The following is a 72,089-nucleotide window of genomic DNA, read 5'->3' as shown; positions in this document are numbered from 1 at the left end:
GTGAAGGGTGAGGAAAGCAGGATTGAGCAGAGGGTGGAGTTCATCTGTAATGCAGCTATAACAGAAGCCTCCATTGATCCAAAGGGAAGCTCTGGAATTGGGATGGTTTTTCAGAGTTGTCCTGAATTGTTAAGGCATTTGTCCTCCATCAGTCATTGTGTGGGGGCTGCACTCTGGCAGGAGGACAGAGCAATTCCTGGCAAGGGGCTTAGCTCTGTGTAACTGGCAACTAACCCTCCTGGCCACTGGAGGTGTCAATCCATTGCTTTTGCCAGAAGTACTTCCTACATGGGTGGTGAAAGAAACATGATGTCAATGACTTTATTGCACCTGAGTTTTCTTAGCTAAATGAAATGAGTGATTTAATAATTTAATAGACTACATATCTGATATCAATCATGTCAGGTAAGATTAGTCAAAGGATTTGAAAAATACTGGAATTTCCACATCATTTTCTGGGTAACATTTATGTCATTATGCGATCTATAATATAAGCTCATTTCTTTGGTTAATCATAGAATTTTCATATCTTATACCTTGTAATTTAATTGACAATGGCTTTTTATGTGGGGTTCTTGCTCACGTGGAGTCTAATCAACATTCTCAATTTGCACATGTAGTCTAAGTATAACTTTAAAATGACTCCAGATCCATGAACAGTTGAAAGCTTTTGTGATAAAATAACACAAAATATGCATAATTATGAACTAAATATTAAAAACCACAAATGCTTCAAATAAACTACTAAAAGAACACCTTTGAAAAGATCCCCTACCCCAAAGTTCAGTATACAGCAAGAGACAATTAAGAAAACTGGACTTGATTGTGATAAATGTATAAGTGTCCAGTAGAAGAAATAATAGTTATACAAAGGAAGCAAAGCTGGTCCTATCAGGGCTAACACTGGTACCTTTATACAAATTACAACAAACAGAAAAATCAGTATCTTCTCTAGGTGGACTTGCCTCCAGGAATACAGTGCTTAGGAAATAGCTAGTTCTTATTTATATCAATTAAGAAAAGGACCCCCATATTGTAGATCGACGAAGCCCTATCCTAGGGAGTGTGCTTGGCAAACAGAATGTAGTCTGGGTTCCAATGCCTACCTGCTCTTTCAGCTTATGCTTTCTTGCAGTGAAAAACCTGTGTAACTGCATGTTGGTCTTGTGAACCTTGGGTCCATAATGGGTAGCGAAGGCAATCATTCAAATAGTATGTCTAGAGATCCCGAAGAATGACATACAAGCCCAACATATGGCTTGCATTTTTCAGGACTGAATCAGTATTAAATTATTGATTCACATTAATAATTATTTGTACTATCAAGAATTGGTTTTAATACACTTTTAACCATTACCACTTTAGTTCTAATTAAATTGTCATTTCAATTGACTGAATAAATAATGCTTACAAAAAACAATGGTTAACTATGGGAGAAGAAAATTCTGGCTCAGGAAATAATGATTGGAGCAGCCAGAGCAACTGCTTACGAGTATACGGGAAGTAGGGACCTAGAAGAGGGCAGTCCTAGAATATTTTGGTGCAAAACACCAGCCAATAAGGAGCTGTCCTAAAAGTACAGGGAGTAGAGAGTAGCATTGATACTTTTACTTTCTAAAAACAAATCCCTCGTGAAGTCTTAGGAATGACTGCATTAGAATCAGTTATAGCAATCATGCTAGAATATGTGGAGGAAAAACATAATTGACTTACATAAAGATGCAGCTCAGGGACACCTCGCAAGATGGAAACGAAAGAGAGAGGCATTTCCTTTCTAATTTAGCACCGTGTCACTTTTCTTTAAACATTTCCAATCAAATCATCATACTTATGTAATAAACTTGATCTTGTCACTGATTTAAGTACATTTTCTGGGCAGTTTTCTGTCCAATATTTTTTCAAAACAACAAACAAATATTGGTTAAAAAAAAAGTGACAAGATATAGGTAATCTTGTTCAGAGTTTGTAAGGGGCTTTTTAAAACTTTATAATTTTTTGTATAATTTTTGCCAGTTATGCTGCAATGACATGAAAATAAAAGTAAAAAAGTAAATGAATAAGCAAATGAAGCCACCCAAATGTGTACTCAATCAAATTATAAGGGAATTGAAACAAATAAGCCTATCATATCTAAGAGACACAGTTTATATTAGCAACTTACTCCAACTTTCATTCATAGGATCCCCAGATTCAGCACTGAAATGTGTCTATGTGACACCTTTCAGCTTGTCACATGAGCAAACCTCAATTACTGACAAGATAGCATTTTATAACAATCAAAGAAGGATTCAGTACATTATTGATGCCTCATTATTAAGCTCAATTTGGAAAGGACTGCTTGTTTGGGTTCTAGAACCCTTTAAATACTGTAGTACAGAATTAAATATTGAAATACTTTAAATACTAAGAGCATCTCTCTTTATTGCCAACTTGCTAATGACACTTCTATATTTGAAATAAAAAAGAAATAGAAGGTTGACTCAAGAGATCTTTGCCAAATGCTTCATCTAGTTTCAATTAGGCTATTTCTTTAGACTGGATCTATGCCCCATGTACCTCCTTTATGCTAAAAGACGTAGATGGAAATCACAGGAGCTCAGCACAGTTAAGGTGAGGGTGGGCAAAAAGTTCATGGGCAAATTTCAGGATCTGTATCAGAACAAAAGACACAGATATGGCCTGAAGGAAGAACGCAAGGCTCAATGAATGCCCTGAAAACCAATAGATCAAGACTGAATGTCTTGGGAGTTTCATACCTCTGTTAGCAGCAGGAAAGAAGTCTGAGAACTAGGAAGTCAAGCAGAGGGGCAAGGGACTCCAAAGTGAGTTAAACATTCACTTAACACACATTTACTGAGTCTAGGAATAAGCGTAACCTGCCTTCAAAGCCTAGGCTAGTGTCTCTCATTATCTGTCAGATGCAGGTCAAACATTTAAAATTTCACATGAGAAGAGGAGATTGATGGTCTTAAAAAAGTCTTCAAATTTAGTAAGTTAAAAATTTAGAATAATAAAGCAATGATTAGAATACATGACTATAATATTATATAACCAGAAACATCTAAGTTAAGAATAAATGGTCCTTTCTTGTCCTTCATATAACTTGTACCTAATCTACATTCACTTATACTTGAAAAGTAAGAACACGAGGTATTCCTGAGACTAGAACTTTGATTGTAATTTTTATCCTAGTTTCTTAGGCTTAAACAGTCTTTTGGTACCATGTTGCTCTTGTGTAATTTCATGGTGCATATATCTTAGCTCCTTAAGTAGCTGATCGTTTTTAAATTCAATATGTAATTGTTCAGGAATTTATAAAAGTTGTATTGCTCATAAACAAAGCACTTTTATTCTACCTTTTCACTGTATTTTATTGAAGACTTCATCTTCATTAATAAATATTTATGTCACACTGGAAGAAAAAAAGGCCCTTGCTTTTTATGTCTATCTTGAGAATTAATCAGTACTTTCATTTTACTCATTCATTAAAAATTGATATTATGGACAGTGTATTTGTAATGGATTCTGTTCATGAACTCTTGGCAATAGAGGATCATAAAGAGACAACAGGTATGTATGAAGTAAATAAAAAAGAGATGTTAGATTGCAATATATGCTATGAAATAAATAAACAATGTCATATGACAGAGAGTAAAGAGGAGAGGTACTCAGGGAAAAAAAAGAAGAAAACCATGGGAAAAAGATAAAAGTAAGAGAAACAACAACAGGGAGAAGAGAGGAAGTTACATGGCAGGTTGAATCACAGAATGGTAATTCATCCTGTGACTATGTGAACAGGGTAGAGAAAGTTCTTAGAGAATATACAAAGAATGTTCTCATGAAAGAGGCAAATAACCCAAAAGGTGAGTGCTTCTTACAATAGACTCTCTAAGGAGTTCATGCTTATTCTTCTTAAGTTCCAAGTATTTGGAATCTATTTACAACAAATTGCAGTAGGTTGCAGGTGGATTTCTAGAGGATTGAGACATAAGCACAGAGCCGTCCGTGAGATTTCACTGATACATTACTGAACCTGCCCTAAAGTAACATCATGAATATTTTAGTCATCTCCTTGCTCAGTGTACACAAAACTTCTCTATGATTATTAAAACATTGAGATGCATTCCTATGTCCTTCAGTAGTATTCTTGTTTGTCACCTCCTTAAGTTATAAAATGAAACAGAAGAAATATCCACAATTGAGAATATGTTTATAAAGATGCTCAGACAGGTAAGCATTTATTAAAATTAAAACAAAATAGCAACATATTATTCTGTCCTTTTTGTTTAATTGATTTTTATTTAATTGATTGGTATTTTAGCAGCTCTTTTAACACATTATTACAAAGATTATAATAATGCCTTTCATCTGAAAATAGCTCTTTGGGAGCTGGGAATTATAATTTACACAAGTAATTAATAAATGTTGATTCCCAGAAACATTTTTGTGGCACAATATAAACATGCTCAAGGAAAGCATAAATACTTCTAACGCTAATCCTGAAAAATAATGTATACACTATTAGATCACAGAAAATAAATAATGTGTAATAAGCTAGAATTGAAGTCTTCCTGGTTTAGCTATCAGACTACACCAAGTTACCGGGAAGGAGACTCCCTCCTTTGTTACAACTCTATTCTGGCTTGTGTACACTGGACACCTATCACATACAATTGCCTGATGAGAATTAATTGTAGGTGAAAGAAATGATAGTTCATTTTAATTGACATACACTAGAATTCAAAGGCAAGGATTCAACATGAAGTAGAGGACAATTGTCATTCACCATGACTTCAAAGCCCCAGAGTGCACGAAACTTATACTTACCAACAGGTAAAGTCTCCTGGAATTTTCTCACTTTGTCAGGAGAATCTTAGTTTATCCTAGAGCTAATCATTTGGTGGTGGTAGCGGAAAAAGAGAGCAGCATGACTAGACTCTTATAAAACCCTATTTTGACAAAGTTAAAAAATGTGTAAATGTATAAACACATTTTTTTTCTTTAAAAGTAATCCTTTGTGTTTTATTAATTATACTATCCATTTGTGTGTGTGTGCATTCACAATGTGCCAAACACTGTTTTAAGAATTTTATTTGCAATTTTTATGCAACCTTATTAGTTTGATACCACTACACTCATTTATACAGATAAGGAAACTATGGCACAGATAATTTAAGTCATTTATCCATGATTTGCTAAGTAGTTAAGTGGTGAAGCTGGGATTTAAGTCCACTAGAATGATTCTAGAATTTTTACACTTAACACGATAGGTATATAGCAGAAGTGGTTCCCACTTGTTTCTCCATTTCCGAGTAAATATACTCTGAATACATACCTTTGCCTATTATCCCATTTTATTAACATGAAGGATATTACTAGGCTATAACTAATTTTAATTTCTATTTTAAATTTGTGTATTTTGTAGTGAAATCATTGTCTCGCTATATACAGTAGCATGTAGATTTCCTTTGCCATTGACATTAACGTTTTAAGATAAAATCCTATAAAGGTCAGAAGACATTAAAAAGTTTCCTAGGAGATTTGGATTATTCTTTACAAATTTGACCATTGTTATGTTCTTTTGAGATGGCATTGAGGTTATTTCCAACTCTGCAGTGTAGCATGAGTTCAGTAATGAGATATACTGAGTCGTTCACCCCTAGGCAACTGGTTTAGATATAGCCTGAGGTGGGAGAAGCAGAGAACCCTTTTTGTCTGACAGACAGTTTCTTGTTAGTGCGGACGAGATGAGTTGGTGGTGTCATACCAGTCCCTGTAGTCAGATATTCACATTGTAATTGGCACCAGACATTACAATCTCTTCAGTGAGTTCTTGGAAGACAAGTAGAATTACCCTCTCATTAACTCTGAGGGAGTCAACCAGGTGAATTTTTAATCTGAGTAAAAGAGGTAACTACTTGCCTACCCCTGGTATTGTAATTCGATGTACAAATATAGTTGCTGCATTTTATTCAAACATGATCATTAAGTTAATGGAAAACCCAGGGATTAAAAATATCAAATTGTTTTAATGTCTTTTAAAAAGGACTGGTTTCCTCTCTCCCTCTTTTCTTCTTCTTTTTTTCTCTGTCTGTCTCTGTCTCTGTGTCACCATCTCTCTGTCTCCTTTGTTTCTCTCTTACACACACACTCATGCACGCGTGTGCGCACACACACACACAAGAAATGTCAAGAGATAATATGCAAAAAACAAAACTCTAAATAATGCATATATTAAAAACCTAGTTCTATAGTAGTAAAGGTCTTTGCATAATGCCTTGTATTATTTTTTTTTTACACTGTTGGTGGGACTGTAAACTAGTTCAACCATTATGGAAAACAGTATGGCGATTCCTCAAGGATCTAGAACTAGATGTACCATATGACCCAGCCATCCCATTACTGGGTATATACCCAAAGGATTATAAATTATGCTGCTATAAAGACACATGCACACGTATGTTTATTGCGGCACTATTCACAATAGCAAAGACTTGGAATCAACCCAAATGTCCATCAGTGACAGATTGGATTAAGAAAATGTGGTACATATACACCATGGAATACTATGCAGCCATAAAAAAGGATGAGTTTGAGTCCTTTGTAGGGACTTGGATGCAGCTGGAATCCATCATTCTTAGCAAACTATCACAAGAACAGAAAACCAAACACCGCATGTTCTCACTCATAGGTGGGAACTGAACAATGAGATCACTCGGACTCAGGAAGGGGAACATCACACACCGGGGCCTATCATGGGGAGGGGGGAGGGGAGAGGGGGGAGGGATTGCATTGGGAGTTATACCTGATGTAAATGATGAGTTGATGGGTGCAGCACAGCAACATGGCACAAGTATACATATATAACAAACCTGCACGTTATGCACATGTACCCTACAACTTAAAGTATAATAATAATAAATAAATTAAAAAAAAAAAAAAAAGAGAGATAAAGAGTTAGTATGTATGCTCTTTTACCACATTTTTTCCTCACCAAAAGATGTAAACACCTTCCATTTCACATGGGCATCTAGAGTCTTTAAGTGGACAGCCAGAGGGCTAAGAAAGTGGAACTAGCTGGTTTGGATTTATCTCCCTTTCCTTTGTGTCTTGATAACTTAAAAGCCAGAGGAATTTCATCCTGGATTGTATAGTAATTTTCTGAGTGATTTGTTACATGTTCTTTGATTCTCTAAATACTCACCAGAGACCATTTCAATTTGTTTTTCTTTCCTAAAGTTGCCCTGTTACTTAGGCTTTATTTCAAGTTCTTATTTTTGGACAGAGGGTAATGGAGGAACAGGCCACCAAATTACCTTTACAAAATGAGGCAATTTAAATTTGAGCAGTTACCAAGTTATGACTTAATCATTTTTATATATGTTCTCTAGACATACCCCACTTAGTTTGCCTGATGTAAGAGTCAGGATAGGAGCATTTGAAATATTTCCATTCCCTTCTACTGCAATGTTTACGAACATGTCAAAGACTGCAATCTAGTCTTACTATAGCAAATAAGAATATGAGAATGGTGTTCCTTCTACCAAAAGTATAATAGATTATTATTTTGCAACATTGAGTAGAGACATATTTATGTTCCATATGCATACTGAATCAAAGAACATTAGGAATGGAGGGATCTTTAGACACCTTCACATTTTGCAGAAGTGAAAATTGAGTACCAGATAGATAAAGAAACTTCTGTAAGATTTTGTTGTTGTTGTTACTGATATATTTGAAAGTTACCTCTCAAATAAGAGCAGTGCTCTACATTTTATCTCCATGGCAGAAATCACCTTTTCTTTCACAGTAACTGTACAATGACAAGCAGAACCTATATTCCACAAATATAAAGGTCAGTTCTAATACAGAATTCAACACAGCCTGTGTGAATTCAATGCCAAATTCCTCTCCTTCTCTGAATAATAAATAATAGTAACAGTAACAAATACACAAAAAACACCATAAAGTATGTGCTTTTTTCTTATTAAATAAGACCCTTTTTAATATAGAAGCAATTGGGTGGAATGTGTAATGCCATGACATGAGTCATTAATAGCAAGTAGTCTTGTGGATCTTCCACACAGAATTGATAGATGGCATTAATGTTCTTCTTGCCAAATTCCTCTTCAAGTTTAAAAGGTGAATTTTCTCACTTTTCATCCTTTTTTAAAACCCCTTTCCAAAGAAGTAAACTTAAAGTTGTTTGGGAACATAATGTAGTCTTTCCAGTTTTCTCTAAAAATTTAACAGGAAAAAATTGTGGCACGTATATGTCATTTATTGAAAGTGTTTACTTTTGAAATGCAGTGTATTTGGAAGCACATTTGGTACATGTTTCATTTAAATAGTTAAATGAAATCATTAAGCTAAAATATTTGCTCCAGTACATTCTTCCTTGGGATTCAGAATATCAGCCTGCATATCATTGAAAGTCCTTTACTCTTACTCAGTTTATGGGATGCTTTGGTTCCTTTTAAGTACATACTTTTTAAAAAACTAAATTTGAACAAATGCTTTAAGTCTTAGTGTTCTTTCCCTAACTAGTTCCACTAATTCTACCATGGAAGTGGAAGTGAAAACTAATTCGTTAACAGAAAAATTCCTTCAATATTAGGAATCATCATCATACCATATTAGACTTATGCTATCATTGGACAAACATAGCAGCTCATTCAAGACTCACGAAGAGACAACAGAGGTAGAGACGGGACACTCTGAAAGTATCACTGCACTGCTCACCTCCCTCCAAATTCCAAATGCAAACTCTGAATTTAAAAGCAGATTAATGAGCCTTTAACAGTTTCCACAACGGTGTTCTTTCCAAAAGCAATCAATAGTTCCTCCTTTCTTTCCCCCACTATATATATATAGTGAAATATATATATAGTTTCTATGTTCTTACAGATATGTATTTGATTAATTCATCATTACTGCTATGCTGGATAATATACATTTACTAGGAAATAGCTGAAGCCCTAGCTTTTAAGACAGTAACGAATTATTACAGATAATGGAAATTGCATTCAAGCAAATAGCACGATAAACAGGTTGTTCTGTGTGGTATGTTTATTTATTTATTTTTAATTTAATATTCATGGCCAATTCCACATTGGATCTTTTCTAGACATAGTACTTATTAGCCTACTGAAGTAGAAAAAGTGTGAACTTTAGAGTGGACTCTCAGGAGAACAGCAATTTGGCTCAGGACCCAATCCAACATTACACAGAGAGTACTGGTGGCTGACAGGATTTCTGTACTAATGGGCTCCTGGAATGCCTCAAACTCTATAGAAATGGCTTTAAATTGTTACCATGTTACGGCTGAACACAATGCCAGACAATGTGCTTATATTTTCCCAGATGACAAAGACCACTCCATTATAACTAAGTCTGCACCCGTAAACCCGGTTATGTTAATCAAAATGCCTGTTTTATTGTGTGTGTTTTGTTTTGTTTTGTTTTGTTTTACCTGACAAGAGAGTTCCAGACTTGAAGGGAGATGAAAGTCAGGATCCAGAAGAGGTAAGATGTAAATGTGTAAACGTAATTTCTGTGTATTTTCTGTGTTTATCTTCTATTACTACAAGGGCAAACACTGTGTGCGGTTCTTAAGAATGGTATTGAGCTGAGTGAGGGTTACCAGGGGAGCTGTAGAGCACTTGGGGACATGAAATTAAGTTTAGAGGAATTAAAGCATTCCCTAGCTAAATACACAAAAAGACAAAATAATATTTGTGAAAGATTAACCAACATTTTTCCTATATCCTTTGTCCACATTTGGATACATAGGAAATTTGTGTTTTTACTGACTCTGCATATGTATGTAACAAAATAATGCAGAAAAAAGGGAAGACTCTTCCTTGCTTTTGAGTCTCAAAAGCTAAGAGGCCGCACAAGTTATAAATAAAAGATTTGGGAAAAAACCACATGTCTAAGAGCAAGACCTTCACCACTTCTTCAACTTGAATAATGCAATAACAACAGCAAAAATTCCTTACGGACTTTCGAGTAAAGAGTGAAATAGGAGTTGAGATTATCAGTAGATCCCAGATGTCCAAGTAGGTTCAGAACATGAGGCAGTGCCTGAAGGGAAATAAATAGAGGAGCATCAGCATAGAAGCCTGGGGTAGATAGGAGGCAGCAGAAGGATACATGAGAACTGCTACATCAATGTGGACAAAACAAGGGCCAGGTCAAATAATTGGAGAAGCAGGGCTCTGATGCCACATTCCTCTAAATGTCCAGACTAACCTGCACTAAATCACATATTTACCTATTGTCTCCTTAAACTATTTGGTCATAAATTTGTTTACTCTTAACTTGAGAGTGGAGTAACCATCTTTCTGGAGATAACTAGAATTCACACAACAACTTCTAAACAGTAATATTTAAGAAATATCCGAGTTTGGCCAGTCATGGTGGCTCATACCTGTAATCCCAGCACTTTGGAAGACCAAGGCAGGTGGATCACTTGAGGCCAGGAGTTTGAGACCAGCCAGGCCAACATGGTGAAACCCTGTCTCTACTAAAAATACAAAAATTAGCCAGGCATGGTGGCGCACACCTGTAATCCCAGCTACTCAGGAGGCTGAGGCAGGAGAATCACTTGAACCCAGGAGGCAGAGGTTGAGTGAGCTGAGATGGTGCCACTATACTCCAGCCTGGATGACAGAGTGAAACTATCTCAACAAAAAAAAAAAAAAAAAAGAAAGAAAGAAAAGAAAAAGAAATGTCAGAATTTTTCTAGAATCATGTTTTATATCACTATAAAACTTTATAGGCCGGGCCGAGTGGCTCATGCCTCTAATCTGAGCACTTTGTGAGGCCAAGATGTAAGACTGCTTGAGGCCAGGAGCTCAAGACCAGCCTGGGCCATATCATGATACTCTGACTTTATGAAAAGAAATATTTTTTTTAATTAGTAGAGTGTAATAGCACGCACCCGTGTTCCCAGCTACTCATGGGAGGGTGAGTCAGGGGGATCACTTGAGCTCAGGAGTTTGAGGTTGCAGTGAACTATGATTGCACTACTCAACTCCAGCCTGGGCAATAAAGTGAGACCATGTCTCAAAAGAATATGTATATAGAACCCACACTGAAAAATTACAGGATATGCCAAAATCTAGTGGACAAAACATAATGATTAGAAAGGTAAATTAACGCAGGAGTGACTGATACTCAGTGCAAGCAGCTTCGATACTTTACAATTATAATTGTAACAGTTTTCTTGAATTTCATAAACTAACTTAATATATGAGAATATGTTCAAGTATTGTTTTCAATATTTCTCCTTAGTCACAATTACTTACTAATAAAAAAGTGACCATAAAACACTCTTCTTTTTCTTTGCCTGCCCTTTCATCTCAAGCTGTTGCTTGAAAAATTGCGGGATATGCCAAAATCTTGTGGACAAAAAATAAAGATTTGAAAGGTAAATTAACGCAGGAGTGACTGAAACTCAGTGTAGGCGGCTTTGATACTTTGCAATTATAATTGTAACACTTTTCTTGAATTGAATTCCATAAATTACCTTAATATATGAGAATATATTCAAGTAGTCTCTTAAATATTACCTTAGTCACAATTACTTACTAATAAAACAGTGACCATAAAACACTGTTTTTTTTCTCTTGTTTCCTGTCCTTTTATCTCAAGCCTTGTTTTGATCTATTCTAATCTCTTCTGCTCTAGAAGATTCTTCTCTAACCACAGCTTTTTGAGCAGCCAGGTTAGCAGGCGGATGAAGAATAGGGCTCAGGTGAGAGACAAGAAGACTGAAGTCTGATTGGCCTGCACTTAATATTTTCTGGGTTCTCATGCTGTGGTGCAGCTCATTCAGTTGTTGCCATTATTTAAGTTGCATCTCAAACATAGTAGAAACAGAAGAGAGACAAAGAAGAATACATTTACTTTGAAATGTAATAACTAAATTCAGTGAACTATGATTGCACTACTGAACTCCAGCCTGGGCACCAAAGTGAGACCATGTCTCAAAAAAATATGTGTATGAAACCCACACTGAAAAATTACAGGATATGCCAAAATCTAGCGGACTAAATAAAACCAAATTGGACTGAATAAAAACTAAATTCAGTTTTGATTAGATTTTAGCTGCTGGACAAAAACTTGGTATTCAATGGAAAAGAAGGCATTTGCTCAAGATTAATTGATTATGACCTGCTAACACCACTTGGTCAATTTCACCATCAGATTCTCAAGTTTTGTATAATTTCTGATGGTGAATTTGCTGGTCCCTGGATGATTTCTGGGCACTTGTCTCCTGAAATGCACCTGCATTTATCTTGGTTTTTCTCTCTTTTTTAAGCACCAGCATTTAGTTCTTTAAGGATTTTCTTTTAATTTCTTATTTTTCAATAACCTTAAGGTTCTCTTCTGGGTGGGTATTTTTTTATTTGATTTTTTTTTTTCAGATAAGTTTTTAAACAGTTTCCATCTTTTCCAGAGCTTTTTACTTACTTCTCCCTTGCTGTTAACTTTCTTTTAGTTTGGTGGGGACAATGGTGAATAGGAGAGATCTGGGGCCACTAACATTGTTATGGAGGTAAAAAGAAAGAAAACTTGGCTTAGAAAGCAACTTGTTCGAATGGCAGGGAAAATATTCAAGTTGAAACCTCACAGTATCTGCTTTGCCCTCCTCCCTACTGGGTTCCAATTAGTTCACAGTACTTTTTTTTTTTTTTTTTTTTTTTTTTTTTTTTTTTTTTTTTTGTAGCAGCACTGTTTATAAGGCATCAGAGAAATGATGTTAGATCTCTGCCAGTAACAGCAATGTTTAAATACATGTGTAACCAGAATGAGCCGGTTTCTACCCCCGGAGAAAGGCTTCTTTGCATGTGCTCTACATAATAATATGTCCTTAGTGCTGTCATAATTTATTTCATTATTGCTTCATGCATACTTACATTGTAATTATCAAAAAAGTTTATGTTGAGAAAGTCACCGATGGCTTTATTATTGCATGCCAGTTCTTTAAAATGCACTTCCATTGCACGATTCATTTTAAAATAAGTTTTTGTACTTTCTTACAGTGAAAAAGGATGAAACTTTCCAAGTTGCAGGTCCAAAGAAGAAAGTCTAATTATCAAGCTTGAGAATCCTATTCTCCTCTCCTTCACTAAGATTTTTCCAGGGGCAGAGAAAATCTGGAAGGGATGCAGTGTCTTGGAAATGCTACTTAAATCTTCATTGCTGAGAGGCTTACCAAAGCAATGGGGTACACAATGATAAAACAGGTATAGGCAGTGCTTTTCAACAGGTAGTTATGAACTGATGGTTTAATTAAGACTCATACACTTAATTCTACATACATGACTTGTGGGAATTTATCAAATTTGTTTAGATGTTAATTTTATTCGGTAATCCTATATGACCCCAAGAAGGTAATAAAAGTAAGGGTAGATGCTCTCCAACTAGTTTAACTTAACTCGTCCATGTTGAAAAAAACAAAGACTTCCTTTAAAACCTTCGTGTAGCCATAAACTTTTGTGAAGGGAACAGCGTACTGAAGGAGTTAAGTACAAAGTCATTGGAATCTAATAACCTTCACGCTGAAAGCACCTCTACTTATTAAAAATGGAAACTTGGACAAGTGGTTTCATCTTTTCTTAATCTCAATTTCTGTGGCCACATAGATGCTATAAGGATTAAATACAAAAATTTTAGGTGCATAACACTGTATTTGTATCCATTGAAAGGGTTATTTTAATTCCTCCTATTATGATTATTCTGATAATGTGGGATTTTTTTTTTTTTTTAGTATTATTGTGTGCATGATATAAAATGGTTTTGTTGCCTTGTGTCTTTTTTTGTCCCAACATTGCTAAAAATAAATAGGGCAGGAACTTGGCAAAATCATAACATTAACATAAAATGTTCATCACATTATATTTTATTGTATTGTATCTCCTATTTTTCAATCACTCCTACCACTACAATACAAACATTAAAAATTATCTAAAATTATTTGCACAAGTTTATTTCATTTAAAAGCGAAGATAAGATCCACTTCCTACTCTCCCACCCATGTCTTTATTCTATGGCTTCCATTTTTTCTTAATTTCAAAGCAGTCTTTAATTATATGGTTAGACAGATGGCCTACAAGGTAAGTTTTGGGGCCTTACATTCAAGGTGTCTTGGCAATCAAAGACCCTTTCCTGTTTTCCTGAAAGAATGGAGTGAAAAGGAAAGTGTAAAACAGAGATAGATTTTTTTCTCACAAATTCTCTACTCTGAAGTACCCTGGCCCTCTACTCAGTCACCATTAAAAGTGAAAGTGATTGTGATGGGATTCCCTAAGTTTGATACCATGGTTATTTGCTTCTAAACTAAAGCTAATATTGGTCTAGAAGTGGTCCAGTCATAACTGTGATGTGGATCACTTTTAATGGTTCCTTTCTTCTCTCCTGTGAGCAACTCTTTCTATTTACTTCTCACCAATAATCCTGATCCTCTCCCTTTACCCAAGGTGCCCGAGCCTCCCACTTAAATGCGCTATTCACCTCTCATAGTACCTAAAGTCCTAATTTGTCTTTTCTCTTCTCCTATATATTATGCAGTCCAAGAAGGGTATATTCCCTCAGGGATACATTTTAGTTTGCACCAAGGTGTTAATGCATCAATAACTAATATGTCCCATTTCAAGACCATTTTGTAATCCTAGCAGTGTCTCTCAGTGAGAATTTCAAATATATGGGAGAAGAATGAAGATCTGGGATACATACTTTTTAGCAATATTTATTTATCCAATAATTTATGTTTCAAATACATTGTAATTGATCATCTAAGGTTTAGCATTGTCAGTAGAACAACAATATAGAATCACTGAAATCAAGCTCTGGCAATGCAGTGAGCTAACACTAGAAACGGAAACAGTTTTTACGTTGATCAAAGAGATCCATAGAGGGAGATTTTAGTCAAGCAGAAAAATCTAGCCCACTGAAAAGAATCACCAAAATCTTTATATATAGATAAATAGATAGATGTGTGTGTGTACTTTTGTGTGTAGTTTTATTCATTACTTCTAAAGAAAAAAATATGAAAAGATATTGACCCTGAAATATCTTTGGAAATGTGTTCATACTGCAAAAGCAGGAAACTACATGCCTAAACATTTGACCCTTGGATGAATATCTTCATAACTCTTTAGGAAATAATTATCTTTTCATTCAGTCGAATGCCTTGCAGACATCTTTAAGGCCTTATTAAAGCCAATTTAAAAGGAAAAATACACACATTACAGAAATTAAGGGAAATGCTTGGAGGTATTCATTCTATATTAGAATATCATTGTCATACTTTGTAAGTATCAAGAACAGTTTATCTTCATGATCCTTTCAGAATTACCCACACTCCTCAGGCAATGACATTTTAAAGAGGATTTGGCTGAGAATAAAAGGCTTTTGATGAAAGAAATTAATTTATGTCAGAACTGCACATTCCAAAAAGTAGCCATCCGGGAAGTTAACACTGTTTTGTCGTTGATACCAGCCCTGGCTCAAGTGGAAGCTTGCCCTTGGGGCCTTTATATCCCAACAACATTCTAGGCCAACATAAAATTACAAGTTTTGTTCCAATACAAAAGTCTGGATAATTATTATAATTCGTTATACATAAACAATGGATTATATTATCATTTTTTATTTTTATTTTTTTAAAGGGCGGACTATTTGAGATGAGAAAAAACTTTAGTTACCACCTAGTCCAGTACCTCCGTTTACAGATTGGGACCACAAAAGATACCAGACTACTCTCTTATCTTGGATCCAAAATTAAGACTCAATATTTTTTTTTGAGACGGAGTTTCCCTTTTGTTGCCCAGGCTGGAGTGTAGTGGTGCCATCTCGGCTCACGGCAACCTATGCCTCCCAGGTTCAAGAGACTCTCCTGCCTCAGCCTCCCGATTAGCTGGGATTACAGCCATGCGTCACCACTCCTGGCTAATTTTTTTTGTGCTTTTAGTAGGGACGGTGTTTCTCCATGTTGGGCAGGCTGGTCTTGCGCTCCCGACCTCAGGTGATCTGCCCGCCTCTGCCTCCATTACAGGCATGAGTCATCACTCCCGGGCTAATTAAGACTCTTAATTTTCTGCTTCTACTGTCCATGGTACAAACCTCATTGGTTTTGATTTATCTTTTCATATTACCGTATCAGTCTTACAGCAAAATGAATATAGATAATAACAAAAATAATAAAATACCATAGTATTACTTCTAGAATTATATTATTAAATAATATATTGTTTATAATGTCATTATACTATACTATATTAATAATAATTTAAAAATAAAACAAATAATGAAAGGGAAATTGAAAAAATTATCATGTTAATGTCTGAAGGAAGATCCGATAAAGAGAAATTTGTGGTCAAGGATTATATTTCCCATATTTATTTTTAATGTTTTACCAGTTATTGCTTTATAACTTGCAAATCTACTGATAAATAATTATCCTACAAGAAAGTTGGTGCTCCAAATTTTTAAATACTTCACTTCAAGATTCATGGCTTCAACAAATGCTAATTGATTTTGCACACAATCTGAAGATTGCTCAGGTCTCAAGCCAGACAGTTGAGCACTTTTCATGGTTATATTTTACCTTCTGTATACATTTTTATAGTAAACATGTATGAAATAAGATCTAACGGATTTAATATATTAATAATTAATTAATTAATGTCGTGTCCAGGAAATCACAGAAGAGATTACCTAATTCCTTCGAAGGCCTCCTAAGTTATTTTCTGTAAGTACTTATTTTGTCAGACCAAAATGGAACCACAAGTCAGAAAAAGAAATGTATAGACTTATTCCATTCCTGGCATATTACCTGCTACATTGGCACGATCTTGGAAATGTATAGGGCATTCAATAGTTTTTCCTTGATTAACAAGAGACTACAGACTTTAAGTTAGGTCTTCTTTCATTGGTACAGTGGAGGGTACCTCTTATATAGTACAGCGACAGGAGAAGAACAGGCTGAGAACAACTGCAATACCGAACAGAATTTGCTAATGAGCTGCTATGACTTAAAACTTCAAATTTTTCTGTTAATTTGATTCACAGAGTGGAGTAGGACGGCATGTGTGGATGTCCAAAGCTTTAGAATGTTGGGATGGCTTTTCAAGAAACCATCATTACTATCTAAATAATATGGGAACCATAGTATACGTCAAATTCTCCAAATGAGTATTGTCCACTCTTCCTGAGTGCTGTCTTTATACACTCTTGATTCAGGGGTCAACAAAACAACAGAAGCAGCAGCAGTAATAACAACAACTACAAAAACGGCATCAAAAACTATCCACTTCTCGGTCACCCTTCTGCCAATAAACAAATGTAAAATATTGATCGCAATGGAAACCTTTTGTAAACAGCAATTCTCAAGTCTTGCGTCTGGCAAAAACATGTGTTATTAACATTTAAAAGTTAAAAATATTTGTGCTTTTTGGTACTTACAACTCTTATTTTCCTTAATCTTTTATCTGGAAGTGACGTTCTTAAGAAAATAAATCCAACTTAATTTTGCTCTACCATCAGGTGCGTGATTTCAGTATGATGGCCAGGCCGTCTGGCTTCTATTTTCATAAGACACTAATACTGTCTTCTTACTTCATTCCATATATTTAGTTTAATTCTCATAATAGTCTACTACATGTCATCTCTAGAATTCTATAGAAATTTCTATTTGAGATTGCTGGTTTAATTGAGGTAAAATTGAGATAGATAATTACTACTAAATTTTGACTAGATATTAGCATTAATTTCAATTGACATTTTGTCTAACAAAAATGATAAAAAACAAAAACTTTGATGAAGGTTTCAAACACTTAATATTTTCTCTAAGTGCCAGGTAATTGTCTTTTCATTATTTTTGTTGTTGTTTTTATTTGTTATGCTTGTGTGCATGTTTGTATCAACTAAATGGGCTAGTCAGTCTGGTGAAAAGGGTAAAGTTACTTACATGTGCATTTCCAGGCACAAAGTCAATTTACCTTCAGGGACATAAAACATCAAAGGAGGGAAGCATTAAACATACATACATAAATGTGACAAGTTGACCAAGGACCATTTATCATCCTGGGAAATGAAGTCACATGATTTATAATGCAGTAAGCATTTTCAAAATGTGAATTGCAATTGTCTTAAAATAAAAAATATATTCTATTCTGATTCTATTAATTTGAAAGCAAATCAAAATATGGCAAGTTTGTTTTCTAATAATTATACTTATGAAGGATTTGAAATTTAAATTTGGAAGTAAAGAAAAAGGTATTCCAGAGAATTGTAATTGAAAAGGATGCTTACCATTATCATTTTTTATTGTAAGTTCAAGCATTCTTCAAACACCAAGTTTTATGAGATAGAGTGTAAATGTTGATATATGGAGAGATAAATAGCCCTATATTAAAAATCAGAAACAAACAACTTCATACATGAGACTGGATACCCCCATTTATTTTATTTTCAAAAAGGTTGCATATCTGCAAATCAAATATCATCTGAAGAGGAAAAAATGCATTATTCAGCATAGTTTTTTTTCTTTAATGGCTTTTTTTCAGAAGCCTTAAGGTTTCAGATTTTGCATGTAAATAGTAATAAACATTAGCAATGACAATGAATAAAAATGAATGTAAATGGATTTAATCTGACAGGTGTAATCCTGTTCAATCCTGGCTAACCAAATTCCAAAAGGAAAATTTAAAAACAGATGTAGAGTCTGAGAAATAAAAATGGTGGACCTCTGTATCTGCTAGTCTGCTGTACAAATGGATAAACCTATGGAATGATGAGAAAGGGAAGTTTGAAGAGGCTCTCTGATGTGTCACTCATTGCTCTACTCACAGATGATGGAAAAACGAAGCCCTGAGAAGAAAAACTATGTCTGCTTTTCCTCTTTGTATCAAGATATTAGAGTCAACTTTATTTGAACTATTTTCTCAACTTCACACTCCATTCTATTGCAGTGTCTACTCATCAAAGAGGAATGACAGATCCTCCTTCATCAACATGTTTTCCTTAGGAATGGTGCCAGGACGTAGGGCATAAGTGAGAGGACAGTCCTCTTGGTTATGAGGTAACTAAAAATAGCCACTTTTGAAAGCCATCAGAGGTGAGTGTGAAGTTTGAAATCAGTTCTCCTCTTTGCCAATGTCAATCTTCTATTTCTAAAATAAACATTTTAGGAGATAAGAAATCATGAGAGAGTTTGATCTTCATTCAATCTAGATGATTGAAAGATTCTAGTGAAGGACAGCAATAATCAAAGGCTAAATGAGAAATACACAGCAGAAGATAAGCATGGTTTATGGACAAGGATAAAAAGACAAATGTCCATTTAACATTTATTATAGCAAAACCTCAAAAATGTACACATAGATGTTTCATGGAGCCCTGGATGATTCAATATCTATATTTTCTAGAAGGCCATCTTCCTGAACATCTGTATTAGAAAACAGGTCCTGAGAATTCTATAATAATATCTTAAACCACCTGAACTTTGTAAGGTGAACTTCTGAAATAGCTTTACTTTTCTCACATCATTAGTTTTCAAACAGGCTCTTTTGAGTTTCTCTTTCTTGAACCTGGCAGAACCAGAATATCTTCTTACTCACTTTTATTCAATAATAGTCTCATCGTGAGGTAAGAGTCAGACAAGTCTGATATAAATTGAAACATTATTTTCATATTCAATTTAAAGTCAGATCATTTTAGGCTTAACTTGGGCTAAGAAACCTAAAGTGGAGAATGGCAACATAGTCAGATTCTTTACCATTATTTGAACTCTTCTGTTCCTTCTCCTTTACTTACCTATTGTCTCCAACTCAACCAGTATAGAAGTAAAAGAAGTAAAGAAATATCAATTTCTTAGTTGACTGATGTGTCATGTGCTAAAATGTTGTTTTGGTGTGTTAAATGGTGAAATACTCTTTCTTATCTCTTGGAGTGCTTTTGTGGGGTCATCAGTGACCACCATCTGGTGTCCTCCTGGAGGTCTTTCCACTTTGCTGTGTTCTGTGGTTGATCTTTCTCTCAATCGGCTGCCAACTACCTCTGCCTTAGCTCCAGTTGCTTGCAGGACATCTCTACAGGCTCTTTCTGTTGTGGTCATCCAGCTCTGGGGCAGAAAACCTGTAGCCAGGATTGTTCCCAGATGTTTGAAGTTTGGCTTTTTGAGAGGTTCTCACTGCCTACCAGAAATTGCTATACTTGTGCCATGAGTAGAAGTGAATTGCACTCTTCTCTCCTTGCTTTGCCATATCAGGCAATTCTATCCAAACTTTTGCCAATAAAGCTTGCCAGGTCAGAGTAAAGCACTAGCTTCTGCATTGTCTGAACCCCAGAACTACTGATACAGTCCTCCTCCCCAAATTTGATCTGAAATAGATGAGTTGTCCAATACTCACTGACTTCTCTCCAACGAAATTCTTACTATCTTGTGAATCCTCAGCCTTCTCTTTAATGATCTGGTGGTGGGTGATATGTTAAAGGTGTCTTTCTCAGCTTTACCATCTTTTCATGTGTTCTATATGGCTATAAGCTGAATATTTATATTCTCTTAAATTCATATGCTGAAGTCCAACCCCCCAAGATTATGGTATTAGCAAATGGAGATTTGATGTGGTGATTAGGGAAAGAGGTGGAACCCACAGGAATGAGATTAGTGCCCATATAAAATAGCCAACTTCCATCATTTGAGAACAGAACAAGAAGTCACTGTATATCAGTCTGAAATGAGGCCCTCACCAGACACCAAGTCTACCGGTGACTTGATATTGTACTTGCAGGCCTCCAGAGCTATGAAAAATACGTGGACACCCAGTTTATGGTTTTTCATTATATAGCAGCATGGATGAACTAATACAATATGGATGGTTCAGCACCAATAGTGAAACTTTAAGGCCTCTGCCAAAGCAGATAATTGGCTTAGTTTCAACTTTACGTTATGTAATACATAGGTAGGACATTTTGCATTGTGACACAGTGAGTGATAACTATTTGGAATTAGAATTATCTCTTTGAAAGGGATACCAATCTTAATTTTAAAATAATTTTCCCATGTATTTAGTTCAGTCTCACTTTCCATATTCCTCTCTTCTTCCTTCCCTACGCACCCATACTCACTCTAAACTTATTATCCATGGATAATAATGCAACACAAGAACACGTATCTCAACAAGGTTCACTTGATTTCAAACAGAAATGGCAGGCAGGAGTTGGGGAGAAGCTAATAAATAGATTCAGAAGTACCGTGAGGCATTTAAGGCCTGAAGGTATAAAAACTATGTATTAAAAAACAATAGCACAGTAAGAGAAAAGTCAAAGGTAAAAGTCACTCATTTCATCTGCTTCAGTCTTCTCAGTCTCTTGGGTTATCTTTATCTGAAGTTATGTCTCATTGTTTTAGATAGCTTCTTGCTCATTCCGCAACATGTACATGTCTCAAATGTGCTTGTTCATGGCTTCTAGCAATTCTGTCGGAAGAGGATTTCCTAGCAGCATCTCTAGTATATGTGAGCTAAAAATCCAATAATGTATTATAACTCCTTTCATATAATACTGATAGGATGCAGACAGCAGGTATAACTTAGAGTGGTTATAGGTCCAGTTATCACTAGTATATTCAATTAAATTATGACAGATTTCATTCTTTGATATTATACCATGATTGACACGGCTTCAAGGCCAAACATTTTCATGGAGTTCTGAAATATCCTAAAGAAAGGGGAAAAAAAGTAGCAAGGATGCCTACAGTGAGACAAAGCTCTATCTGGTACAGTAAAAACATGGCAAACAATAGATCATAATTTAATCATTAGCAAACTAAAAATTTGTTTCCTAGTTAGCCTTCTATTATTATAACTATTTGCTTTCAGTCAAATATTCTTTCCTGACTGTATATAAAAATATATTTTCTGAGTTTTGCTCATGTAAAATGCAACTTCAGCAACACTGTGAAATCTGCATATGCATTAATTATCTTGATAGATATAGTCAAGGCAGAAACCCGCAGTTTAACATGTGGACTTTTAACCTTCATTAAGGAGAAATAATTTTTGGCTTGAAACTTTTCTCTTCTTCTTTTTTTTTTTTTTTTCTTTTTTTTTATAAATTTATTTATTATTATTATACTTTAAGTTGTAGGGTACATGTGCATAACGTGCAGGTTTGTTACATATGTATACTTGTGCCTTGTTGGTGTGCTGCACCCATCAACTCGTCATTTACATCAGGTATAACTCCCAATGCAATCCCTCCCCCCTCCCCCCTCCCCCCTCCCCATGATAGGCCCCGGTGTGTGATGTTCCCCTTCCTGAGTCCAAGTGATCTCATTGTTCAGTCCCCACCTATGAGTGAGAACATGCAGTGTTTGGTTTTCTGTTCTTGTGATAGTTTGCTAAGAATGATGGTTTCCAGCTGCATGCATGTCCCTACAAAGGACACAAACTCATCCTTTTTTATGGCTGCATAGTATTCCATGGTGTATATGTGCCACATTTTCTTAATCCAATCTGTCACTGATGGACATTTGGGTTGATTCCAAGTCTTTGCTATTGTGAATAGTGCCGCAATAAACATAAGTGTGCATGTGTCTTTATAGCAGCATAATTTATAATCCTTTGGGTATATACCCAGTAATGGGATGGCTGGGTCATATGGTACATCTAGTTCTAGATCCTCATGTCTAAAACACCAAAAGCAACAGCAGCAAAAGCCAAAATTGACAAATGGGATCTCATTAAACTAAAGAGCTTCTGCACAGCAAAAGAAACTACCATCAGAGTGAACAGGCAACCTACAGAATGGGAGAAAATTTTTGCAATCTACTCATCTGACAAAGGGCTAATATCCAGAACCTACAAAGAACTCAAACAAATTTACAAGAAAAAAACAAACAACCCCATCCAAAAGTGGGCAAAGGAATATGAACAGACATTTCTCAAAAGAAGACATTCATACAGCCAACAGACACATGAAAAAATGCTCATCATCACTGGCCATCAGAGAAATGCAAATCAAAACCACAATGAGATACCATCTCACACCAGTTAGAATGGCGATCATTAAAAAGTCAGGAAACAACAGGTGCTGGAGAGGATGTGGAGAAATAGGAACACTTTTACACTGTTGGTGGGGTTGTAAACTAGTTCAACCATTATGGAAAGCAGTATGGCGATTCCTCAAGGATCTAGAACTTTTCTCTTCTTCTGCTGACATTAACCACTTTTTGGCATGGTAGCCATGTGCTGATCTGTCAGTCAATCCATTCCTAGCATTTTCGTGTCTGAGTGTTGGCTGACCCAAAAAGTTGACAATAGTAGTATATCCGGATGATGATGTTGTTTGAGATCTTGGTGATTTTTATATCTCATTAAGGGACAGGACCTCATCTTTACCTGAATGTCCTGCTGTCACCTCAAATTTAAGACCTTTTTTTTTTTAAAGCAGCACTATTGACAAGGCACGGTGTCTCACGCCTGTAATCCCAGAACTTTGGGAGGCTGAGGCAGGCGGATCACGAGGTCAGGAGATGGAGACCATCCTGGTTAACACAGTGAAACCCCATCTCTACTAAAAATACAAAAAATTAGACGGGCGTGGTGGTGGATGCTTGTAGTCTCAGCTACTCAGGAGGCTGAGGCAGGAGAAAGATGTGAACCCGGGAGGTGGAGCTTGCAGTGAGGGCCAAGATGGCGCCACTACACTCCAGCCTTGGCGACAAAGTGAGACACGGAAAAAAAAAAAAAAAAAAAAAAAAAAGCACCATCATTTCCTCTATAATCAATTATTCCTTCAACTAATGTTTCCTTAGAAATTTGTACCTCTCAACAAATAAACGCTGAGCCATTCTTATATGATACAAAATTTTCAATCTTGTTAACAAGCTACATTTGTTTTCAAAAATAAAATTTCTCCAAGAAAGCTAATGATGTCAGCTATGTTGCAATGAATAAGAACACCTGGAATGATTTGACGAAAACCATACTCATGTGTCATGAGTTTGCTGTGTACTTTGAGTTTCACTTCAATATTATTGCCATGTTTTATTTAATGAATCCATATTTGTAAAACTGTATGGAAAAATAGCTGACACCTAAAAAGAGCTAGGTGAATGTTAAGTTAGTAAGAAATAAAGCCTCAAACATGAAAGGCTGAAAGGGAGGAGAAAGACATCTCCAAATATTGATATAAAAGAACATTAAGACTATCTTTTTATTTTCTTACAGGTACTCTGTTTAGAAAGATGGCACAGTCTTTAAAAAAGTCCAGGCATAGGAATACAGTGTCTAGTCTATAAGAAAGGCAAAAGAACAAAGAGGTGCCTTCTGGGAAAAATTTTTTTTTTAAATGTTACAAAGTTTATGTTTCACAATTGATGTATACACCAGTAGACATTATATTTATGTTTGGATATGGTTTTTTTATCTAGCAGAACACATAAGCAATGATTAATGACTAAGTTGTAGCAAAACTGCATGGCAAGTAAGATGGATTAAAAATTCATGACTTTTTCTCTTGTTTAATGACAAATAATCTTTACTTAAAGATAAACATGTTTATACCTTTTGGTTAATGAAGTTGTCTTGATCATAGAGGTAGTTTTATTGAATATTATTAGTATACTACTTTTAAAAATAGGAGATCTCAGGCATAAGGACCTACTTTAATGAAAAAATAATTAGGCTTAAGAATGCAAGTGCAAATGGAAGCAAATTCACAATATTATTTTAATATTAAAAATTGTTTAGCTACCTACCAGTTGCCTGCACTCATTCTAGGACTTGCGATATATTGCATATATAACACAACTCTAGTCCCATCCTATGAACTTTGAAGTCTTACGTAGTTTGTCCTCTGTCTGCCTCTTTGACTTTGTCTCTTGACACTCTCCCACTTATTGACCATGCCTCAGCCTCACTTGACTTCCTTCAGTTCTTTGAACATTTAGAGTATCTTTTCACCTTAGGCCATTGCATTGCCCATCTTGCTAACTAAGGTGCTCTTTTGCCTACTGTCTTAAAATACCTTTCTCTAACTATCCTATATGTACAGCCATCTTCCCAACCATGAAGACCCTTTTTGTCATATAATCCTATTTAGTATTCTTCATAGTATCTATTCCTATCTGAAAATATTTTTATTAAAACAAGGGTAGAAATTAACATTCATGAGAGCAAAACTTTGTCTAGCTTGTTACACTACTGTATCTCTGGACCCTAGTATTGTATCTGGCTCCAAGAGAGTGTCTAATTAATATTCTTAAGTAAATTGAAAAAGAAATAGACCCATTTCTTGTATTTAAAAAATATGAAAATTATTTTTGTCCCTCTCCTAAATATTTTCTGTTGACCACGTGCAGACCCTAAAACTACCAAATAAATAAAAATCCAGATTAATCTCAATTAGATAAAATCTATGATCATTTTTATAAGGGCAATTTGGAAAACTTTGCGAACTGATTTTCCTGGGAAAGTTGTTTTTTCTTCCCCTTAATCTATAAATTCATTGCCTTTATATACATGTAGGAATCCATGTGTGTCTCTCTCCAAAGCACAAGAGAGAAAATGCTTCTTCTCGGGATTCTCTATTTTCTGCTGATACCAATCTAACTTGGTGAGATCAGGAAACTGTCTTTCCTTCCCAGGCCATATTTTTAGAAGACTTCAGACTAAAATGATAAAAATAAAATAAAATAAAAACAAAAAATGATAAAAATATATTATTTCTATGAGAAGATTTTTCAGGGAGCTTGTACAGTTTGTTTTATACTCCTTGTTCTTTGTTTTCTATGGATAATGAGACTGTGGAGTCTTCACCTCTCGACATATGAATACTTGGGAATATGATATTACTCTTGGGAGCTGGATAATTCTCCATGGTTCATCTTTATTTAGCTCGATATCTCTAGAGATATTCTTCATAGTCATTCCTCGTTTTCAAAATTCAGCACACAAACTTGTCCTCCAGGGCTCCTGAGATTTTTCAGAAACAAAGTATCTTCCCTTGTTGGGTAGATATCAGTGGTTTTTATTTCCTTGAAGGAAATCTAATACTTTTAAAACAAAATATTTCGCTCCTTTAGCAGTATAGAAAACTTAAAATGCTGTAGAGCATATAAATATTAATAATTACAAAATAATCACTGTCTTGACAATAGGATGGTTTTCAAATGTGTTTCTATATTACATCCTTCTATATGGAAATGTGTGAAGAATTACTACTCCTATAGGGTGATATATGTATTCAGTGAATATGTATTTAATATACATTTTTAGTGCAAATATGGGCACATATTATTTATATTTGAAAGGAACTGAGAAAGATAGAAATCTGAGTATTTTACAGAATTTATGCAAATAAAAGAGATGACTGCTGGAAGCCAAATTAGCATCTGACTTTTAAGAAGAAGCCTTCTTAAAGACAGTTTGGGGACAATCTAGAGAGTCCATATTAGTTATTGCTGCTGGCAAAAGTCTAAATGTAAATTATAGTCTGTTGATGTGTACATTAAGTATTTGTAGACACATGATATATCCCTAAGACACGATACGTAACAGGAAAACAGAGCATTGAATCTCATATATAAGAAGTTTGGATAATATTTTTATCCCTGGTATTCATAGTAGCAAAAGTTTTATTGAAAGGTGAGTAAGTGAATTTGAGATATTTTGCATAATGATAAACAAAGTATATCTTGAAAATGAGAGTTGAATATTTGGAAAATTTTATTAATTCTATCAGTTCTTTCTGTCATAGGCTATTACTCTAGGTAGCAAAATAAGTTTTGAAAGGATGTGAAGCGCAAACATTGATGCTAATATTTTTTAGGTCACTTGTTCTGAAGATCATCAGAAGAACTTTGAACTAAAAGGTATTGCCTATTAAATCATGTTATTTTCATCATGTATCAAAATTATTGGCATGTAGTAAATCCTTGAGACTTTGAATTGAGTAGATTTTGAGTAGGTTTATGAATGAAATCAAAGGACACACAAAAACAGTGTAATTCATCCATCCGGAGACTCTACATATGATTTTGAAAACTTTTAATATGTACGCCAATTAATCCATCCAGCAAAATAGGCACAACAACTTTCTTATAATAAGAAAAATAAGACCAAGAAACTTGCTGGGATACTAAGAAAAACAACAGAGGGAGTTAAATTCTTCATTAACATTGACCACTTTCAGAGACCTTGCAGGAAATATTAAAGTAAGTTCTTTAATGAGAAGGAAAATGATATAGGTCAGAAACTTGGATCTGCATGAAGACATATCTAAAAAAAGAATGAGCATCAGAAAAATGAATAAGTGAAGGGAAAATTAAAACTTTTATTTTTTTTAGTTTTAATTGATCTAACAGGTAAATATTTATTTAGAATAATGATAACATGCTTGACTATATATATGTATACATAGACATGTATATATATGTGGGTGTGTGTGCATATATATATATATGTATATGCTTAGGTATGAGAGAAATGAATATTTGCACTCAATGCCACAATTTTTTCTCTAATAATTGCTTTCACTGCCCCCTACAAATTTTGAAAGATTATAGCTCCATTTTCATGTAGTTCAAAATATTTTTTAATTTCTCTGGAAAGTTCTTCATTGATCCATGTTACTTAGAAGTCTGTTGTTTAATATCCAAGTATTTTGAGTTTATTCAGTTATCTTTCTGTTATTGACTTCTAGTTTAATTTTATTGTGATCTGAGAATATACACTGTATGATTTATATTCTTTCTGAGTAAGGTGTGTTGTATAAAATGTGGTCTATCTTGGTGAACATTCATTATGAGCTTGTATTCTGCTGTGGAATGAAATATTCAATAAATATCAATTATGTCTCATTGACTGATGGTGTTGAGCTCAGCTGTGTTCTTACTGATTTTCTGTGTGCCATATCTACCCATGTCTGATACAGTGTTGTTACAACTCAAATCATAATGGTGAATTTACCTTTTTCTTCTTGCAGTTCTATCAGTTTTTACCCCAAGTACTTTCATGCTTTGCTGTTAAGTGCTATACATTAAAGATTGTTATGTCTTCTTGCAATATTGTCCCTTTTGATTTTATGTAATACCTCTCTTTATCCCTGAAAAATTTTCTTTCTCTAAAGTCTTGTACGTCCGAAATTAATGTAATAATTTCATCTTTTTTTGCGTAATGTTAGCATGTTATATCTTTCTCCACCCCTTTACTTCAAATTTACATGTCTTTATATTTAAAGTGTTTTTTTCTTGTCGACAAAAGACACAGTTGGCCTTTGAATAACATGAGGTTAGGGTCACTGAAACCATGCACAATTGAAAATCCATACATAACTTTTGGTTCTCCCAAAACTTAAGGACTTACAGCGTACTATTAACTGGAAACCTTACTGAAAACAGTCAATTAGCACATATTTTCTATGCTATATGTGGTACATATTATATATTTACAACACAGTAAGCTACAGAAAAGAAAATATTATGAAGAAAATTGTAAGGAAGGGGAAAACATTACTATTCATTACATTTAAATGGATAATCAATAATCATAACAATTTGTATCCACATGGTTTTCATGTTGAGTAGGCTTAGAAGGAGGAGCAAGAGGATAAGTTGGTCTATCTGTCGCAGGGGTAGCAGAGGTAGAAGAAAAATCACATGTAAGTAGGCCTGTGCAGTTCAAACCCATGTTGTTCAAAGGTCAACTGTAGTTCAATTATATATTTTAATCCACTCTGACAATCTCTGTCTTTTAATTGGTATATTTAGACCACTGATATTTAAGGTGATTATTGATATAGTTGAATTAATATTACTATATTTGCCACTGTTTTCCGTTTGTTGTTTTTGGTTTTTTATTCCTATTTTTGTCTTCCACACTTTTTCTGATTTGTGATATTAATTGAGAATTTTATATTATTGTCATTGTTTCTTCTATCTCAGCATATCAGTTATACTACTTTTTAAATTTTTTACCTTTATGGTTGCCTTAGAGTAGATAAAATACATTTACAATTAATTCAAGTTAACTTTAAAATAATGCTAAACCTCCTCACAGGTAGTTCAAGTAACTTATAATAACAGAATATTGCTAATTTCTTTATCTCATTCCTCATATCATTGCTGTTATTCATTTCCAATCAAGAATTTCCAGCCAAACTAAGCTTCATAAGCAAAGAAGAAATAAGATCTTTTTCAGACAAGCAGATGCTAAGGAAATTAATTACCAACAGACCCGTCTTACAAGAGGTCTTGAAGGGAGTACTGAATATGGAAAAGAAAAACATCACCAGCCAGTAAAAAAAATGCACTTAAATTCATAGACCAGTGACACTATAAAGCAGTGACACAAACAAGGTTCCATCACAATCAGATAATAACATGATGACAGAATTAAGTCCATACATATTATTACTAATTTTGGATGTAAGCAGACTAAACGCCCCAAATAAAAGCCATAGAGTAGCAAGTTGGATAAAGAAGCAAGACCTAAGGCTTGCAGTCTTCAAGAGACTGATCTCATATGCAATGACACCTATAGGCTCAAAGTAAAGTAATAAAGAAAAATCTACCAATCAAACAGAAAACAGAAAAAAGGCATGCATTGCTATTCTAATGCAGACCAAACAGGCTTTAAGCCAACAAAGATTGAAAAAGAGAAACAAGAGCACTGCATAATGGTAAAGCAGTCAATTCAACAAGATCCAACCATTTTAAATGTGTATGCACTCAACACAGGAACACCCAGATTCATAAAGCAAGTTCTTAGGGATCTATGAAGAGATTTAGATAAGCGCACAATAATATCAAGAGTCTTCAACACCCAAATGAAATTATTAGACAGATCATGGAGGCAAAAAATTAACAAATATATTCAGGACCTGAACTCAATAGTTGACCAAATGGACATAATAAATATCTATAGAACTCTCCACCTTGAAACTGACCACAGAATGAGACATAAAATAATACTCAGCAAATTCAAAATACTGGAAGTCATACCAACCACATTCTCAAAACACAGCGTTATTAAAATGGAAATATATACTAAGAAAATTGCTCAGGACCATACATGAAAATGAACAACCTGCTTCTCAATGACATTTAGGCAAATAAATAAATTAAGACAGAAATCAATAAGTTCTTTGAAACTAATGAGAACAAAGATACAACATACCAGAATCTCTAGGACATAGCTAAAGCAGTGTTAAGAGGAATGTTGATAGCAGTCAATGCCCATATCAAAAAGATAGAAATATCCCAAATTAACAGCCTAGCATCACACACGGAGCAACCAAAAAAACAAGAGCAAACTAACCCCAAAGTTAGCAGGAAAAAAGAAATAACCAAAATCAGAGGAGAATTGAAAAAAATATGGAGAAAATGTACAAAATTTTAACAAATCCAAAATTTGGTATTTTGAAAAAAAAATAAGACATACCATTAGCTAGATTAATAAAGAGAAAAGAAAGAGGATCCAAATAAACACAATCGTAAATGACAAAGGAGACATTATTACCAACCCCACAGAAACACAAGAGACCCTCAGAAAATACTATGAATACCTCTGATCACACAAACTAAAAAAAAAAAAAAAAAAAATAGAAAAAATGGATAAATTCCTGGAAACATATAACCTCCCAAGATTTAGCCATGAAGAAATTGAATCCGTGAACAGACCAATAACAAGCTCCTGATCTGAATCAATAATAAAAAGCCTACCAACTAGAAAAAGCCCAGCACCTGATGGATTCACAGCCAAACTCTACCAGAAGTAGAAAAATGCTGAACGTCATTAATCATTAGATAAATGTAAATCACAACCCCAATGATATACCGTCTCACACCAGTCAGAATGGCTATTATTAAAAAGTCAAAAAATAACAGATTCTGGTGAGGTTGCAAAGAAAAAGGTATGCTTATACACTGCTATTGAGAATGTAAATTGGTTCAGCCATTGTGGAAAGCCATTTGGTGATTTCTCGAAGAACTCAAAGCAGAATTACCATTTGACCCAGCAATCCCATTAATGGGTATATATATCCAGAGGAATATAAAGCATTTTACCATGAAGACACATGCATGTGTATGTTCTCTCACAACGTTGTACAAAATACCAAAGACATGTAATCAACCTAAAAACCTATTTATAATAGAAATAGAAAAAGTGTGGTTTATATATATGATGGAATACTACACAGCCATAGAAAGAACAGAATCATGTCCTTTGCAGCAAAATGAATGGAGCTAGAGGCCGTTATCCTAAGCACACTAAGACAGTAACAGCAAACCAAATACCACATATTCTCACTTAAAAATGTGGGTTAAACATTAATTACCTATGGACACAAAGAAGGGAATAACAGACATGAGGTCCTACTTGAGGGTGGAGAGGAGAAAGCGGAGAATTGAAAAACTACCTATCACATACTATGTTTATTACTTGAGTGATGAAATAATCTGTACATCAAGCCCCTCCCCTTAATGGCATGCAGTTTACCTATATAGCAAACCTGCACATGCACAGCTGAACTTAAAATAAAAGTTAAAAAAAGATAAATGAAATGATACCTATGAAAAATGTGCAATAAATCACTACTTAAAATTTTAAAAATTTGAAAAACCAAACCAACATCTCTCTCTCTCTCTCTTTCTGTGTGTGTGTGTGTGTGTGTGTGTGTGTGTGTGTGTATATATATATATATCCTGAAACTAATAAGCAATTATAGCATAGTTTCAGGATACAAAGTTAATACACAAAAGCCAACTGCTTTTCTATATACTAACAATGAATAAGTAGAATATGAATTTTAAAATACCTTATCACTTGACAGTAGCATCCTCCAAAACAAAATACTTATGTATATATACCTGACTAAATCTTCACAAGATCTATTTTCAGAAAGCTACAAAACTCTGATGAATAATATCAAAGAACAACTAAATTAATGGAGATATGTTCCATGTTCATGATAGAAAGACTCAATATTGTGAAGATGTCAGTTATTCCCTGCTTGACCTATGCAATCTCAATCAAAATCTCAGTAAGTTATTTTGTGGATACTGACAAGCTGATTCTAAAGTTCATATTGAGAGGCAAAAGACCCAGAGTAGCCAACAAAGTATTAAAAGAGAATAACAGAGGTGGACGACTGATACTATTCAACTTAAAGATTTATTATAAATTCACAGGAATCAAGATGGTGTGGTATTGGTGAAAGTATAGGAAAATGAATGGATGGAACAGAACAATGAGCCTAGAGGTAGACCATATATATAGTCAACTGGCATTTGACAAGGAAGCAAAGGCAATACAGTGAAGTATTTTTTTTTTTTAATAGTGCTAGGACTATAACATAGATAATGTAGAAGATGACGAAGAAGAAAATCTCTGTGACCTTCAATTTGACAATGACATTTTACAAGTAAGAACAAAGGCACGATCCGTGAAAAATATTTACTAAACTGGAGTTCAATAAAATTAAAGTTTGGCAGAAAATAAAAATTTCAAGGGAATGAGAAGACAAGCCATACTGGGAGAAGGTATTTGCAAAAGACATGGCTAGTAAGCACATGAAAAGATCTCTAACCTCATATGTCATTAGAGAACTGCCAATTAAAATAATAATGAGATACTATACACCAGTTAAAATGGCCAGAATCTAAAACACTGGTGACACCACATGCTGTTAAAGATGTGGAGCAACAGAAATTCATTCATTGCTGCTGGTATTACAAAATGGAGCAGCTACTTTGGATGACAGTTTAACAGTATCATATAAAACTAAACATATTCTTATCATGTGATCTAGTAATTGTGCTTCTTGGTATTTACCCAAAGGACTTAACAATTTTGTCCATACAAAAACTTGCATATGGATGTTTATAATATCTTTATTCATAATCGCCAAAACTTGGAAGCAACAGAGATGTCTTTCAGTAGGGGTGGATAAACAGTAGTACATCTAGACAATGGGATATTATTCAGCACTAAAAAGAAATGAACTATGAAGCCATGAAAAGACAAGGAGGAAACTTAAATGTGTATTAATAAGTATAATAAAAGAAACCAATCTGTAAAAACTACATACTATAAGATTCCAACTCTATGACATTCTGGAAAAGATAAAACTATGGAGACAGTAAGTAAAGAACAGTGGGAGAGAGAGAGAGAGAGAGATGAATAGACATAGCATAGAGTATTTTTAGTGCAATGAAACTATTCTGTAGGAAACTAAGGTAGTAGATATATGTCGTTGTACGTCTGTCAAATCCATAGAATGTACAACACCAAGAGTGAACCCAAGGATAAAACTCTAGACTTTGGGTTATAATGATGCATCAATATAACAGTAATGTTATGTTTATGGATAATGATGTTCTTTGAATTGTAACAAATGTATCATTCTTGTGGGAGATATTGATAGTCAGGGAGTTGTACCTGTATAGAGAGGGGAGTATATGGGAACTCTGCACTTTCCACTCAGTTTTGCTGTGAACCTAAAATGGCTCTAAAAATAAAGTTTTAATTGTAATTAAATAATTTTTAAATTGTAAGCTTCTATGAGTTACATTTTGTAACTCTCTATGTGCTAAACCACACTCAGAATTTTATTTGTGAAATACCTGTCTCTAGACTGCTAATTTTGTTGGAATCAAAGTTCTCTGAGACCATATTTCTAAGATCCCAGAAATCCACTTTGTCCAACTCAGCATGGCTGTTAGGCATGGCCATAATCTTTCAGAGTTTTATAGTCACACTCTTGCTTTGATTGTCACCCTGAGAACATGTCTTACTTTCAGTATGTCCATGGGCTTGATAGTCTGGCTGACGGTTGTATTTTACAAGCTAACAAGTGTGTTCCCTCTACTGCTCTCTAGTTTGGCTTGCAAACTGGCCCTTCCTCCCTTCCTTCCTTCCTTCCTTCCTTCCTTCCTTCCTTCCTTCCTTCCTTCCTTCCTTCCTTCCTTCCTTCCTTCTTTTCTTTTCTTTTTCTTTCTTTCTCTCTCTCTCTCTTTCTTTCTTTCTCTTTCTTTCTTTCTCTCTTTCTTTCTTTCCCTCCCTCCCTCCCTCCCTCCCTCCCTCCCTCTCTCTCTCTCTCTCTTTGTTTCTCTTTCTTTCTTTCTTTCTTTCTTTCTTTCTTTCTTTCTTTCTTTCTTTCTTTCTTTCTTTCTTTCTCTTTCTTTCTTTTCTTTCTCTCTCTCTTTCTTTCTTTCTTTCTTTCTTTCTTGCTTGCTTTCTTGCTTTCTTGCTTTCTTGCTTTCTTTCTTGCTCTCTTTCTTTCGTTTTAAGATGTTTCCTTGTAGTATATATTTATTCATAGAAAAAGAAAACAATTTAGTAAAATGCTATCAACATTTTATCCAAAAATATCTTCTCCCAAGTCTAAAATTTCGTTAAAGAGATGTTTTATCTTTCAAGGTACCACAGGTAACAATTTTGTCAAAATTTTTGCCACTACAAAATATGAGTTGCCATTTATTCTATCCTTGCAATAATAGCTTTCTTGCCATGTTTGTTTCTTCCCCTAACAGTTTCTTTGTCCCATGCTGTCTAAACTCAAAGCAAGTCCAAAGGGTTCTAGGTTTTGTTACAATATTCACTTCTAAGTAAAATATTTCACTTCTAAGTAAAAATTTGTTTCTGTAATAGTCATTTATTGCTCCAATAGTGCTGCTCAACAAATCACAACAAATTCAGTGGAATAAAACAATAAACTTTTATTTAGCTCACAAACTCATAGGTTAACTATTTTAGTTGGGCTCAGCTGGGAATTCTGCTGCTCTAAAGTGAGCTGGACTTACATACATGCACACTCTTCATTTGGCTGTTGGCTAAACGCGGAGGTCCCCAGTTGGAACAACTAGTACAACTCAGCTGTAATTCACATGGTTTTTTTGCTCCAGCAGACAACCCTGAGCATGTCTAGCATTGGCAGAGATTCAAGAATGGCAAAACATAAATGTCCAAGTGCTTTTTCCTACCTCTGCATGTGACAAGTATCCTTACATTGGTGGCAAGTATGATTTGCCAGAGCAAGTTATATGGCTGAGACTAGAGTTACAGACGGATAGTACTATCGTGTTACAATATAAACGGCTTGGATACAGGGAGGGTAATTTGAACCGTTTTTTGCAATATATCATAGCTGCTATTCTAGAAATTACCTAAACATTTATTAATATACATTTGTAGAAACAATGATCTTTCAAAACATGAATGCAATGAAATGATAATTAGAATATGTATTATGATGTTACTGATTATCCCTATGTAGTATAAATGGAGATACAGAGACTCAAAAGCCTGCTGGTGTGTATTAAATGTACTAGATACAACAAAACCAATAGCTCAAGTGAGATGATTAAGTTATATCTGATCCTTGGTTTTAAGATGAAAAACAATAGGGAGTAAAGAAAATCTAAATGTCAACCAATCATGGTGGCTCAAACCTGTAATCCCAGCACTTTGGGAGGCCAAGGCAGGCAGATCACTTGAGGTCAGGAGTTCGAGACCAGGCTGATCAACATGGTGAAACCCTGTCTCTACTAAAAACATGAAAATTAGTCAGGTGTGGTGGCAGGCACCTGTAGTCCCAGCTACCATGGAGATTGAGGCAGGAGAATTGCTTGAACCCGGGAAGTGGAAGTTACAGTAAGCCAACATTGCACCGGTGCACTCTAGTCTAAGCGATGACAGAGTGAGACTTCACCAAAAATAAAAATAAAAATAAATAAATAAAATAAAAAAAGATAAATATCCAGGTTTTAATGTGAATTTTCCTGATTTTTAAAGTGTTGGAATTTAAATGAAAGTACATGGGGCACAAAAACAAAAGCACAAACACAGAGCAGGCAAATTATAACCACTGATCAATTCTAAAATAGAATTGATCAGTAAGACTGAAATAATTCCTGAAAATTTTAATGTCTATTCTTGTGCAGCTTTCTCTGTGCTGGTATTGCTGGCCTACCAACTTAAAACCACCCAGCACTCTAAATTTGTCTTAAAACAGAAGATCTGCCCTAAAACATAGCCTAGTTTGTAAAAGTTCTAACATATCACCTGTTTTTCTAGACAAATTATCCAGGCTTCCCATATTTTTATTCACTGGCTTGGGTAATTGCCACTGGGCCTTAGGAACCACAACTACTTGTCTTCAAAAGTTTTGTGCTTTTGTTGACATACATCAGCCATTAGGTGCCTCACTGATCCTTTCTGAATGAATCTCCTACTATATTAAGCCCTAATTTGCTACGTATCTTTGGACAGTTTGTTTAAAACTCCTGGCTACCCCTCTCTGATGGCAGTTGTATGGTGGTGTCATTTTTTAACAACTTTTCTTGTTCAACTAAAGCTTTCATTTTATTTTATTTTATTTTATTTTATTTTATTTTATTTTCGAGACAGAGTCTCCCTCTGTCACCCAGGCTGGAGTGTAGTGGCCAGTCTTGGCTTACTACAACTTCTGCCTCCTGAGTTCAAGCAATTCTCTTGCATCAGCTTCCTGAGTAGCTGGGATTACAGGCACATACCACCAAGCCTGGCTAATTTTTGTATTTTAATAGAGGTGGGGTTTCACCATGTTGGTGACCACCATGTTGGTCAGGCTGGTCTTGAACTCCTGACCTCATGATCCGTCCTCCTTGGCCTCCCAAAGTGCTGGGATTACAGGCGTGAGCCACCACGCCCGGCCCAACTGAAGCTTATTTTGGTATTTCATTGGCTTACTCAATATATGAGACCTAAATTTATTATTTACACAATTAGATAATTAAGCTAAATCACATTCAAGATGCCTTCTAGCTAAGCGATTTTATAAGTATTTAAAACACTCAGTATTTAACTGTTTTTCCCATTCTGCTCTTCTAATTTACCTGATTTATTCTAATTTACCTGCTTTGTCTTTGAGTCTGTTTCACAGGTTTGTACTCAAGAATATGCTACCTCTTTCAGGAGAAGGAAGGTGGGCAAATCGCCCACATCAGAATCTTGCGCCTTGGAGCTGCTGCAGCTTTTGAGTAACTACATGACTGGTGGTGCTGTCAATGAGCAGGCATGAGCAAGTGAGCCCATGTTGGTAATTTGAAGTTGAAGTTTAGAAACAATGTGACCTCTTCGAAATGAGGTTGGCCTGGAGAGAAATACTTCAAAATTGTTGAAAATATATAATATTGTATTAATTAACTAACACAACATAAACAAAACCACATTTTTTCTGTGTGTTATCTTGACTGTTAGTGTAGGGCCTTCTCCTCAGAAACCCTGAAGAATGAAGCATAACACAATAATCTAACATGCACTATAAAATTTCCTAGCACAACCCAGAATATTTACATGAAAAATGCTCTAATCATGCAAAAAAAAAAAACCTTTCTACTTCGTACTGATAGTTCACATTCAAATCCATTTAGCAGTACATTCAAGCATACAGATAACATATGAGCAAAATGAGAAATAATACTGTGATTTCAAGCTTCACTGAACTAGGGTATAGAAATTCTGAACTCAACAATTGTTAAATGCCTGCCAGATAAATGACTGTGGATGAATTGTTTTTATTCACTGTCTCTTCTTAGAAGCAACAAATGAAAATGTACATTTCTGTGTGATGTAGTCACCATATTTAAACTCACATGATACTTAAGTTAGCCACCTTACTGACTTAGAAGAAGACGAATCAATAAATTCCTTGTCTGGATATGTTCCAACTGGATGGCAAGAGTCTTTTGAATCACCCAGCTCCTACCCAGTTCTTATGTGCGTGAGCTCAGGATGATGACACAAAAGAAACAAGACACCTCTCACTGTTGCATGAAGGAAATCCGACAATGACCATTTCAATCACCTTTCTGTTGTTCTCAATGCTATTTTATGGCTCAAACTTCACTATGACTGAACCACTGAACACCCTCCACTTAACTTAAGGATTGGGTAAATGACACTTCCGAGTGCAAAAATACTAAATAATTCATGCCTACATGTCAACATATATAATATGCAATTTAATAATCTTTTTGATCTTATTAAGGTCATTGTGATTTTCAAACACTGTAATGGAGGTTGAATGTTGGGGGAATCATGGATAAAAGATTAAGGAATAGTTGTAATGGGAAACATTTACAATGACCTGTAGAGACAAAAACTGACAATAACTCAGTTATGGTTTTGCTTAACCTAGAGGTTTCAGGATTATGTTGACTAAAATATGGAGGGTCTATAGTCTTTTGCTGTAGTTCTTAGCCCCCCAAAGTCCTGGCATACCATCCAGAGAAATGTATAACAATACTCAAATTTCCAGTATCTATGAAAAAATGTTCCTTTAAATCAGAGTACACTCAATTGCATATTTCCTTCAGCATGTTGTTATCAAAGCCCATCAAAGCCCAGTCATTTTGAGGGTGGTAAGCAAGAGAGACAGAGTGGGAGAGAGAGAGAGAGAGCAGAGAAGGTGGGGGGGGGGGGGAGGGGGAGGGAGAGGAGAGAAGAGAGATAGGAGAGACAGGGAGAGAGAGAGGAGAATGAGAGGAAAGATGGGGGGAGACAGAGAGAAGGGGGGAGAGAGAGAGAGAAGAGGGGGAAAGCGGGCGGGGGAGAGAGAGAGATTATTTCCAGAGGCATTTTAATCAATTTTATATTAAATTGATCAATTTACCTATATAAGTCTGGTATATTTACGAGGTAAGTTGTCTTCTACTTCCTCTGTTCACCTGGTACACTGTTGCTTGCACTGATAAATTTGTCAAATGGAAGTGGCTTGATTCAAATGATGTATAAATCGATCTCTTCTTATGTATATTTTGTACTTTGTGCTGAGGCCTTTATATTTGAATTGAAAGGCACTATGTAATATATAAATAATATGTTGGGGATTTCTTTGGGCCTTTGCAGATGGTTTTTTTTTTTTTTTTTCTGAGATTTATAGCCCTCATTAATCTCCTTCTTGACTTACAATAACATAACATTTTTTTTTTCTAAGCAATCTGTTTTTAAAATGCCGGAGTATTTGAGAGGTACTTTGGTACTTTAAATTGTGAATAATAAAAATACATTTATGTACTTTGTATATCTGAGTACCCTCCCAGAACTGTTCATTAAACTTTGTCAAGCTACCATTAAAATCCACATATTCGGTGGATAAAACTTAGAGAGCTTTTAAAACTTAAGTATTTAATGGACTTGATTTGGTCTTTCAGGCTCAGGAGGGGGTTAGCTAAGTGCCTGAGATGTTCAAAGTTACCATCATAACAGCTAAGTCCCTTTCTCCCCTCCCTAGGGAGCTGGTAGGAGCTCAATCTTTGAAAAGGGATTTTTAATCTTTTATTCATTATTCTTCACAAAGCACTTGCCTGATAACAGGGTACAACCTGACAGTAGGATGTCCTTTTTCCTAACTTCAATAATCTTTTTTTTTTCTCTCTCTCTCTACCTTCTGCCTTTTTTTCATTTAATGTGACCTCTTCTTTCTCAAACCCTGCATACTTTAATTTGGTCTTTTTTTTTTTTTTTTTTTTGTCTTCTACTGTGGGGACTCAGAGTGTTCAAAACCCTATTTCTAACATCGTTGTTTTTCCATTTGTTAGAGCTAAGGTAAACTGACATTACATCTTGAGCTGACCATGTCTACAGCTTTTGCTTATAGAATCTACTGAAATAGATTAAGTTTTTTTCTGGATTGGCCAGGCTACCTAGACATGAGAAGGGCTAAGTGCTGAATGGTGTTTACTGAGTATTTGCATTGTATCATTAGCTAAATCAAAGAATCTTAGAACGGAAACACAACTTATCTGTCTTTGGTCAGTTTATATCATGATTCCTTCTTCAATAATTCTATGGAAATGTTTAAATCTTTCCTTTAAGCCTTTCTAAGATTTTAGAGCTCAGTACTATCTACTGAAGCCTTTTACATTGTTGGACAATTGTAATTTTATAAAGATCTTTCTCATATTAAGCAGAAATCTCATGAGCCACATTTTCCCATTCCCATATTCAGGCAATTCTAATAAATCTAAATGCCTTTGTAAGGCATGACTTAAAAACTGTCCTCACATAACATTTTATTAATTGATGCACTTATTCAGTTTAATAGTATGAGCAATTCATAGTATGGATTCGGTATCTGTATATAGTCTCATTTTAACTCACTAGTATATTGAGTGAGAGAAACAGACATACTTTATTAGTAATACAAATATAAGAAAATCTTGAGGGTATAGGTAGCTCCTATCATGTTGTAAGTAAATCAGTGCAAACCAAAATATTAGTGTTCAGTTGTAATTTTTAAATCTAGTTCCTGGAGTTTTTATAACTTATACAAATGAGAATAAACACAAAGATTGCTACAGTCCAGAGTTTTGGTTTAATTTCATCTAAAATAAGTACTGTGATGTTGAATTTTAACAGCTTGCTAAGAGTGAAGAATTCTTTTTGTTGTTATTTAATCACCCCCAAATGTTATTTATTGAGTCCCTGAAAGTATTTTCTCACAGTATCTAGATTCTCCTCAGAGATCTCATTTGTGCACAAGCCCTACTTTTCTCAGCTTATGAGAGCTGATATGATCTCATCTGAAAGTAATACTGCAGGGAGTCATTTGTTTCATAGGAATAAGCAATATCATCATAGAATACTGTGGAGCCAGGATGTGATTTTAGGGGAAAAAGCATTTTTTCTTGAGTACAAACAAAAAATGAAATACGTTATACATATAAAATATCAAATGTATTTAAAAATTTACATCCTGAAAATTAAACCAAATAAAATCTCAAAGAAGAGGGTAAATTACTAATAGATGAAATGTAGAATTTCATTTTTTTCATATTTGCTCATTTCATTTTCCACTGTTTATCTTTTATTCATTATCTTTCCATTTCTACTGCAATTTCAATTTTCATAGAAAAGCTCAGATGTGAAAAAAATGGAAACATTATAGTATCGATATTAGAAGCTCTTGAGCTAAGCAGATCAGGGTCTAAATATCAGTAGCACCATTTTCCAACTATGTAATCTTGGCTTAGAGTCACAATTCGGTAACTCCAAATGCATGCAAGTGAAATCATTTTGACAGCTATTAGTGCTTTTTACCAAATGTTTATAATATCTGCTTTCTAGGCAGAGGGTAGGATTGCCTTGCCTTGCCACTTCATGTTTGGAGAGGGGCAAATGATTAGTTCTGGTCAATTGCTTATGAACAGAAGTGACTTGTGTCAATTTCAGATCAGAACATTTAATTGTCTGCAAAGACTTCACAGAACACCCATGTTTTTCTCTCAAGATAAATGTAAATGTTAGCTTCTTTGTGGCCCTTTAGCCGGGAAGTGAAGAAGCCTGGTGCAGAGCCTCCACTTGACCTATGATAGATATGCTGCTGGAGAAGAAATCAACTTCCTGGTATGATATGCCATTTAACTTTGGGTGCTGTTTCTTAATGAAATATAATCTAGCCTACTAGTTATGAAATAGTCATTAGCATTGTGTCTAATCCATAGCAAGAGCCTAGTAAATTTAATATTGAAGCAGTGTGTCTACAAAGCATACTTTTAATGGTTGTTGTTTTTGTTTTTGTTTGAGATGGAGTCTCTCTCTGTTACCAGGCTGGAGTACAGTGGCGCAATTTCAGCTCACTGCAATCTCTGCCTCCCGGGTTCAAGCCATTCTCCATCCTCAGCCTCTCAAGTAGCTGGGATTACAGGCAGGTGCCACCACACCCAGCTAATTTTTCTGTATTTTCAGTAGAGACAGGGTTTTATCATGTTGGCCAGGATGGTCTCGATCTCCTGACCTCATGATCAGCCCGCCTCAGCCTCCCAAAGTGTTGGGATTACAGGCGCTAGCCACCGCACCTGACCATGGATTATTTTTTAATACAACAAAGAGAAAAGACTTGCAGAAACCTCTCTGCCTTGGTTTAGGTTTGTTGAATATATTGAATCTTTAATATTGTCAACACCATGCAACATCAAAAAAGGTCCTGATACATTTTAATAGGTCTAACTAGAGTTGAGTGTTCATTTTTATGCAACCTCAGAAGATTTTATGGAGTTCTTTAGGAAATCTTTCTGAGTCAAATTTAGACTGACAACTAGCCTGTTTTTAAAAGTTTTGTATATATTTTTGGTTTCTCAAAAGGTGCCATTTATTCATTCACAAGTCTGTATTTCAATAACTTCCTGTCTGCCAAAGATCTAGTTTAATGCCTTAACATGATCCTACACATCACTACCCATCTGTGTTTCCCAGAGATACCATAACAAAGCATCACAAACTGCATGGCTTAAATGGCAGAAATTTATTGTCTCCCACTCCTGGAGATTATAAATTTGAAATGAAGGTGTCAACAAGATTGGTTCCTTCTGACAGCTTTTGAGAGATGACCTGGCATGTGCCTCTCTTCTAGCTTCTGGTGGTTTGCTGGCAATCTTTGGTGCTCCTTTCTTTGTAGATGCGTCATTTCAATCTGCCTTCTCCTTCATATGATGTTCTCCCTGTGTGTCTTCACATTATCTTGCCTGTTGAATCTCTAGTCCAAATTTTATCTTTTTAAGGATATCAGTTAAACTGGATTAGGGCCAATCCTGATGAGCTCGTTTTTATTGAATTACTTGTGTAAAGACTGTTTTTAAATAAGATCACATTCAGTGGTACTAGGAGTTAAAACTTCAAAGTATCTTTTGTGGTGGGACAAAAGTCAACCCGTAACACCACTATATTAATTGGCAATACTAGTCGAAGTGTTTAATGAATAGCGCTGTGTGCGCATGCCAACAAGCAGTGAGTGAGTGAAACAAATGTAACTGAATTATTACTAAAGCTAACTCCGCACTGTGCACTGTGTGGATTATAACCTATGGTGCAAATCCCCTTTCTCTTCCTCATTTTACTGAATCATCTGAGAGATAAAAGCACAGAGAAAGTGAAGTAGGTGGCTGGGATTTTCATAATTCTCAATATTGAGTGTGTGTGTGTGTGTGTGTGGGTGTGGGTGTGGGTGTGTGCGCACACATACCCACAGGATTGCATTTCCTAGTCACCTCATGTTTACATGAAGACTTTTTTATCTTGTCTTCACATTTGAATTAGGATGAATAAAAAATTGCATTCTTTGAGAGACTCACAGTATCAAATTATCTTTCATTTTCTTAACAAAAATAGTTTTCTTTTCTTAATGTTAAAAGTTAAGGTCCATTTTCAAAATTAGTTTGCTGAGCCACAGCAATCTTTCCGTAAAAGATAACATTGACCTGCAATTTTACTATCAACCAAAAAAGTAATACCTTTTTTCACAGCTCTTCCTCAATGCCGAATAAACTGTGGGTTAAGAAAGTTTCAAGTAGGCCGGGCGAGGTGGCTCATGCCTATAATCCTAGCACTTTGGGAGGCTGAGGTGGGTGGATCATTTGAGATCAGGAGTTCAAGACCAACCTGGTCATCAAGGTGAAACCCTGTCTCTACTAAAAATACAAAAATTAGCCAGGCAGTAGTGGCATGTGCCTGTAATCCCAGTTACTCCGGAGGCTGAGGCAGGAGAATCCCTTGAGTCTGGGAGTCGGAGGTTGCCGTGAGCTGAGATCAGGCCACTGCTCTCCAGTCTGGGCAAGAGAGTGAGACCCTGTCTCAAAAAAAAAAAAAAAAAAAAAAAAAAAAAAAAAAAAAAAAAAAAAAATTCAAGTAGAGAAAATGTGAGAGTAATAAGAAGTATTCTGCCTGCTGGTACAAGTAGATAATAACAGAGAAGAGAAGATTTACTGTGCCTGCAAGGTCAAAATGTTAGCTTTCCAGCTGGCTCCTAGACAATTCCTGATGAGGTGGCATCCGTATGCAACAATCATGTTTGGCTACTTAGAGGATTTTCTTTTCTTTTTTTCTTTTTCTTTTTTTTTGTTTTTGTTTGTTTGTTTTTTGAGACAAAGTCTTGCTCTGTTGCCCAGGCTGGAGTGCAGTGGTGCAATCTCAGCTCACTGCAACCTCTGCTCCGATGTTCAAGCAATTCTGTGCCCCAGCCTGGCTGGGATTACAGTTGCCTGCCACCACGCTTGGCTTGGGGTTTCGCAATGTTGGCCAGGCTGGTCTCAAACTCCTGATCTCAAGTGATCCGCCCATCTCAGTCTCCCATAGTGCTGAGATTACAGGCATGAGTCACCACACCCAGCCTACTTAGAGGATTTTCTAAAAGGTATAATTACATGAATATGGATTGATTGTCTTCAATGAATTTACTTTTTATTAGGTAGTCTCCTCTCAGTATGACAAGAAGATTGAGGTTCGTTTTCTAATACAGTATACATAACACACCAATAAGAAGAGGTATATCTATGCAAGAGTAAAGAGGTGAGTTTGTGGGCCATCTTTATTCACTTTGAGACATTTCTTATGCATGTGACCTTAAGCACTATGCTGGGAAATGGGGGCTCATAGAGGAAAACAGCTTGCTAAAAATGTTTAATGACATTAAATGGTACATTTGCAAATTTAATCCTAAATAGTAACACTTGATCGATGAGGTGATTATTTACCTAGAATTGAGTACTTCTCCAGTGAACGTTTAAAATAAGACAGCATATTCAGCTTTTAAAGGAAATATTCAAGATTTTCTTGTATTTAATATTAAAAGAATGTGTTTCAGAAGTACCTGAAAATATTTTTCTGCAGAGGATTTGAAAATTTTATCCACAAAATTACCCTAAAAGAATCAGAACTGAGAAAGTATGCTAAGAACAATTCTGAACATTTTAGGCTTATAAACTGACTAATGAATAAAAAGCGTTTATTTCATCAGTGATCTGAACTCATATTTACCAAGAATATTTAATTTTATCTACAATGCTTGAGAAATACTTTTTCCTAAAGCCCATAGTCTTGTGGAGTGCTCAGCTTAAATTGTTTTGTGTAAATGAAAGCTGAACTTTCAACCCTTTCCCACTCCCTCAAGGAAATGAAGAAATTGAAATCCATTATGTGAATGCAGCCATTTAAAACGACACAGAGTTTCAAGCTAACACGGGTGATCCTAAGAATGCAGGGCTGGACCACAACTAAGAGGTCATGCAGTCCATTCCTTTTACTTTTGGAAAGAGTGTGCTTAAACGACGCCAGAAAGTTAAGAAACAATTCTGAAATTTTGAAGCAATGAAGATTCCATAAGTTCTACAATGTTTCATTTCTCAAGTCTGTATGTGTGTATATATGTGTGTATATATATGTGTATATACTTTATATATATATATATAAGTATATGTATATGTGTATATACTTTATAAATATATATATTTACTTTAAGTTCTGGGATACAGTGCAGAACTTGCAGGTTTGTTACATAGGTATAATGTGCCAGGGTGGTTTGCTGCACCCATCAACCCATCATCTACATTAGGATTTTCTCCTAATGCTATCCTTCTGCTTTCCTCCCACCCTCCCGACAGGCCCCAGTGTGTGATGTTCCCCAACCTGTGCCCATGTGTTCTCATTGTTCAACTCCCAATTATGAGTGAGGACATGTAGTGTTTGGTTTTCTGATCCTGTGTTAGTTTGCTGAGAATGATGATTTCCAGCTTCATCCATGTCCCTGCAAAGGACATAAACTCATTATTTTTTATGGCTGCATAGTATTCCATGCTGTATATGTGCCACATTTTCTTTATCCAGTCTAACATTGATGCACATTTGGGTTGGTTCCAAGTCTTTGCTATTGTGAATAGTGATGCAATAAACATACATGTGCATGTGTCTTTATAGTAGAATGATTTATAATCCTTTGGGTATATACCCAGTAATGTGATTGCTGGATCAAATGGTATTTCTAGTTCTAGATCCTTGAGAATCACCACACTGTCTTTCACAATTGTTGAATTAATTTACACTCCCACCAACAGTGTAAAAGTATTCCTATTTCTCCACATCCTCTCCAGCATCTGTTGTTTCCTGACTTTTTGATGATCCTCATTCTAACTGGCATGAGATGCTATCTCATTGTGGTTTTGATTGCATTTCTTTAATGACCAGTGATGATGAGCTTTTTTTTCATATATTTGTTGGTCATATAAATGTCTTCTTTTGAGAAATGTCTGTTCATATCCTTTGCACACTTTTTGATGGGGTTGTTTGTTTTGTTCTTGTAAAATTGTTTAAGTTCTTTGTAGATTTTAGCCCTTTGTCAGATGGATAGATTTCAAACATTTTCTCCCATTGTGTAGGTTGCCTGTTCACTCTGATGATAGTTTCTTTTGCTGTGCAGAAGTTCTTTAGTTTAATTAGATCCCATTTGTCAATTTTGGCTTTTGTTGCCACTGCTTTTGGTGTTTTAGTCATTAAGTCTTTGCCCATGCTTTTGTCCTGAATGGTATTGCCTAGGTTTTTTTCTAGAGTTTTTATGATTTTAGGACTTACGTTTAAATCTTTAATCCATCTTGAGCTAATTTTTTATAAGGTGTAAGGAAGGGGTTCAGTTTCAGTTTTCTGCATATGGCTAGCCAGTTTTCCCAACACTATTTATTAAATAGGGAATTATTTCCCCATTGCTTGTTTTTGTCAGGTTTGTCAAAGATCAGATGGTTTTAGACGTGTGCTGTTATTTCTGAGGCCTCGGTTCTGTTCCAGTGCTCTAAAAATCTGTTTTCATACCAGTACCATGCTGTTTTGGTTACTGTAGCATTGTAGTATAGTTTGAAGTCAGGTAGCATCATGCCTCCTGATGCTTAGGATTTTTTTGCTTAGGATTGTCTTGGCTATATGGACTCTTTTTTGGTTCCATATGAAATTTAAAGTAGTTTTTTTCTAATTCTGTAAAAAAAAGTCAATGGTAGCTTGATGGGAATAGCATTGAATCTGTAAATTACTTTGGGCAGTATACCCATTTTCATGAATTGATTCTTCCTGTCTATGATAATGGAATGCTTTTCCATTTGTTTGTATCTTCTCCTATTTCCTTGAGCAGGGTTTTGTAGTTCCCCTTGAAGAGGTCCTTCACCTCCATTGTAAGTTGTATTCCTAGGTATTTTATTCTCTTTTTAGCAATTGTGATTGGGAGTCCACTCATGATTTGACTCTCTGTTTGTCTATTATTGGTGTATAGGAATATTTGTGATTTTTGCACATTGATTTTGTATCCTGAGACTTTGCTTATCAGCTTAAGGAGTTTTGGGGCTGAGATGATGCAGTTATCTAGATATACTATCATGTCATCTGCAAACAGATAACTTGACTGTCTCTCTTCCGGTTTGAATATGCTTTATTTCTTTCTCTTGCCTTAATGCCCTGGCCAGAACTTCCAATAATATGTTTAATAGGAGTGGTGAGAGAGGACATACTTGTTTTGTGCCTGTTTTCAAAGGAAATAGTTCCAGCTTTTTCCCATTCAATATGATTTTGGCTATGGGTTTGTCATAAATAGCTCTTATTATTTTGAGATACATTCCAGCAATACCTAGTTTATTGAGTGTTTTTAACATGAAGGGGTGTTGAATTTTTTCTGCATCTATTGAGATAATTATGCGGTTTTTGTCATTGGTTCTGTTTATATGATGGATTATATTTATTGATTTGCGTATGTTGAACCTGCCTTGCATCCCAGGGATGAAGCCGAGTTGATCATGGTGGATAAGCTTTTTAACGTGCTGCAGGATTTGGTTTGCCAGTAATTTATTGAGGATTTTTACATTGATGTTCATCAGGGATATTGGCCTGAAATTTCCTTTTTTTGTGTGTGTCTCTGCCAGGTTTTGGTATTAGGGTGATGCTGGCCTCATAAAATGAGTTAGGAAGGAATCCCTCTTTTTCTATTGTTTGTAATACTTTTAGAAGGAATAGTCTCAGCTCCAATTTGTACCTCTGGTAGAACTGAGCTGTGCCTCTGTCTGGCCCTGGACTTTTTTTATTGGTAGGCTATTAATTACTGCCTCGGTTTCAGAACTTGTTATTAGTCTATTCAGAGATTTGACTTCTTCATGGTTTAGTCTTGGGAGGGTGTATGTATCCAGGAATTTATCCACTTCTTCTAGATTTTCTCATTTATTTGCATAGAGGTGTCTATAGTATTCTCTGATGATAGTTTGTATTTCTGTGGGATCAGTGGTGACATCCCTTTTATCATTTTTATTGTGTCTATTTATTCTTCTCGTGTTTCTTCTTTATTAGTCTGGCTAGTGGTCTATCTATTTTGTTAATCTTTTCAAAAAACCATCTCCTGGATTCTTTGATTGTTTGAAGGGTTTTTTGTGTGCCTCTGTCTCTTTCAGTTCTGCTCTGATCTTAGTTATTTATTGTCTTCTTCTGGCTTTTGTGTTTGTTTGCTCTTGCTTCTCTAGTACTTTTAATTGTGATGTTAGGGTGTCGATTTTAGAGCTTTCCCGCTTTCTCCTGTGGACATTTAGTGCTATAATTTTCCCTCTTAATGCTTCTTTAACTGTGTCCCAGAGATTCTCATATGTTGTGTCTTTGTTCTTATTGGTTTCAGATAACTTATTTGTTTTTGCCTTAATTTTGTTATTTACCCAGTGGTCATTCAGGAGCAGGTTGTTCAGTTTCCATTTAGTTGTGCAGTTCTGAGTGAGTTTCTTAATCCTGAGTTCTAATTTGATTGCACTATGGTCTGAGGGTCTGTTTGTTATGATTTCCATTCTTTTGCATTTGCTGAGGAGTATTCTTCTTCCAATTATGTGGTTGATTTTAGAAGAAGTGCTATATGGTGCCATCATCACTATGAAGAAACTGCATCAACTAATGGGCCAAATAACCAGCTAGCATCATAATAACAGGATCAAATTCACACATAACAGTATTAACCTTAAATGTAAATAGGCTAAATGCCCCAATTAAATGACACAGACTGGCAAATTTGATAAAGAGTCAAGACCCAGCTGCATTCAGGAGACCCAGCTCAAAATAAAGGGATGGAGGAATATTTACCAAGCAAATGAAAAGCAAAACAAACAAAAAAAAACAAAAACAAAAAAAAAAAAAACCAGGGATTGCAATCTTAGTCTCTGATAAAATGGACTTTAAACCAACAAAGATCAAATATCAAATGACAAAAAGGGCATTACGTAATGGTGAAGGGATCAGTGCAACAAGAAGAGCTAACTATCCTAAGCATATATGAACCCAATACAGGAGCACCCGGATTCATAAAGCAAGTTCTTAGAGACCTACAAAGAGACTTAGACTCCCATACAATAATAGTGGGAAACTTTAACACCCCACTGTCAATATTAGGCAGATCAACAACAGAAAATTAACAAGGATATTCAAGACTTGAACTCAGCTCTGGACCAAGCAGAGCTAATAGACATCTATAGAACTCTCCACCCCAAATGAACAGAATATATCTTCTTCTCAATTCTTTATACAAATATGAAAAGATAATTTATTTCTCAGCAGGTTAACTCTTTCTTTTTTTTTTTTTTTTTTTTTCAGAGTCTCAGTCCGTTGCCCAGGCTGGAGAGCAGTGGCATAATCTTGGCTTACTGCAACTTCTTCCTACCAGTTTCAAGCAATTCTCATGCCTCAGCCTCCCGAGTAGCTTGGATTACAGGCTCCTGCCACCACGCCTGGCTAATTTGTATATTTTTAGTAGAGATAGGGTTTTGCCATGGTGGCCAGGCTGATCTTGAACTGCTGACCTCAGGTGATCTGCACATCTTGGGCCTCTCAAAGTGCTGAGATTACAGGCATGAGCCACCATGCCTGGTCAAATGCAATTTTTATATCACATCTTTTAGTATAAGGCTTCTCAAATTTTAAAATTTCATAAACATTACCTGGATATCTTGTTAAAAAGCAATTTCTGATTCAGGTGGTCTATGTTGGCAGGTTTTTCAGGTTTTTCATTTCTAACAAGTTCCCAGTGATGATGCTGCCACCTGGTCCAGGGACCACATCTGGAGTAGCAATACTCTAGAAATGGGAAATGTAGATCTAGAAGTACTCTAAGATGACACTTAGCCTGACACATTTGTTTTATTAAAGGACTTCAGCCACTTTGATTTTTCAGGTTTCTTTTTCTGTTTCATGTATTCATTTAAAAAATTGTAAACTATTCAATGGCAAACAGAATTCTGGTATTTTGTATTTTTGTATGTAGCACAGAGGCTATACAACCACCAGAAAAAATGTTATAGAGCAGTGTAAGGATTTGGCCAACAATTTATATGAAAATGTCATATTGAATAATATTAGGCAAAACATACAGATTTGAATTAGCCAATAGTCATATCATTTGTTATTTTATTACACACAGCCATTATACATATTTATATGTTGCTGTCACTTGTTAACTATTGAGATACTGGATTTCAAATCCCTGTTGATGACTGGACATTAAGTTGGTAGTTGGCAAGATAAGTTTAGATTCCTTTTTCAACTTTAACATTCTATCATGTGGCATGGCAGTATTAAAGAACTTGCTCACATTCACGTAACTGTCTTGCCTCAAAGATGGGAACACAGAAGCTTTCAGTTTAAGTTAAGTGCATTATGCAGCCTCCAAACTTTCAGTGATTCAAATGGTCCTTTCCTTACCAAGAAACATAAACATATATATCAAAACTGGATCTTACATTTGATTTTTGAAAACAACTTTTTAATTTTCTTAGTTTGTGTCAAGTGGACCAAACACTTTGATAAATAATTAACATTTCACTTTGTGAATGTGTCATCATCTAGGCAGAACTATTAAAAATGCATTTTATCTAGGCAGGTTTTGGATAGTCACATTGTGGAAAATGTCCCTTAATACATGAGAATTTTTAAAGAAAAATGTGCTTTGTTGGTGTAAATCCCTTATCTGGTAGCATGTTCTTATATTTCCAGTTGGATTTTTCTTAATGCCCATTTTCTCTATAGTATAAGACTTCTTACCACTATTTGATACAAATAATATTATACATGCATGCTATTACAATCCCTACTTTTCAAACAGTTATTGTTTTCATTGGGGGAAACTGGGTTTATATACTGCTGAATTTTTAAAATTACTTGAGTATGTCTTCAAGAAGTGGGGCATAGAATGTGGATATGTTCTAAGACTGCCTGCTACCTAATCCTTCCATTCATCTTACATTTTGGTACGTCCAGGAAATATGGATACCATTTCCAGATCAAGGAACAAAATGATTTAAATTAAATGTCCATTTTTTTCAAACAGATGTTACTACTGATACTCATCTGTATTTTGTTCTATTAAATATTGTCTATTCTCTTCTTTTACATCTTATAAATTAAATATACATAATAATAAAATCTGATTAACAAAAAGGTACTTGATGATACTAAAATAGTTAGAGGCTTTAAAAATCTACCATTTTTGATATGCATTGATTTTCTATTTAAAAGCACCAAGCTAATTATGTTACAGTGAATCTATTCATTTGAAAGTGTACAGTCAATGGAAATTGAATGTAAGAGAATATCAAATATATATCATAAGATTGAAAGGTTACATATTCAGTAATTGATATGGTTTAGCCGTGTCCTCACCCAAATCTCATCTTGAATTCCCATGTGTTGTGGGAAAGACCTGGTGAGGTAATTGAATCATGGGAGCAGGTCATTCCTCTGCTGTTCTTGTGACAGTGAATAAGTTTCGTGAGATCTGATGGTTTTAAAAATGGGAGTTTCCCTGCACAAGCTCTCTCTTTGCCTGCTGCCATCTATGTAAGATATGGCTTGCTCCTCCTTGCCTTCTGCCATGGTTATGAGGCCTCCCCAGCCATGTGGAACAGTAAGTCCATTAAACCTCTCTTCCTTCTGTATATTGCCCAGTCTTGGATATATATTAATCAGCAGTGTGAAAGTGGACTAATATAGTAAATTGGTACCAGTAGAGGGGAGTGTTGCTGAAAAGATACCCAAAAATGTGAAAGTGACTTTGGAACTGGGTGAAGGCAGAGGTTGGAAGAGTTTGGAGGGCTCAGAAGTAGACAGGAAAATGTGCAAAAGTTTGGAGCTCCCTAGAGGCTTGTTGAATGGCTTTGACCAAAATGCTGATAATGGTACAGACAATGAAATCCAGACTGAGGTGGTATCAGACAGAAATGAGGAACTTGTTGGGAACTGGAATAAAGGTGACTGTTGTTATGTTTTAGCAAAGAGACTGGTAGCATTTTGCCCCTGCCTTAGAGATTTGTGGAACTTTGAAACTAAGAGAGATGATTTAGGGTATCTCACAGAAGAAATTTCTAAGCAGCAAAGCATTCAAGAGGTGACTTGTTTGCTGTTAGAAGCATTCAGTTTTATAAAGGAAGGAGAGCATAAGAGTTTGGAAAATTTGCAGCCTGACAATGTGATAGAAAAGAAAATTCCATTTTCTGAGGAGAAATTCAAGCTGGCTGCAGAAATTTGTGTAAGTAATGACAAGCCAAAAGTAAATCTCCAAAATAAGGGAGAAAATGTCTCTAGGGCATGTCGGAGGTCTTCACAGCAGTCCCTCCCATCACAGGCCTGGAGGCCTAGAAGGAAAAAAATGGTTTTGTGGGCCAGATCCAGGGTCCCCATGCTGTGTGTAGCCTAAGGATTCCGTGCCCTGCATCCCAGCAACTCCAGCTATGGCTGAAACTGGCCAAGGTACAGCTCGGGCCATGGCTTCAGAAGGTGCAAGCCCCAAGCCTTGGCAGCTCCCATGTGTGTTTAGCCTGCGAGTATGCAGAAGTCAAGAATTGAGGTTTGGCAACCTCCAACTAGATTTCACAGGATGTATGGAAATGCCTGGATGCCCAGGCAAAGTGTGCTGCAGGGGCGGGTCCCTCATGAAAAATCTCTGCTAAGGCCGTGTGAAAGAAAAATGTGGGGTTGGAGACCCCACACAAAGTCTGTACTGGGGTGCCACCGAGTGGAGTTGTGAGAAGAGCGACACCATCCTCTAGACCCCAGAGGGTAGATCCACTGACAGATTGCACTGTGTATCTGGAAAAACAGCAGATGCTCAACATCAGCCCCAAATGCAGCCAGGAGGGAGGCTGTACCCAGGACATGCACAGGGCCAGAGCTGCCCAAGACCATGGGAAACTACCTCTTGCATGAACGTGACCTGGATGTGAGACCTGGAGTCAAAGGATATCATTTTGGAGCTTTAAGATTTGACGGCCCCACTGAATTTCATACCTGCATGGAGACTGTAGCCCCTTTGTTTTGGCCATTTTCTCCAGTTTAGAATGGCTGTATTTATCCAATGCCTGTACCCCCTTTGTATCTAGGAAGTAACTAACTTGCTTTTGATTTTACAGGCTCATAGGCAGAAGGGACTTGCCTTGTCTCTGATGAGACTTTGGACTGTGGACTTTTGAATTAATACTGTAATGAGTTAAGACTTTGGGGGACTGTTGGGAAGGCATGATTGGTTTTAAAATGTGTGGACATGAGATTTGGGAGGGGCCAGGAGCAGAATAATATGGAAGAGGCAAGGAACAGATTTTCCTCTTGAGTCTCTGTAGGGAGTATGGCCCTGCTGATACCTTGATTTTGGCTGGCCTCCAGAAGTGTAAGAGGATAAGTTTCTGTTACTTTAAGCTACAAGGTTTGTGGTTCTTTGTTACGGGAGCCCTAGGAAACTAATACAAATGGTATTCAAAGCAGTAAAGAAGTGCTTATGAACATTAGTAATGAGCAGAAAGTGTCTAGGAAAGAGGGTGGGCAGAGAGTGGAGGGAACAGCATTGCCAGGCCCTGGAAGTGGGAAGGGATAATGGCACGTTTAAGGTAGAGCGGTGAGAGAAGTTCGGTACAGCAGATCCTGACAGTTCTGAACTGATTCTTTTTTCCTTCCTGGCCAGTGTTCCAGAAATTATACTTTACTCTTTACATAATAAACAATATCAACAAACTATGCAACAGAAACATCACAGCCATTTTGCTACACCAATGAGAAGTATAACAATTCACTGCTTTTTTGACTGTTTTAGAGCTCAGTCTCCAGCTCTTTCAGAAAAGAACAACGTAGGAGGTGACAGTGAAATCAGTAAGTATTGTGTTTTCTCTGAAATTGAGCAAATTGAAAGCAAACTTAACCGAGTTCCTAGATCATAACTCCCAGAAAATAATTGACTGAGTAACTGGAGCTCAGTCGAGGGGCCCTTCTCAGCCAATCAAAGGTGAGAGCTTCAGGGAGACTTACGACAGCCTCTAAATCCAGGTGGAAAACAAAAGTCCCTGCAACTTACTCTTAGAAAACAAACCCAGAAATTCCAATCTTTGCTTTCGGAGCAGAATATCCTCAGAAGCAAGGGATGCACACCCACAGCACTTATGGCTGAAAGACTACATTTTATTTTCACTTGAGGGCTTTCCTGGTTGGAACACTGCTGTCATGTTATACCTCCCCCTTATGGATACCACTGTGCTTATAATACTCTCTGCTAACGAAAAAAATACTTCTTCATTTGGCATATTGAAGAGAGGGAGGGCATAAATATAAATGCTTTGCAAAATATTAAGAAGGAAGTGAAGAGAATTTAAGAAGTTAATAGCAATCTTGCTGATAAGGTACAACAAATGGGTTATAACTAGGGTTTGCAAGCCTATTAATATTCTACGGATGTTCAGGAAAGGGAGATAGCTGCAATGGGCTAGTTATATTTCTCAAGCATCTCACAGCAATTCCTTCTTTTTTAGTATCTGGGCTGCAAACCCACATGTACTGTACAAGACTTCATTTCTTGATCAAAAGTAAGGTTGATTTCTGTTCCAAGATTATATTTGCTTACTGAATGATTGCTAGGCCTTTATTGATGATCTTTTAGAGACACTCATTCCACTCATTCTCTCTGTCCAGAATATGGTTTATTTAATTTCTTAATAATATAGCAATAGCTGAACCATGCCAATTCCTATAACAATCACAAAACACACACACACACACACACACACACACACACACACACACACACACAGTATCCAATTACCAATTTTAAAACAAAAACTGTCCTCCCCACAATATCTTCACTATCTTCTTTCTCTTGTATTTTCATTTCCTAGCAGTAGATGTACTCTTAAAGGAATCACTGAGAATGGAGTTTTAAAATGCATTAAATGATTTTTCGAATCCTGAAATTTAGTTCTTTTCTAATTGTCACACATTGTGAAATGAGAGAAAGAAGCTTTGAGCAAATGAAATAAGGGAAGGGCTAATTTTGATTAAGGAAAATTATATGATTCCTTAAGTCTGTAATATGAGGCCTCTAGGGGATGTCACCTGGCAGAATTTTATAGCAAGCACTGGGTAATTTTATGGCTACCTGAACATACTGAAAGCTGAAAATAATGTTGAGTTGTCACTAGGGTGCTGAAAAGATGAATAAGAAGCAAAATATTAAATTAAACTTACATAATTTACTAGGATGACATAGTTTCCATATACATCCAGTGGATTAGGTTTTTTTTTTTTTTTTTTTTTTTTTTTTTTTTTTTTTTTTTTTTTTTTTACAAAGGTTTATCTACTTTGTGTTTGGAAAATCATGGGAAGAACCTTTTCAGTTTCTGGCTGAAAATCATGACTGAGTCTCTAAAAATATCACAGCTATATTAAGAAATCACAATAAGAGAGGGAATTTATAGGCTAGTATGTAGAATACATTAAATGTAATTCTACTATAGAATTCTTATTTTTACCAAAAATCACAAGTGAATATATTCTAAGTTCATGTAGTATCACAAATAACCTTATGTTGCCATCATTTAACTCAATGTCTGACATTTGTATTAAAGGTACCAACACGAACATTACCCTCTCTTTCTATATCATTAGTTCTAATTTGTCAAATTTCCCTTTGTGCTTTGATTTCTTGGTGGAGGAAAAAATATGGCAGGATGCTATTCTGTCCACTGTATAAAAACCTCCTGACTAAAGGCTCAAAATAAGAAATGGAAAGACAACTGGTTGAGGGAGGCATACGAAGACCCATAACTTTTCTATATAGTTAGCATACCATCTACTTTGTTTGTGGGATTTGGTTTGTTGGTTTAAAATCACAGTGTCAGACGCTCTTTAGTTTAATTAGATCCCATTTGTCAATTTTGGCTTTTGTTGACGTTGCTTTTGGTGTTTTACACATGAAGTCCTTGCCCAGGCCTATGTCCTGAATGGTATTACCTAGGTTTTCTTCTAGGATTTTTATGGTATTAGGTCTAACATTTAAGTCTCTAATCCATCTTGAATTAATTTTCGTATAAGGAGTAAGGAAAGGATGCAGTTTCAGCTTTCTACTTATGGCTAGCTAATTATCCCAGCACCATTTATTGAATAGGGAATCCTTTCCCTATTTCTTGTTTTTCTCAGGTTTGTCAAAGATCAGATGGCTATAGATGTGTGGTATTATTTCTGAGGACTCTGTTCTGTTCCATTGGTCTATATCTCTGTTTTGGTACCAGTACCATGCTGTTTTGGTTACTGTAGCCTTGTGGTATAGTTTGAAGTCAGGTAGCGGGAACTGAACAATGAGGTCACTTGGACTTGGGAAGGGGAACATCACACACCAAGACCTATCACAGGGAGTGGGGAAGGGGGGAGGGATTGCATTGGGAGTTATACCTGATGTAAATGACGAGTTGATGGGTGCTGACGAGTTGATGGGTGCTGCACACCAACATGGCACAAGTATACATATGTAACAAACCTGCACGTTATGCACGTGTACCCTAGAACTTAAAGTATAATAAATAAATTAAAAAAAAAAAAAAGAAACTGGCAAATGAAAAAAAAAAATCACAGTGTCAAAGCATGCACAGCTGTTCTGTTTTGTTTTTCAGAAACCTGGGGGTCTCTTTTATATTTCCTTCTCTTATGACCTATGTTAAGTAAATATTTCAGTTATCAAAAGGGTTGTCTAAAATGTAACTGGTCTCACCAGCATGGTGTCTCACGTGTGTAATGGCAGCACTTTGGGAGACTGAGGTGGGAGGATCAGGAGGTCAGGAGTTCAAGACCAGCCTGGCCAACAAGGTGAAACCCCGTCTCTACTAAAAATACAAAAATTAGCTAAGTACGGTGGTGTGCACCTGTAATTCCAGCTACTCAGGAGGCTGAGGCAGGAGAATTGCTTGAACCCAGGAGTTAGTGGTTGCAGTGAGCCAAGATTGTACCACTGCACTGTGGTCTGGGTGACGGAGCAATACTCTCCATCTTGGGGGAAAAAAATAAAGAAAAAGAAAACATACGTATATACATATATAGTGGTCTCTACACACCCATGTCACCAACTTTCCACATAGAGATAGTGATCTTTTTGAAAGTTAAGTTTCACATTGCAGATGTCCTGTGCGTGATCCTTCAACGTGTTTTCTCCAGCTCTTAGGGTCAAGTCCAAAAATCCTCACATAATTTATAAGCCCAAAAGAATATCAGCCCAAAATTCAACTTTATGTACTCCTTGCACTGCTCACAGTGATACCTGGATAAAGTGTTGTGGTCATTGATTAAGAGATGGAACTATTACCAGAAGAATATTGGATGTGGAATTAGGTCTGCTGGAACAAAAAGAGCATGAATGGTTACACAGCACAGGTGGCAGTTATAGGTCACATCAGTTTACATATATATATTTTACTGACATGAACCCAGTTATTATAACTTTGCCTGGCAAAAGGAGTTGGAAAGAAGGAAGCTTCTACAAAAAGAATTGAAAGTGCTTCCCTGAATTTTAAGGTAACAAATGGAAATGAAGCATGATTCAATACAACGTGTGGTTGGTAGTTCTTATCCTGGCAAGTTTTTGGTAATAGAGATTGGTTCTGTGCTCTGCCCCTCTCTGTGCGTTCCCTTGGGTAGTCATTCCAGATCAACTTGCTCATTTATAATGCTGTGGATAATAATGCTTGCTTTCACCAAGCCATTGTAGAAGACGAATATGTACTGTGTGTTTAAGAATAGAAGGTAAAAGGTGGTGTGCAATCAGAAATGGTGTGTTGAAAGGTTATTAATGATGCTCAAAGCTAAGAGGAGAGAGACAAGCCATTCTCATTAGGGCTCAATAGCATTTAATGCCAGGCAGGAACACACTTATTTTTAGATATACATTTCCCTGTTCATTGAAGACAGGATTCATAAAGAAAAACAATATTTTGGCATGTAATAGTATTACAATTTTTTAGAAATTAGGTTAAAATCATCAAGAAAAAGAAACATCTGAATAAAGGTCAGATGCATGGGCTCACACCTATAATCCAAGCAATTTGGGAGGCCGAGGCAGGAGGATCTCTTGAACCCAGGGATTCAAGACAAGCCCAGGCAATATGACACAACCCCATCTCTACAACAACATATAAAAATCAGCCAGGCATGTTAGTGCATGCCTGTAGTATCAACGACTGGGGAGGCTGAAATAAGAGAATTGATTGAACCTAGGCTGCAGTGAGCGCTGAGGCACTGTACTCCAGCCTGGATGACACAGTGAGACTCTGTCTCGAAAAGAAAGAAAGAAAGAGAGAGAGAGAGAGAGAAAGAAAGAAGAGAGAGAAAGAAATTAATTGAACAATAAAAAATGATCTGTGTGATCATTAAAAAAGTATTTTAGTTAAAATATGCATAACACATGAGAGTTATAAATAAATTATGTATATATATATGTTACACACACACATAAATTTACTTATTTCCATAAGAAAGAAGTATGCCAATTAGGTAACTTTACCTTTTTTCCCCATCCCCCATTTTCCTAAATCATTTTTGTACAGATTCTTGGCTAATCAGTGTCCCCAAATCATTCTTACAGAATCTAATGGAATTATAGCTATGTAATTCCATGTAGCTTCACCTGTTTCAACCCTAGTCCATATTGCTGCACTGAGAGAACCAAGTCACACTCTGGCTGCCATTTAAGAAGGCTCAGGATTGCAGACATCTAGGATGTTGCTATTTAAAATGCTCACTTTGGTATATTCAGGGCTTTGGAGGACTGTGCATGTCCAACCTTCAGAGAACAGAATAGACTTAATCGCAATCTAAGAGAGAAGCAACAGACCTGCCTTATCCCAAAGCTCTCAAACACAGATGCTCAATTTTACACATTCCTGTGAAACCCTGGAACCCCACTCTGTTTGCTTCTCTTTCGATTGTCCAGGTTCCCACCCATATCGTGCTCTGGTTGGTCACAACCAGAATCTTCGCAACCACAATCAGAATCTTCCCATGGCCCTATCTACATCTCTTGCTTGTCTCTGCCATTACAATATAAGGTATGGTTTGATTCTCTTATATTCTGTGTTTGGTGCCCATGCAGTCCCTCATGAGGACCAGCTGATTTTCTTCCATGTGTGTATAAACAATATCATGTTCCTTTAATTCAAATAATAAAAAGATATATAATCTGCACTGTATCTTTGAGTCACAAGGTTTAAAATTGACTTATCTGAATTATTACACATCCTTGTGACTTGGGAGGGGGACTTGTTTATCACTTTTCTTTTATAGCTTTTATAACTTGAAAATATTCTTTCCAAGTGTTCATTTTGTCCTGTGCAGCAATCTCTAATTCACTCCATACCCAAAGTTGATGAGAATACTTTAATCTATCATGATTAATGTAATGGATTCTATAATTAAACCACCTCATTTTGGTTTCCCCCTTCCTATCTGTGACATTGGGCAAGTTATTTAACCTCTCTAAGCTTATCTGAGCCTATTTTATCGCATGCACCAAAAAGCTATTATATTATGGTTGTTGTTTCTACTCTAGCTCAGCATAGCTCTGAAGACTGTTAAACATTTCACTTTTTATAATACTGTTTCTTAGACTTTATTTGAATAAAAATAGTTTATACCTTCATTAGAAACATTGTTAGATCAGTTTATCAATCTGCTTGGGCCGCCAGTATAAAAGTACCATAGACTAGGTGGATTAAACAACAGAACTTTATTTCCTTACAGTTCTGGAGGCTGGAAGTTCAAGATTAGGATGTAAGTAGGATTGATTTCTTCTGATGCCTCCCTCCTTAGCGTGTAAAGACTGCCTTTTTGTGGTGTCTTCATGTGGTCTTTCCTGTGTGTGTCTGTGCCTCAATCTGCTCTTGTTATATGAAGACCAGCCATATTGCAATAAGGCCGGTCCTAAGTACCACATTTAAACGTAATTACCTCTTTTAGGGCCCGGTCTCCAAATACAGTCACATTCTGAGGTATTAGGACTTCAACATATGAATTTTAGGGGAACAAAATTCAGCAAAAACAATCAGTATCTCTGAAATGCCTAAATTCAGGAATTTAAGATTTTTTTTTTTTTCATTGAACAGAAAAAAATAAAACTAACCATCCACGACAAAGAGGGGCAGAGAGAATAACTACTAATGTAAATGTAATTTTTTTTCTGCATTGGCTTCCCTTGTCTACTCTTTTCAGTGAAGTCAATGAGGCCGTTGCCCTACATTTACTTTTATTTCACCACAGAAAACCTTCCCTTTGAAGCCCAGAGCTTATATCAAGGCTAGTTTAACTTGAATATTACTAATTTACCATGTCTCTTAACAGTAGCTTTTACAATCTGGCACCTGACCCAGAACCTATTTCTGGAAGATTTTAACCTATGTGTAAACAGCATGTAACAGAGGCTTTCTCTAAGGCATATGAAGGAATATATAAATTGTTCCATATTAATAATGATAATAATAGCAAATCCTTCTACAGTGCTTTCTACATGCCAGTCACTATTCTAAGCACTTAACAGGTATTTGCTCTTTATTCCTTTTGTGGGCTTTAAAGTTCCTATTCTGGAGAAATGCAACATTAATTTTTGTACTGTCAAGAAATTCCAGGAAGAGAAATTTTAAAATGCTGTGACTTTTGTTGAATGTATGACCAACCTCCTATCAACTTAAGAATATCTTGAGGAAAAATGTGAGGTTTTATAATTCATTCATGAGTTTTTAGTCATTTTAAATTAGAGACAATGAAGTAGTTATACCAAATGAAAGGCCTACAAATTAAATTTATGTTTTTCTAGACATTATACTAATATATACTTATCGAGTGCTGAACTTTTTATATAGTCTACAGTAAAATGCTTAGAGAGAGGAGGGTGATAGCACTAAAATTGGTTGAAAAACTGACATATCTTAGACATTGAGGTAATAGACTTGTCCAAGGTCACAGAACTAAAACATGCTCCCTAATTCCATGTTACAATTTTAAGCTATCCATAATATCCTGCAATAGCTAAAATCCAAAATAAAATGGATTTTATTACATATAAATCCAAACAGACACATTAGAGAAATTGATTAAAAGACAAATGGTTGAGCTTAATCAAACAGTACTGTTGAAAGACTGTTTTATTTTATTTGCAGAACATTTTATGTTAGGCACTATCCTGTCATAAGGACTTGTTCATTGTGAGTATGCTGCACTATAGTAACTGGTTATAAAGAAGAACATAGAACAGCAGGTGTGCAATAGAAATTGCTCTTTGTAGTTTAAATAAACTTCTAAGAGCTACCGTATATTTAATTCTTATTCTGTGATACGTACAATGATAGAACTTTACTTACTTACATTTCTTAAATCTCATGCAAATAAGTACTTTTAAAACCAATTTTCAGGCTGGACGCAGTGGCTCATGCCTGTAATTCCAGAACTTTGGGAGACCGAAGTGAGAGGATCACCTGAGGTCAGGTGTTCAAGACCAGCCTGGCCAACACTGTGAAACCTTATCTCTTCTAAAAATATAAAACTTAGCTGGGTGTGTTGGTACACATCTGTAATCCCAGCTACTCGGGAGACTGAGGCAGGAGAATCACTTGAACCTGGGAGGTAGAGGTTGCAGCGAGCCAAGATTGTGCCACTGCACTCCAGCCTGGGCAACTGAGTGAGACTCTGTCTCAAATTCAGAAACAAAAAACAAAAAACAAAACCAAAAAACAAAAAACGCAATTTTCTATGTCTATGTTGGATGAATTTAAATTTATTTACTTTCATATCAAAACAAACACCTTAATTCTGGACTAGTGTAATAGTTTGTAATTGGTTTTAATCTCCTCTGAAAGATACTATAAGAATAACTCATATATTAATCATCCTAAAATATAAATTGTGGTGTCACTTTCCAGTTAAGATTTCATAGTCCTAGGAATTCAAGTCCAGGCAGCACTGAGTGCCTCTTAACCTTAGTCCACTTATCTTTCATGGCCTTGGGGCCCACTGTTTCACTTGGTTTCAAAAAAATAACCTGGCTCAGAGCATGTTACTGTAGATTTCTTAGAGATATCTATGTGCTCTTTCCTCTCTTTTTTCTCACATGATTGTCTTGCCTCACAGACCCTTCCATCATCTTCTAAGTGAGGAAACCTATTGAGGTATCAAGGGCTAACTTCAATGAAAACCTCCCTGACTTCCTCTGAATGGATTTGAGCTCCTCTTCTAAATTCCTCTAGCTCTTAGTTGTTACATGCTAATAATACTGATCACATACTAAAGCGTCTCATTACATTTCAGTGCAGAAATAATCCTGCTTATTGTCATATACATCTTATCATATAGATCTATACATCATTAAGTACTGTGTTTGTCACACAAAGGAAATTTTTGATAAATATTTCTGGGGAAAAGGCAATCAGGAAATGGGAAGTAATAAAAGAATGACATTTGGTGCTCTGTCCTTCCTCTTATTTCTAAACTAAAATATGTAAAAATTTGTTTTTTGCTGACATAACCATCTGAAGTGATATGACAGGCCTTTGGCTATCTAATGATATACTAGCAATTCACAAAAATTTGGGGAAAATGAGTATATATTCACTAATTCACAAATAGTCACACATGCTAGATAAGAAGATAAAGAATTGAGTAAAAAATGGACTTTTATTTTAATTATGTTACAGCCTACTGATAAAAAAATAATCCCAGTATGGAGTGGTAAGTTCCATAATAAATATCTACAGAGAGCTCTCTGGAAGCACAGGGAAGAAGCACCTGGGTTTGACAGGTGGCATTAGAAAAAGTTTCAAAGAACACATGACATTTGTTCAGAATCTTGAAGGATGGAGATGAATTTGCCAAGCAGAAAAGAATAAAACATTATTTTATCACTTGAGAAAGTGCCTGCCCCTAGTTGGTAAATGCAGGATGTGATATTTGGAGAGAGAGGATATTATGCAGTGAGAAAGGAAGGGGGTAGCCACATTGGGGAGGAATTGTAGAGCCATGCTAACAAGTTTAACTTTTATTGTATGCAAGATGGAGAGCCATTAAAAGGTTTTAGGCAGGAAAGTGATGCGATCAGATTTGCAGTATGCTGAAGAAGAAATTAAGGAGATCAGCCAAAATCAGAGGCAGCGAGGTTAGGGGACTGCAGCAAAGCTTAAGGGAAAGGCAGTAGTAATGGATGCGCAGGGAAAACTAATGCAGATTGCAGAAACTTAAAATGGGTGAAAGAAAGAGAGAGACAGGCAAAAGATTGACTGTGGCTTATAGTTTTTGATAAATAATAATGCCAAAAATCAAGATTTGGATTAAGAGGCAGATCTAGTGTGAGGAAGAAAGAAAATCAGTTAGCATTGCTGGTTTTTATCTGGTTCTGTTAAATCAATAACTGTCCAGGAAGCAGTTATAAATATTTTTCTGGCATCAGTTGAGACTCAGCTGAAGACATATATTCCAAAACCAATGGTTTAAGCATGGAGATAAAAACCTCCATGCATAGGGGTGTATGAAATTTGCTATGGACATTTCTGAGAGAGAAAAGGGCTAAGTATAGAGTCCATAAAGAAGATTAAAAGGAAGGTTTTGAACTCAGATGAAAACTAAGGAAAAAATATTGTCATGAGAAAAAGAGTGAAGACAGTTTTAAAGAGAGTGTACCATGGTTTGGATGTGGTTTGTCCTCATCAAAATTCATTTTGCCATTTGATCCCCAAAATGTGGGTGTTGGGAGGAGGGACCTAATGGGAGGTATTCGGTTCATGTGGTGGATCCCTCATGAAGAGATTAATGCTGTCTCCCAGGAGTGAGTTCTCCCTTTCAAGGGAATGGATTAGTTTCCACAAGAGCAGGTTGTTAAGAAGAGTTTGCTTCATCTGTTTCTCTCTTGCTTTCTCTCTTGTCTCGCAATATCCACACATGCCTGCCCCTCTTCCATTATATTTCATGAGTGGAATCAGCCTGAGGCCCTCGACAGATGCACCTGCCCAGTCTTAAACTTTTCAGCAATCTGAATTGTGAGCCAAATAATTTTCTTTGTAAATTATCCAGCTTCAAGTATTATAGCAACAAAAAACAGGTAAGCAAGAAAAAACCAAGTAAGATGAAAAGTCTCAATAGCGTTTGATACTGTGAAAGATACAAAGAAAGAATTAGGAAGAAACAAAGGGAAGACAAGGGCTTCAAGGACACTTTTAGAGGTCATAAATACATCTAGACTCTCAACTATGATTATGATTTTATGGGTATATGCATATGCTCAAACTAATCTAATTGTATACATACATTTAGTTTTGTATGTTTAATTTGTGAAGTTTCTGAATATCAATCATACATTGATAAAGCTATTTAAAAAATTAAAAATAGAAGCATACAATAAGTCAACTGGCACTTGAATTAGATAGTGTAATTCTGTGTGTCACTTAATCTTTATCACTTATTTTAAATTTAAAGTCAGATTATTGTCTATCTAGACCAAGAACTTTTCATAAGACAAGAGGTACTGTTATGCATATTCTCCTATAATGTATATATAAAAATTCAGCAAAGAACATTTATCATGCATCTATTGCCTATAGACTTGTGGATATTTGGGAATATTTTAGAAAAAAAATAATAATCACAAACTCTATTCAAAAGAAGCTATTATTCATTAAAAAAAAACTCACCTCTTTTTTCCATGTGGCATGGTAATTTAATTTGTATCAAGGAGCTCTAATATAGGGTCCATTTACTTCATACAACAAGCATCTAACTAGCATCTAAAAACGGATGCTTTCTGTCCTTCACACAATTGAACTTATCTGTGGCGACCGTCAATCTTTCTAAGGTGGCTCCCAGGAGATTACCAATTGTCACACAAAGCAGAGCCCCAGAAGTCTTTGTGTGCTACTAACGGATCAGATTATGTTATTTATTCCTGTCATTTTCCATTTCTTTCGCTGCTACAGACCGTATAATAGGCTGGCAGACAGTCCTGCATTTATCACTCCTCCATCTGTAAGAAAAAGGATCATAATTTAGAATAACTCATGTAACTGCTATGATGAATGTCACTGGGGTTTGCTGGACTCCGTTTTACTGATTCCAACATTCATATTGGTCTAAACCACCCCTCTATTCCCAGGAACTTTTCAGTGCATATGGAGGATCTTCATATTTTATTATGCAACACAAGCCAAGTCTCCACAATGTACATGAAAAACTGTATCTCTATTATTGTTACTTTTTGTGTTTACCTCAGTGAGCTATATAAATGTTTTTCATTTGAAGATAATTTTCTCTTTATTTAAGATGAAGAAACTTCAAACTACAACTTGTGAAATGTTATTACTTCAGTGAAACTCATTTACTCTTATTATTCCATTTTTTTTTTTTTTTTGAAACGGAGTCTAGCTCTGACGCCAGGCTGGAGTGAAGTGGTGTGATCTCGGCTCACTATAACCTCTGCCTCCTGGGTTCAAGTGATTCTCCTGCCTCAGCCTCATGAGTAGCTGGGATTACAGGTGCACACCACCACACCAAACTAATTTTTGTATTTTTAGTAGAGATGGGGTTTCACCATGTTGGCCAGGATGGTCTCAATCTCTTGACGTCATGACCCAACTGCCTCAGCCTCCTGAAGTGCTAGGATTAAGGCATGAGCCACGAGCCCAGCCCACATTATTTTTTATATTGTAATAGCTTTCCAGACCTTTATACAAGGTGTGCATAATTACCCACTATGTGTACTTCTCCTGTTATAATTTTTATGGCCAACATGATCAACATGTACAAATTGCATGTACCAGTCTGATTCCTTAACTGCAGTGATTGGATTCTCCATGTAATTAATTACAGGTAGCAATGATATTTTGAGCACCTTATATGGGTGCTGGAGAGTTTTGTTTTGTTTTAGTTTTGTTTTCTAAACATGAAATAGCATTAAGAAAGTCTAAGTTCTTGCAGTCACGTCAGATTATAGGGGTGCCTTTCAGCAGTAAATAGCAGTTTTCATTGTCACACCAACTGCCTCAGGACAAGGAAATCCCCAGAGGAGATTCAGTGTCTTTAACCTTACAAGCCAAGAAATTAAACACCTCTTTATTACTAAGTAATGTTCATCAGTGTTGGATTAGAATGTGATACAGTTTGAGTAGTATATACACTCTGGGGTATCATGAACAGTGACTGCCCAACAGCAAAAAAAAAAAAAAAAAAAAAAAAAAAAAAAAGGATTTTAATCCATTCTATATGATCAGGTGATCAGGAATCAGAATCTGCATGCTTAAAGCCAAAATATGCCTTCCAAATATGTGCGTGTGTGTGTGTGTGTGTGTGTGTGTGTGTGTGTCAGTGAGTATGTGAGCCACTTTTGAGCAAAGTGGCGGACTGGATGGTTGATCTACTTATCCACTTATAGCCACATTAATTATGCTTCAGCCTCTTGTTTTGTTCATGTGTGCCAGGAAATGCAATCAGTCAATGTACTTACTGAGATTGCGTGGAGACTGAACACTGCGCTAGACTCTGCAGAGAAAGATGAAAAAGAAGAAAGGTGTGATTTACCTTGATAAAGAATGGTGACAAATGTATATGGTTTTTGCTAAAAATTAAATGGCAGAATACATGTACAGCACTAATACCACACCTACCAAATATGAGGCAGTTGATAATGACAGGAGCTGGTGTTATTAAGGAAAATGACATAGAGGAGATAGATGCAGATATTGGTGTTTGCATACCAACCAAAAATAATGTGCAGCTTAATACTATGAAAACAGGTATGTAATATAGTAAGGAAATGGCATAGAAAAAGACCAACCACATGTACACATTGAGAATTCTTGAATTTGTTGAGGGTGCAGTGACAAATGTGAAGGATAGTCATTTAACTCAATTTTAACTTGGAATTCAGAGTGCAATTTTGGCTAGGCTCATTTCTTAAAGTAATGGGAAAATACACACCCAGCTTGTAATGCCCTTTTGCCTCATTATTTATGTATCTTTATCCCTCTGGTAAATGTCAGACAGTAAAATCGAAAATACAGTTCGTTTGGTGTGTAGGATACAGCCAGGCATGATTCTGTGTGTCTGAGGGAGGCACTGCTGTTCTTTAGTTCGCTCTGTCCCTTTTTCACACATTTTCAACAGGTCCAATTCCCAGTGCAGGTAATATTGGCTGTCCTTGTCTGAGGGTGGTCATGCAATCCCTTGACAGAAGTGAGATTAAGGAATATTTGACCTGCATGCCGGGGAACTGATGGTATTTCTGTCGACATACTCATCTTTTACGGGAGAACTTCAATTCCCCAATCAATGACTGTTCTTGTCTTTCGCTTTTCATAACAAGAAAGGTTAGCAGAAAACGAGAGACCTGTGAGAGTTAGTCATTTCAACAGAATTCCTATGATACAGTGGGTATAATAAAAGTAGATACAGAAGCAATACTAATTGTTGTTTCCTGCATTTCAACAAAGATTGAATTACAGCATTGAGACAATGATAAATTATTTGGTTTCATCTTTAAATGTTTCTGTCTTTTGAAAGACTGAGATTTCTGGTTCTGTTTTTCAGAGCATACTTGAAAAGTGATTATTAAAGCTGCAGGCATTGTTAGATATTAGTAGTCTACTCGTCTACTAGTCTGCAGATGTCCTTAGTGTTACCCTACACAAAAATGAGATCAGTGAGCAATAATAATTCTCTGGCTTAGAATTTGCAATGTAAAGGTGACTTCTATACTTACTATTTTTGCCCAAATGAAACAAGTGGCCAAATAATTTATTGCAGTGTCTCTGGTCTTCTTCTTTCTACAGTACTCCTGAGTATATGACTACAGCTAGCACTGAGGCAAGTACGAACTCTAGGCATGAGGCTTTTGGTCTCACTCTTAGGGAATTTGAACACTGGCTTTTTTATTGGGTTTCCATTCTTCTCTCAGCACAAGAATACCAATGTTCATGACCCAGGAAGCATTAACTTGTACTTGACAGAGCTAAGGTAAGGATACATTTAGTCAATATAGTTCTCACATCTGCCAAATCAGTTAAACTGTGTTCTGCAGATGAAACAACCAATCCATTGTCTTTTGTACTTGTCCACCATGAAAACTTTTTCATGTCAGTTAATTATCTTGTATAGCATGATGTGGCCCTGATGACATACTGACCCAGACATCGCTCCCTGTGAGAAGCAGTGACAGGTAATGCAATTGATTAAGAAGTATCTACATTATGCTTAGCCTCTTGCTGGACACTAGGAGGGTATGAGAAATATAAGACATGAATCTTGCCCCCCAAAAGTTTTTAATTTCCTTAAGAATTCTGACCCTGATGAAGTAACTACAGATAATCCAGGCTGCATTTTTAAAAAGGTAGTTCATACACTAGAGTTACACGGGGATAAAGTACTTTCAGAATTCAAGGAATGAACAAATAACACTCCATGGGGCTAAAGTAATGATGTGAACAGATGAGCACAGAAAATGAAGATTTGGAAGAAAAAATAAGTACATCTTGATAGCAAAGATAGGGACCAATTATAGAAGTCTCTGAATGCTCTCTCATGTCTTAGATTTAATAGAGCACATAATCTGAGCTTGCGAAGATTTCTGAGCCAGAAAGTACAATGTTCACATTGGTGTGCAGTGACTTTGAATATAGAGTATATTGTTGAAATGAGGAAAATTTCACTCCGTTTATGTTTGAAATCAAATAAATCAGGCTTGACCTCTACCTACAAAAGGTAGCAATAAGTACTATCTAAGTCACAGTGACACTAGGGGAAAGGGTGCTTCGGATTCCCCTTGATTCACATAAAAATTTCTGAGTGGAGAGAAAGTTTCTAGTCTTTAGTCCATGATGATGGTTCCCTATTCACTCTCATTTAAGCTTGTGTGGTCCTTTTAAAGTAGCCTGCTACATTCTGTTCTTCAATATGATGACATGCTCTTTCTCCATGGCTCCACCACCATGGCCATTTTGTGTTCTGTCACCTTGGTGGAGACCTGTATTCTATTATGGATCCTTTTGCCATTTTGGGCACTGTGTGAGAGGGGACAACAGTTCAATTCACTCTAGAAAACTGTCAACTCTGATCCCTCCATCACCTTGCTAAACGACGTCTCCACTATAGAGCCAGTTCTGCTTTCTTCACCCTGAGTATTATCATTCCCCCATTAGCTTATTTCTTACAAAAGCTTGGATGTGGAGCAATATTTCCTGGGTTTCTCCACATTTCTACCTATGGCCTTGCTTCACAGAAAACATTGCTAACCTAACAGGCCAGGATTGGAACAAAAGACTTTCAGGGCTGAACATAGAATCTACCTTCAGTTAATTCCCATCTTCAGTATCAAGCAGAATAGTGTAAAATTAACATCTCAATAATTATCCAGTCACAGGTGTTTAAGCAAGTTAATTTTTGTCAACAGGATGCCCTGGATGAGGGGGTAGCGGGAAAGGAGAAAGGGAGTTTAAAGGCTGTGCCATATCCATATCCACAGGTGTCTGCTGAGACACCCGACTAGGATGATGAGAAAGTGACTCTCTGAAAAATAAATTGATGAGCTACAGTAATAGGAAGAGAGGGCCATATTGCAAGTCTGTAAAAGGTGTGGGTCAAACTTTTAATCTTAAATTAAACTTTTAATCATTAGATAATAAATATCCTTATTAGGAGATCTTATATTAAAAAGAGTTTGACATCCAATCTCCTTGTTATTTCACTTTCCTACTCTCCCCACAGCGATTCCTGCTGTGAGACTGTCAAACAAACTTGTAAGACCTAGTGACGCACTTGTAGCCTGGAGCAGTAGAGAGCAGTTTCTAACAATCTTTGCAGCTTCCATATGGGAGTTGCAACAATTAGTGTTTTTTTGTTTGTTTGTTTGTTTTTGTTTTTTTTTTTTTTTTCCCTGACAAGCTGTATTTAGCATAGAAAAAAAAGTGGCACTATGTTGAAATAGCTGAGAGGAGACAACTTGGATTACAGGGAGAATGGCATTAGGTTCGGGAGATGCAAGGAATGTAGATAATGTAAAAAACTGTAAGTATAACCAACGTCAGTTGAGTTTAGATGTGGGAATGGTAGGAATCAGGAAGTTACTAACCACATGATTGCAGAAAATAATCATAAAGAGTTCGGAATAGATACCCGGAAGGGTGTAAAGCGAACAAGAAAAGATGTTTTTTTACTTACCAAAGTGTCTTGGATAGAATTATAAAATATACTTTTTGTTTTCGAGATGGGGTCTTGCCCTCTTGCCCAGGCTGGAGTGCAGTAGTATGATCACAGCTCACTGCAGCATTGAACTCCTGGGCTCAAGTGATCCTCCCACCTCAGCCTCTCGAGTAGCTGGGATTACAGTCTCATGCCACCACACCTGGATAATTTTGTGTTTTTAAATTTTTGGTAGATACAGGGTCCAGCTATGTTTCCCAGGTTGGTGTTGAACTTCTGTGCTCATGCCATCCTCCTACCTTGGCCTCTCAAAGTGCTGGTATTACAGGTGTAAGGCACCATGCCTAGCCTAAATATACTTTATTTTTACCCCAGACTTACAAATGATAAGTAATGAAAAATTAAACCGTAAGTGACATAGAAAAAGAATATTTACTCTTTGATTGAGCTAATATACTTTAAATTCACACTGTGTTTGTAAATGAGTCTTAATATATACATGTGATAGTTATTACTTTCCACTCTGTGGACAGCACTCAGCAGAAAGAGAAACCTGGAAAGTGCTACCCTGTGTATTCTGAACCATCGGTCTACTGAGAGCCAGATTGGGGAAGTGGAGTATTCCGAGGGGAGATAGCCATTAGCACTCTTCACAGACATTCCAATTCTCCTTTTTCTGAGCTCATGCAGCATTGTACTTCCCCACCCACTTTGAAGTTAGCTATGGCCTTATTTTGACCAACAGAATATGAGCAGAAGTGCTAGAAATTTCCTGCATCTCACTCCAAGAACTAGCATTTAATTGGCCCTGTGAGGCAATGTAATGCTCTGTTCTCCCTACCCAGGTGATGGAAGTCTGTGTTAAGATGAAGCCTATGTCAACCTGGGTCTACAATGAGAAGAGGCCCATTGGCCCATATTGGATATACAATTAGAGTGAGAAGTAAATATTTTGTTTTTAGACATGGTAAGATTTGGCGGTTATACTGCAGCATGAAATACTCCACCTTGATTTTTATAGGTGGTCTGCAAAATTTGCCTTCATGTTTGGAAGACTCAAAATCTATTTTTTGAAGAGGTAGAAATTTGAAATTGGAGCAAAACCAAAATGATATCAAGACAAGGCAGGTCCAGAATGTGTGAGCAGTTCCAAGACAGCATCCTTGAAAGACCCAAACATCCCACTAGGAACTCTCAGAGAAACAGAAGAGTTTCACCAAATATTTTGGCTCACTTTTAATGTTTAAAGCATCAGAATTTGTGTTAGACTTCAAATATATACATCATTTATGCTTCACATATTATCTGCAAGTTAGAAGTATTTCAGAGAAAACAATAAGAACTTACTTTAACATTCTATTGGCTGCATGACTTTTCCAAGAAGATTACATTGATTTGGGTATGACATCAAGATAGTGAGACGTACTGAGAAAGTATCTAGATGTTACTGAGTTTATCATCCCTCATAGAATCAAACAGGAAGCTGAATTCTTATGTAACTTTAAAAAAATTTTTTAATTAACTTTACTATATGCTGTGAGAATTGTAATAAGAAACTTAAAAATGTATTTCTCCCAGAATTGTGAGTCTCTGACTCTTTTGTAAAACCCAAAATATATCAAGAGTCAGGTGACACTTTCTTGATCTTGGAACTTCAGAATGAGAAATTGAGATACCTATAATTTAGGTTGAATTGAATTTCAGAACAAAATGAACTTCCTTCGGATGAACAATTCTCATTTAAAATGTTAAGCAGCCAATAAACATTCAAAAGGCAAGGAAATTCTCACAGATTCAGTATTGCAA

The sequence above is a fragment of the Macaca thibetana genome, chromosome 12 (genome assembly GCF_024542745.1).
Source record: "Macaca thibetana thibetana isolate TM-01 chromosome 12, ASM2454274v1, whole genome shotgun sequence".
NCBI lineage: Eukaryota > Metazoa > Chordata > Mammalia > Primates > Cercopithecidae > Macaca > Macaca thibetana.
The sequence above is the reverse complement of the archived record's forward strand: the minus strand, read 5'-3'. Positions refer to the sequence as shown.